The sequence below is a fragment of the Leuciscus leuciscus genome (assembly GCF_965113295.1).
Source record: "Leuciscus leuciscus genome assembly, chromosome: 5".
In the NCBI taxonomy this organism is placed as follows: domain Eukaryota; kingdom Metazoa; phylum Chordata; class Actinopteri; order Cypriniformes; family Leuciscidae; genus Leuciscus; species Leuciscus leuciscus.
In genome coordinates this window covers 46,835,397-46,907,485 of record NC_138729.1, presented here as the reverse complement: position 1 = coordinate 46,907,485, position 72,089 = coordinate 46,835,397, and positions in this window count along the sequence as shown.

The following is a 72,089-nucleotide window of genomic DNA, read 5'->3' as shown; positions in this document are numbered from 1 at the left end:
GATTCTATTGGAATGCAGACCTTTATTTGGGACAATTCTTATGGGACAAACAACACCAAATAGGACAGACAGTTTGACACAGAGCGCTTGCTGAAGAGCAAAAAGCTAAGCCCTTTGTAGCTTCAGTCTATGCCGTCACATGTTACGTCATGACGCAGCACCAATCAGGATTGGATTAGTTCCATTCACTCTTCAGATACGTTATGCTAAGGGCATTCTCCAAAGAGTCGACGCAGTTTGAGTTCCCTCGAAAGGGAACAGCAGTTAAGAAAGCATCTGATCATAACAATGTGGATATGTTTGAACCCGCTCTGCAATTCACCGTCATCATGTCAACAGATGAAAAAATACACTGTTAGGATAGTTTGATTGTGAAGTATATTTGAGACTAGTAACTATACAGATGTGATTTTGTTACATTATAGTTTGAATTAATCCGAATGGCTCTTTCGGGGTTATCCTGAACATTATTGTTTCATGTGTCATTGAACGGAAGAGAAGCTCATGTCTCAGATGCAATAAAAAGCAATTAATACATCAACCTTCTTAAAAATAGGTCCTTAAAAAAGGATAAAAAAACAACAACTTTATCTTCAAGACTCAAGAAATTAAATAATATTGTTAGAGTTAAGACTTTCAATACGACTAAAAGAAAAGCTGAATTATTATTTTTCATAAGCTTGTGAGACAGCATTGTGAAATTGCCTGTTCTGTGGGGAGCTCTTCAGTCATGGCCGACTCACACTCACAACAGGCCCCTCTCTGGCCATAGAGAGGAATAATGTGTGGATGTGTTCGTTTGCTTTGAAGGCTGATGGTCAAAGAGAAATTGTAGTGCACTGGGAAAGACGAATGATCTCTTTCCCGAGTTAGATGCCCTCCTATGTGTTCAGTAAGCGCAAAAGGACAAAATTAAAGTTTCTAGTTGGACAGAAAAATGTTTGTGGAGGTTACAGTACACATCAAACTGTCCAATTACACTGTATTCACAGTTACACTGACTTGGAAGATTTGTAACTTTTTTTAAATTTACAGTCTAAATCTGTAGGGTAAATAATTACAAGTAACGCGAGTAACTATTTTATAAGTAATTAGTATTTAAAGAGTAAAGTAATGCATATACAACAAAATATAGATTAATTACATTCACTGTAAAAAAATATTGTGATTTTAACGGTCAAAGACTGTAAAAATGCTACAGTGAAAAACTGTTAATTGGTTAACAAAGTTTCCTTACTATATACGGTAAACAACTGTGATAGATCTAACAGTACATTTAATGTAATTTTACTGTAAAATACAGTTAAATTTACAGTTTTTGGAAGTAAAAAAGAACAAGTCTATTCTAATTTACAAGTCTAATATACAGTGAAAAACCGTTAATTGATATTCCCACAATTCCCTGTGTGACACTTCACATTTGATGTATTTTTGTTGAAATAACTATGTTTCTTCATAGTTTTCTTAGTTTTTTCTAATCAGTTATGACATTAGGGTTTTGTTACATTTAATGTTGTTAAATTAATGTTTATTGCATTTTTTTTATTGCATGTGTGTTACCATAATGGTGTTTAGTGTTTGTGTGAATGACACTGTGCAGCTTCTATGTATTAGTATTCACTTTTTTTGTGAAAGAGCTGCTGAGCTTTAATTCATGTGATTTTCATCACCTCTGTGATTGGTGGTTGTCAGTGTATAACTGTGGTACAAAACAGATATTAATACTTCAATAGGTCAGTGAATTAACATTATATCAGATAATTAAATACGGTTCATTACTGTAAATTTAGGTAAAGTCTGTAAAATCTAAAATGTTTTTTTTTACAGTGTTGTTTTCCCATTTATTGACTGACGCATCTTCTGTCCCCATGTTAAGAGAAAATATTAGTAAAAAACAAACAACCAAGTCCAGCCCAGGTGAGAAAAAGAAACTCAAAGTAACCCAACACATTACTTTCCATAAAAAGTAATGCAATTAGTTACTTGTTTTTTAGGGAGTAAAGCAATTTTGTAAAGCATTACTTTTAAAAGTAACTTTCCCCAACACTGCTGAATTAACAAGTGCTTTGCAAAATGTTACATTGTTAAGCACAAAAGCAACAAATTGTTACATTTCCCGTAGAACATGTGTGTGGTATTTCACAGTGGCTCCCCTGTGACAAAAGGAAACTTTAGCATTTAAAAAAGAGTATTTCTAAAATAATATAATTTCGAAGAATATACTTAAGTGCAGAATATAATGTTTTCGGACACTTTGTTGTTTGTGATTAAATGAAAATGTATTATAGTTTAAATTTAAATAAAATAAAATGAGTTTAACTTTAGAAATATGGTTAAAGTGCATTGTCTAATACACTGACAACCATTTATGATGAACTAAAATTTACTTGAAAACTTGAACAACATTTGCATCACAACCAGCACAATCTGATTATATACTGTAGTATTGTTGCTGTACAAAAGAAAATTCATTTACAGTATTATTATTATAATTTTTTTTATTTCATTGAAATTAGTTGAATTTTATATATATGGTTAAAGTGCATTGTCTATTACACTGACAAACATTTATGATAAACTAAAATTTAATCTAATTTCAATTGAAACTTGTATATTATGCATTTAAATATATTTGTACATAAATATATTACAGATTTCTAATGAAGTTGCAATTTAGTATATTTAAAATATATTTACTGTAGACGTAGTACTGAATAACACAAAACAGTTCAAGTTAAAATGAAGTACTTGTGCTTTAGTGTTAGTCAGCAGATCAACATAAGTATACTTTAAAGCATGACAAAAATTATTATTAAAATGTAGGCCTACTTTAAAGTGTAAACTTTTAATTTGACGTTATTACAAAATGCATTTTTTAAATGTGTACTGAGTTTACTCTCTACACTTAAGTTGCATTATTAATAATATCTTTTTCAAGCAGATATACTTTTTAGATTTGAAGTACATTACAATTTATTCATCATTCTCTCTGATGTTGGATATTATGATCTCTAGATTATGCTCAAGACAATCAGAGAGATTTTTTTGATGCATTTTATAATCTGTCAGGCAAACATTTTAAATTGTAAAAACAACCTGCGTAATGATAATGGAAATGTAATATAATGGTGCAAGCACTGTTTTGTCAAAATGTAATACTTTTAGGGTTAGAAGTTTAAATATCAACTTTTACCCTCTCTAATAAATTGATAATTCACAAATAATAATAATTCGTTACATTTATATAGCGCTTTTCTAAGTACTCAAAGCACTTTACATGGAAGGGGGAATCTTCTCAACCACTACAAATGTGTTATTGTTTTACATATGAAACAATAGTGCCTAACTAGTGGAATGAATGCCATGAGAGAGTGACTGTATGCATTGTGTATTCTGTCTGTGTCATTAATTATATATGGATTGTCTTTAAGATGCTTCCCCATGTCTGATTGAACAGACCCACCAGTAATGACAGCTGAGGTCACCATATCGACTTCTGACTCTATCCCGGCGCACACTGATATTCCCAAAAGTCCTCCTGCATTTGAAAGTTATTCTGATTGATTCTCTTCACCATTTTCTGTGTTGTGGTTATTATTCCACAGCAAGATTTGGGAAAGAGAAAGAACAGGAGAATGAGAGAGTATAAAAGGAGGAACCATGTTTTTTTTTTGTCACACTGTTCTTTGAAACTTATGAATTTGTAAAACTTTATGACACTTGAACAACTTTTGCACCCCAACCAGCACAATCTGATTATATATTAGTATTGTTGCTGTAAAAAAAATACATTACATTATTGATTTAGCAGATGATATTGTCCAAAGCATGAAAGTGAATAACAAAAAGAGAAAGTAATATTAGCTGTAAAAAATTTGAAATACAACTTTCTTATTTTTTCTTTTGTATCACTTTTACTGTTGAATAACAAAAACAGCTATACTTTGTGTAAAAAAAACAAAAACAAAAACAAACTTTTAATGATAGAAAATCTCTCTTAAAATGTTTTTAAATAATATATTATATATGCATACACATGCATTTTTATTTAATATATCTATAGGACACACAAGCTTTGTCATATGACAGCTTCATGCAAGGAACAGACTGAAACTATTAAATTAAATTGTGGTGTTTCTTACACTTAATTAAAACATTTAAAAAACGATAAAAAAAAAAATGTCATCCTTATGTTGTTCTGACCCAATATTATAGTATTTTGTTAAACTTTTTTTTTTTTTTTTTTTTACATTTTAGACAATGTCTAAAAGTGGATGATGAATTATAAGCTCCAAAAAGTAAGGACCATAAAAGTAGTGAGTATGACTCTTGCTATATTTCAAGTCTTTAAAAGCTACAGGCAATATATGCAATAGCTTTGTGTGAGGAAAAATACAACATTATTCACTGATAATCTGTACATTTCCCCTCAGATCTCATTTTCACTTGTTTCAACCTTAGATCCATTGCGGAAGGTTTGATGTTGTTGACAGCAAATGCCATCGGTTCTGACATGTGGACGTATAAAAGATGCAGTGGTGATTTGAAAGCTAATGCTTTGGAGAATATCAGTATTTCAAAAGACAGATATGGTGAAAGCATTTGAAAATAAGCCTTTGCGATGACATAAAAGAGCTGAGTGTAATTTAGTTATATTGGCAAACGAAAAGCTCAAAAATAATTTCGTTTTCATCTTCTAGACTTAGAAAATGTTCTGTCCAAGTGCTCATCCTCCATCTCTCTTCGCTCATCTTTTTAAAGAGGATCAAATCCCATGGCACAAAGCCATTTAAAAAAAAAAAAAAAGTTGTCAGGAAATTCTCTCTCATAAGATCCCCGACAGAAAAGTCTTCGCAGTGCTCTTCAAAGTCGGCTTGTAAACTTATATATTTACTATGATAACATGTGGATTTGGGGATGTAATTAGATTTTTTTCATTTGACCTCTGATCCCGAACAGACCTCAAACTGATAGAGAGCTTGATGTTTCAATTAGGTTTTCCCTTTCGCTTCAAACGCGTGTTTCAAAATAAACAGCTGATGTAATTCAACAAGTCTTAAGTAATCCCTAAAAACAGTGTTTTTTATTTAAGCCCAGCGGAGGGTTATCGGTGATTCATAGTCAGGGCGGCGGCGAGGTGCATCTTCAATTTAGTTCCTGTGAATTGGCTAGCCATTGGATATCATTTTCTGGCTAATGTTGTGCTTCCTGGAACTGATGGCTGTAAATTGCTCAGAGGCAGAGATGGTTATCACCCCAGCACCTCCCCAGGGGACAAAAGAGACGGGGTTGGTCGTGATGGTTAAATTATACACTGCACTGACTTCGCACTGTGAAAGGACGATTTGGCTGCAGAAATGCCACTTATGCCGAGTCGGGAAGTTCAAGTGCCTCACAGGGGGAAAAGTAGTGGACGAAGTACACAAATCATGTAGGGTACAACGGGGCTAAAGGTGCACATCAGGGTAAAAGGCGCCTTTGATTTTATTTTCTAGATGGCACACAAACTTGTCACAGCACTTTCTAAAACATCCGCTTTTCAAGATGCACGTGGAAATGTGGCTGATTTTGATCTAATATTCGATGTTTTTTTAAATGTTGTTGATTTAAGTAGCAAATGAAAATCGTTTTATTGAATTGTTGAATATATTTTGAGGTCTTCTTAATGATTTTCAGTTTTGTTCAAGGTAATTAAAGCAAAGTTTTTTTCAAAAATGAAAGAATATGTAAAAGTATAGTATTTGGGGTAAAAGGCACCCCAATTGGGACTAAAGGCACAATAATTAACATGATAATAAACAGCTGGCTGACTTTGGGCCCTATTTTAACGATCTAAGCGCATGGTCTAAGGCTACGTTTACACGTGGCCGGTTATTTTCATAAACGGACATTTCACCCTCTCCGTTTTCAGAAAAGTGTTCGTTTACACAAACCCGTGTATATGCCGTCAAGAGCATGCCAAACCTGTAGGTGGCAGTGTAACGAGAAGCTCAAGCCCATGTTAGTCAATCAGAATCCCGAAAATACGGGACAAGCCGGATTCCAACATATCTCTATGTACACAATAATAATCTTTTACATTGTAATCCTTTTATTTTTAATATTTGGCATGTTTGTGTGCTGCTGCGCAACCCTGTGTGTGTAATAAGTAGAGTGTAGTGGCGCTTTTCCACTGCATGGTACGGCTCGGTACGGTTCGACTCGGCACGGAACGGTTCGGCTCGCTTCGCTTTTCCACTGCGTGGTACGACTCGGCTCGGTACGGCACGGTTCGGTTCGCTTTAGCTCGGTTGCTTTTCCACTGCAGTTAGTACCGCTTCAAAGTGGGTGGGACTGATCGTTATAGTTGCCGTCTCTACTGCCATGACATCATCATATTAAATACGAATTTTTCATTCCGTGTTTCCCCATCCGCTCCTCGGCAACCAACGAGGGGAACGTCTGCACCTCGTCCACTGACCACGATTCAGCCATTTCTTTTTTTAAAGCATTTTTTAAGCAAATACTTTTAAAACAGGCGCTGTGTTGGCTGTTGTCTACTGGCTATTTAAATCTAGCGGGTTTAGTGTCTCGTGTTGTAAATACAATGACGCTGGTAGTGATGATTCTGTCTGACCAATCAGTGATCTGCAGTGTTTGCACGTCACATTTTAGTATCGGTACGGTACGCTTGGAACCTCAACAGAGGTGGTACCATTTAAAGCGAGCCGAAGCGAGCCGTACCGTACCGTACTATGCAGTGGAAATGCGCCATAAGTGAGCCGTACCGAACCGAGCCGTACCGAACCGAGCCGTACCGTACCATGCAGTGGAAATGCGCCATAAGTGAGCCGTACCGAACCGAGCCGTACCGTTCCATGCAGTGGAAAAGCGCCATAGGCCTACATGCGTTGTGGACCCGCATATTTTACACATACAGGTTGGGTGTGCACCTTAGAGAATCACCATTATAATGAAACCATCATATTTATATGATATCAATCATATTATATAATAACATTTCATATTTATTTTTACTACTGTAAAGCTACATTCAATTATTATGGGATCTTCTTCAATGCTTTCAGAATCGTTACTTTTTAAAATGATTTTGTTTCTGTTTTTTAGGCATAGTACATTTAGCACTGTATCCCATTCAAAAGTTTGGACTTATTACTTATTAAATTGTGAAACATTATTACAATTTAAAATAATTGTATAATTGAATTTTCAGCAATATTACTCAAGTCTTCAGTGTCATGATCCTTCAGAAATAATTATAATATGTTGATTTGCTGCTCAAGAAACATTTAATATTATTATCAATGTTGAAAACAGTTGTGCTGCTTAATATTTTTGTGCTAACCGAGATTCATTTTCTCAGAATTCTATGATAAATAGAAAGTTCAAAAGAGCAGCAATTAAAAAAAAAAAATTACAGTATATATCAATTTAGTGCATCCTTGCTGAATAAAAGTATAAATTTTTTTCAAAAACAAATTTCTGATTTATATATTTCTATTACATTTATAAAATTACTATGATATCAAATGCCCTGCCAAAAAATAATTATGTTGTACATAAAAATATAAACAAAATATTATGATGCATCACATAAAAGATCAGAAACTCTTTCCAATGATGTTTTCTGAGGGTTTCTGACCTTTATTATGTGTTTCTGGGCTGCAGAAAGCGCACGACGAAGGATATGCAGAAAAACAAGGTATTTAAAAGTAAACTCAGGCGTAACATACACGTTCACTCAAACGATAACCGACAAGGGATAGAACAGAACAGGGAGTATAAATACACAGAGTGAAATCAGGAAACTAACTAGACACAGGTGGGGGAAGATTAACCAATCAGGGATTAACAAGAACAGGTGCAGACAAGACAGAACATAATTGTGACATTGTGAAGCATCATAATATTTTGTTTGTATTTTTATGTACATTTATGGCCACTCAGATGCAAACGCTTGCTTCCTCGTGTCACTGGAGATTTTTGGCTCCGACTATACTGTAGCTCTTATTGTGCATTATTTAAGCCCTGCCTTACCATTTGCTCTTGTCCCCAGAGAGTTACGAGGCTGTTTCACATTGGACTCTGTTTGAGTGACAGATGATGGCAGGCCAGGCTGAACCACTGCAGCAGGGAATCATGGGAGAGAAGGACGCGCAAGATCTGGTCTAGCAAAGAGGGAGCTTCAAACAGCATGAGAGCTGTGTGACTGGGCCTGTGTTTAATGTAAGAATTAATGCATGCTTGGGCTGGTCTCGATCCCGTACGTGACTGGCATATTGTCCCCCGCTGTCTGTCAAAGGCACTGGAGGACCTGCACATCTTAAAAACCTGGAACGATAAGGCACCTTGGAGAACACAGCTGGAATGTTAACTTTGCAGACCAGGTGGTTGTTCTTTGGGTTATAAACCATGCAAATGATGTCGCCTGAGAGAATGCTTTACTTAAGAAACATTCACAAAAAATTGTTTCGAATGTGATTTTCATGTAAAACAATATTCAATGTTGGAAAAAAAAAAATACGACTCCTAATTTATTGGTAAATAATTTGTTGGTGTTTGCATTCGAACGTGTTGACAATTAGCTTCAGAGGTGAAGTTATTTATCATATTTTTATAATTTTTTTATGTTTTGATTTAATATTATGAAGATTGATGGAATACTTATGAGATGGCAGGACAAATTTTTTCAATGCTTTCGCGTTCTCTCTCAAAAGGTATGAGTTCCCCCGTGAAACTTTGCAGTCGCTCGCAAAATCTTTGCGTTCCCTCGAGAAACTGTGTTCACTCGCAAAGAACTCAAAAGGTTTGTGAGCAAATGCAAATGCATTGAAATATAATGCAAATGCTGGTTACAGCCTGGTCATTTTCTTGGGCTATTTTAATTTTTTTTTGCATTTGCAGTTTTTCTGTAACTCAGCTGCTGGTCATTTTTACTGTCAAACCCCTCAGCACTCGGTCAATGCAACCCAATGTTGGGTAGTCTGTGCCAGTCCAGTTAAAACTGTACCTTTGTCAACGGTCATTTTGTGTTCTGTCCTGAGAGAAAACTTCCTGAGTGGAATAAAGGTTTGTATTACATTGTATTACATTGTCCATAAGGAGCCCACAGGAATAATGAAAAAAAATGAATGATTACATTGTATTCCTATCAAATAATTACTGTACAAATAGAAAAATGTCTGTAGTCTCACATTTGACCTTTTTTGTTTACATGTATGTCACAGCTAACGTCTACTTGGAACGTCTACTTAGCCCTCTGCAAACACAGCATACACTGATCTACACTCAATGCGAATGACGCACCGGCGCCATCATGGAAGTTTAACGAATTTGTGACCAGGACTGAAACACGACGCAAAATCGCTGTCATATGTAACAAAGTTTACTACAATGAATGATATTTGTTCTATTGCACTAGCATCGTAGCTGTGGTCGCTCTTTGTTTTATACGGGTTGAAACTTATATACTGTATATTAATTATTCGTGGAATAGATTCAACAAGGTCCTGTATTTTGGTTAATATTGACATGATAGCATCCCAGAGTTGCTGCAGATTTATCAGCTGTACATCCATGATGCAAATCTTCCATTCCACCACATCCCAGAGATGCTCTACTGGATTGAGATCTGGAGACTGTGGAGGCCGTTTGAGTTTAGTGAGCTCGTTATCAAGAAATTCAAGAAACCAGTTTGAGATGATTTGAGCTTTGTGACATGGCGCATTATCCTACTGGAAGTATCCATCAGAAGATGGTTCACTGCGGTCATAAAGGGATGGGCAGGGTCAGCAACAATACTCAGGTAGACTGTGGCGTTCAAACAATGCTCAATTGGTACTTAAGGGGCCAAAGTGTGCCGAGAAAATATCCCACACACCATTACACCATCAGCTGTCTGAATTGTTGATACAAGGCAGAATTTATCCATGCTTTTGATGATTTTGGTGAGCCTGTGTGAATTGTAGTCTCTGTTTCCTGTTGTTATCTGACAGGAGTGGCACAGGTGTGTCTTCTGCTGCTGCTTCAAGCTTCCATGTACCGTGTGTTCAGAAATGCTTTTCCTCGAATGTAACTTCAGTATATGGTTTGACATTTTTTATACTCCGTGCTTTGATATTCCTTGTTTGTATGCCTTTGAGACAAACCTCTGGTATATTCAACAGCCAAGGCATTGTGCCACTTGTTGTGTTTGCTCCCTTGACAAAACTGTCATTATGAATATCATGACAACTATATGCACCAATAAGTTCTATTAGTTCTGCATGTTTATGTTCAAGAAGAAAAGAGCAAATAATTAAGTCTGTAAAAAAGAGAGTAAATTGAAACAGCTGGAGGTCGCGGTTCCAGTCACTGTCGCCCATCTCTCAGAGCTATTCCATGAAAAAAATGCCGTGAATAAAAAGATCATTTCCACACGCATGCCACAATTATTTGACTCCCAACACAAGTACTAAGCTAATTTTACCCCAGCAGGCACAGAACGGTGATCCAATGCGGTACGGCGTTCCTTTGAAGTTTTCTGAAGTGTGCTTATTAGGGGACACTGCTAAGGTGCTTTGGGAACAAATCTCACAAAACATGGGTCATATTTCAACAAAAAAAACCCAAAAAATAATAATAATATATATATATATGTGTGTGTTTACGTAATATTTATAAATTTGTATTTATTAGTTTTATTTTATTTTGTTTTAATTCTTGTACTTTAAACTTAAACTAAATGAAAATAAGAAATGTTGGTAACTAATTAATATATAATAAGTTTAAGTAACATTTATTGGGAAATAATTTTTGTTTTGTTTTAGTTAACAATAATAATATGTATAATATATTTGCATTATATAATATATAAATGGGAAAGTATTTATATGGTAGTTTTATTGCGTCTCATTGTGTCTAAGTTATAAATTACAGAATAATTTATATATTTCTAAATATTTTTCATTTATACATATATATATATACACACACACACACACACACACACACACACACACACACACACACACATATATATATATATAATTTATATTATTTTAATTTATATTTTTTTGCTTCAATTAAATAAAATGAAACCATTGAATGTGGTTAAAGGGGTGGTAGTGGCGCAATGGATAAGACACATGCCTTTGGTGTGAGAGACCCGGGTTCGAATCCACTGTGAGACACCAATGTGTCCCTGAGCAAGACACTTAACCCCTAGTTGCTCCAGAGGCGTGCGACCTCTGACATATATAGCAATTGTAAGTCGCTTTGTATAAAAGCGTCAGCTAAATGAATAAATGTAAATGTGGTAATGAAAAGGAGGGTAAATATTTTTGAAAATCTGAATGGTATTTTGCTAGATTTAAAATCAGTTTTTCTTTCCTTTTTAGGTGAAATGTGACCTGGTTTTCGTGATATTTAAACTTGCACATGTACGGACACTTCTTGTTGAAATGCTGAAGTTAATTTATTGTTATGTATGTGTGTCATTCAACTTCTTGCAGATGCTCCGTACAATTACCAAACAGGACATTAATTCATCCATTCACATAGTTAAAAGACTGTCCTGACAGATACAATACAATAAGAACACTGTTGAAAAATAAAACTAAGAAAGAGAATCAATCAAACTGCTCTTGAAAAGCATATTGCATTGGCATTCTAGTTGAAAGATTGTTTCTACTGTGAACTTTCCATCCCTATGCAACCTTTTTTTTGCAGATATAGGCTGCTGTGATTTGATCTGTGACCAGTTTTATAAACCCTCTTGTGGTGATAAGAATATGGGTTGGGTTTAAAGACACTGCTCTCAAATCAATGAAAAAGGACAGCATTTTCTTGGAGCACCTTTCGGTGGTCTACGGGGGGTGGTGATTGATGCTATCATCTTTAACCATCTCTAAGGTATTTGTGACACAGTGTGAGGAATCTTCCTCTCTCTCTTTGTGACCCTCCAACACCCCGATGGCCCACTACAAAAAGGCCTTTTTGTGTGTGTGTGTAGGTCCTGTAGAAAAGGAACTTCTGATCTGCTTTGCACTCAAAGCGTTTGCCTCAAGCACTGGAATAAAGACTTGACACCTCAATCAAATGTTGCTTCAGTCAAGAAAAAGTAAACTTTCACATTGCTTGGAGAATACGACCGTTTAGTAATCTAAGTACAGCCTTATAATTTGTTTCTTGAGGTACTGAACACCTCTGCATTATTTTATAAATGTTTTGATAAAATATTCAGTCTGAAGCATAAGCTAGAGTTCCGGAAGCAAAAATCTCATTCCTTTTCTCCATACAGTGATAATGTATAAACCTTTCAAAATATGAGCTCTGTTATTATATACAGTCCATCAGTAAGAGCAGAGTGTGAAGGTTGAATAAGCAGGGTAATAGCACAGCTGTACATCAAAAATTGCAAGCCATACAACATAATGAGAGACATATCAGAGTTCAGAAGAGTCATCTGTGACCAGGACAGCAAGTCTTTGTGGTGTATCGAGAGCTCTGGTATCGAGGGTAATGTCGGCATATCTCCACATAGGACGAACTGCATCCAACAGGAGTAACTGTCAACGCATGAGGAATCTGTCCTGTCTGAAAGGGATGTCCAGGTACTAACCCTGAGTGTATCTAAAAAAACAAAAAACACATCTGCCCAACTCACTGCAGAATTAAATGCGCACCTCGACTCTCCTGTTTCAACCAAAACGGTTTCAATCTTCGTCGGGAAGCTCCACAGAGTCCATATTAATGGTCGGGATGCTATAGCCAAACCTTTGGTCACTCGTGCCAATTGGTGCCAACAGTGTAAATCTTGGGTTGTGGACAATGTTAAACATGTATTGTTCTCTGATGTATCCACGTTCACTGTCTTTCCCATTTCCGTGGAGGTTACGGTGTGGAGAATCCCCCAGAGAGTCTGAACACCCGGACTGTTGATGCCCAGAGTGAAACACAACGGTGGATCAGTGATGTTTGAGCTGTAATATCATGACATTCCCGACTGTGCCTGATGGACTACCGAACCATTCTGAAGGACCATGTGCTCCTAATGTTTTAAACATTGTACCCTGAAGGTGGTGCCGTGTATCAGCATAATAATGTACCAATACACACAGCAACACTTGTGACAGAATGGTTTGATGAACATGAAAGTGAAGTTGAACATCTCCCAAGGCCTGCACAGTCACCAGATCTAAAGATTTTTTAGCCACTTTGGGGTATTTTGGAGGAGCAAGTCAGAAAACGTGACTGACTGCTGTTCTGGAAGAGGAATGGCCCAGAATCCCTCTGGCCACTGTGAAGGACTTGTATCGGTCATTCCTAAGACAAACGGATGCTGTATTGGCTGCAAAAAGAGGCCCTATGCCATACTAATAAATTATTGTAGTCTAAAACCAAATGTTTCAGTTTCATTGTCCATTGTTACATTGCTATTTTAGACTTTTGTACTATTTTATCAGTGACACATAGTCAATAGTTTTGCATTGAGTCACTTTTGCGCTTTTTTCTGAGCCATTCTTTTCTTTTGTGTGTACATGCATTCATCTTCCTATGCAATACGTTTTGCAACAATAAGTGGCTTTTATTCATAATAGCTTCTTCATACAGCTCGTATTTCGCATCTTCTTTTGAGAACTGTATTGTAAATGATTGTTCCTGAATGACTACAATTGGCAATCACAAGTATTTACTATTGAGTTGCTCTTGCTGATGTACAGTTGAGAAATAAGGAGTGCTATACGCTTTGATGCTGTCAGAGCTGAATTGCATCATGAAGACGGAGCCTCAAGCGCACTAGGTGTACCTGATGTATAATCAGACCCCTGATATTTAGTATCTTAATTAGTCTTTAGATTTAAAAACTAAGACCGGAGGGGATGTTTGATTTGGCAAACTAAATTTTGTGAGTCTCTCAATTGAACTAAACAATAAAAAACAGACAGATGCTAATGTTTTAAATGTGCAATGTTCTGTATTTTAATAGAGGCGTGTAATTTTTTCACCCCAGGCGGATTGGAAAAACTTACCTGTGGCAAGATTTTTACTAAATTATATTATGTTGCTTCTTGTATGTTTCACGACACTTTCAAAGTGAAATATCCAGTGAGTGGTAAAATAACCCCCCTCACTGACTCTTCGAAAGACTATCACTGAAAAGACTATTTGCACTGCTGTATCTTTGAGACAACTGATGATATGTCTCTTTAAATGAGAGAGAGTGAGGTTTGGAAGCCGACGACCGAGGATTGCAGGCTCAACATGACACAATGGCAGTTCATGAGGTGAATTTCAGCAGGCAGAAACCATTAAATTAACATCAGCTTGAGAACGCTTGCTGAGGTCTCAATAAGTGAACCATTTAGCAGCTACAAATGCCAAAAATCCAATTAGCATGAACTAATACAGAATACACAACAGCATTATTAAAGGTTACACGTCAAATGTGTTTAAAATCTATCATAAAATGGGACTCCAACAACCTCAGGTGTGGTAAGTAGAATTATTTGGCTCAAAAGGCCACCAGTGATAATTGGCCCTTTGTCCGAAATAGTTTTTTCAGTTCGGTTGTGAGAAGGCCTGTCACGACTTCTCAATTAAATTAGAGTAATTGGTTTCCAATAATGTGCATCTGGGGCCACATTTAAAGTATGGTGCGCTTTGTGTTTCATAGAGCAGTGCAGGTATGACGTCACTTTGTAGGCCAACCGGCAGTTGGCATACTGGTTCCCTCAACAAAAACCCAATAAGATTTTCCATAGGCTTTTGGATTATCGCAAAAAACAAGCTCTGTGATCAACAAAACTTTCATGTTTTGTCCATCAAGATAATTTTCACAGACGAACACGACTTTAATGAATTTCGAAGCATAAATGTAGTTGCCAGAAGAAAAATCTAAAGTTAGGCTATAAAATGAACTACACCACGGTCCCACAAATTAATCGTCACCATCACTAAGCTTCTGACAAACATTTTCCCAGACAGTTACAGTAGAATAATTTATAAGAGCAAAATTATAAGCATAATGAGGCTGTAAAAGCGGACTGAGCTCAATTGCACTGACATACCTTAAAATATGTTAGTGCCATTGTTTTGTCTCAAGATACACACCAGTTATGTTTTTATTTAAAAAAAAAAATGTTTAAGACATATTCATAAAAGCTACTTAAATGCCCTAATTGAACTAAGGCCTACAGTAATCCTGGCTTAATCTAAGTGAAACTGGGCCTTAATGTTTTGACAGAAGTCTCTCATGTTCACCAGGCTGCATTTATTTAATTAAAAAATACAATAAAAACAGTAACATTTCTGACAAATTATTACAATTTAAAATGACTGTTTTCTAGTTGAATATGTTTTAAAATGTAATTTATTCCTGTGATGTCAAAGCTGAATTTTCTGCATCATTACTCCAGTCTGCAGTGTCATATGATCCTTAAAAATTCATTATGATTTGTTGTTTTCTACTTTTGTGTTCCACAGAATAAATCCATACGGGTTTGGAACGTCATGCAGGTGAATAATAGAGTTCTTGCTAAACAGTTTATTCAGACACACCTATTCAGAACACCAATTTTCACACTGTTAAAATGACACACATCAACCTTTAAATTAAACCCCATCCATTTCTCTTGTCCACAGGAGGACATTTCTTGTGTCCTAAACCATGTAAAGAAAAGGAGCTTAATTTTTTTCCAAAATCTGAATGCTTCTTGATTCTCTTCTCTCTTCACCTTTCTGCTCATCCCATGTTTCTTTTTCACTTCTCCTCCAGCTGTCAGTATCACGTTCTGGATCAGTGAGAGAGGCCAGATGGCATCAAACACATGGATCACCCTTTCTCTCTCTCTCGTTCTCTTTCTCTCTGTCTTCATTCCTCCCCTGTCTCTCTCTGCCCTGAGCTGAACTGTGTTGGAGTGTCAGTTCAACTTTCTGTGCAGGCCAGCTGAGTTCCCCCTTGGTCTCCTTTGGCGATGTGAAGCCCCTTGCCCTCTTATTATTCTGCTAGCTCCTCACACCAGTTCATTTTCAATGCCCCTTCTCTTCTCTCTCTCACAGTGAGCCCTCACAACTCTCAGTCGGTCTCTCTCTGCCTCCCACAGAGAGATCCATTGACTTGGTCCTGTAAGAACAGTTGTACTGCAGGCTGCTAGGAGCATCTGCACATGCTGATTGATGAGCTGCCCTGCTTGGAGGCGCTAATGCACTAAAATGGGGGGTAGAATTAAAGTGTTGCACTGCTTCTATCAATAATGAATAATGAAATAGCAAAATGGATCCGGAAATGTTTACAGCTAGGAAAGGACGACGCCCTGTAACAGGCATTCCCAACCTGGGGGTCGTCAAGTGTACTTGATTTTAGAAAAACTGATTATGATTTTAGCCACCAATGATTTGCAATATACACACAGAGCTGTTTTTCCTAGCGGAGTGAAAAAGTGGCTTTAGTTACATGTTTTATACATCACAAGAAATTGATTGGATCTTGAAAATTGTCTCTACACTCTTAAAAATAAAGGTTCTTTATTGTCATCTATGGTTCCTTGAAGAAACTCCAGAACATCCATGGAACCTTTAAAATGCACAAAAGGTTCTTTGTATTGGAAAAACTTTAAATGTTCTTGAAACTAAGAACTTTTCAATAAAAGGTTCATTCCAAAAATGGATCTACATTGGCATGTATGTATGTATGGCATCGCTGCAAAACCCCCTTTTTGAACCTTTATTTTTAAGAGTGTATATGACAAGTGGCTTGATGATGTCTACCAAAACTAAAAGTCATTTCAGAGGTGGAGCAAGTCTTAATTTCGCAAGTTACTTAGGCATTTACAATCAGACCAGGAACATGTATTGATAAAGTAAACAGTGATGTCAGTTTTGATTGTTAATGTAGCATCCTTGGTTTGACTGTATCAACTGTATCAAAAACTAAAAAGTGAAATATTTAAAACTACTTTATTCTGACATAAAGGCTGCTTATTGGACCAATAATGATATATCATAAATCATATTAAGCAACACGTTTCTAGAGTTACAACCTACTAGCTGTAACTTGCATTAGGAACTAATTCATAATATGAACTTTGTTTAGGAAGTTGTTAATAAGAGTGATGTGATTGGCTGGTGCAGATAGTGTAACTAGGATGGATGGATGGATCTACCGATCGATCGATTGATCACTCAATTAATCAATCAATCAATCAATCAATCAATCAATCAATCAATCAAGACCACCAGAGTTCTCTGCATAGGAACACGCTTCTAGAACTAGACGAATGAGGTAGACGAAAGATGGTTTGTGGAGGAAGGCCAAGTTTTAAAGGACCATTGGCAGGAATAACTGGTTGAAAATCTTGATTCTTTATGAGAAATGTCAGATGTCTCTACTAAAGAACATCACATTTTGATGAACTCTTCAGTGCAGCTGTATATCACAGGGATTCACACCACAGAGGAACGGGACTTTGCCAAATAGCATGTTCTCCAGCAGCAATTGACTCAAATCCAAGTGAGGATCAGCTTCCACATGCTTGGCCTTGGCCTAGTGATTTTCCAAATTGCGCTTTAGTATTGCACGCACACACACACACGCACACACACACGCACACGCACACGCACACACACACACACACACACACACACACACACACACACACACATATATATACTTTGTCTATTTAAAAATTAGAATTATATCAATTCCCATTTGGATTCAAACATTTTCCCAGCTGACTCAACATTTTGTTCACTGTAGTGTTTTCCAGTTGAGTGGACACATTCAGTTTCTTCAGACAATTCAGAAAGCAATGTACACGTTTCCAACTCTCAGAAAAAAAAGAACATGTGTTGTTATTGTTAACTAAAACAAAAAATATTACAAATAGTTGTCATCGATTGAAAAAAGGTAAAATATAAATACATGATTTGAAATTTTAAAACATTTTAATGAAAATAAGTAATGTTGCCAAAGTTTAAGTTGAAGTACTAGCATGACTAAATCAAATAAAAAATTATTTAAGCTGAATAGAAGTACTATAACAGTCATGCTAAAATGACATTGAAAAATAATAGAATGAACTCTCTGTGATCTGTATGATTTGTGCTGTGTTAAATCACAGTGAAGCACTTGGGAATGAAAATGTCTATATTCCATTTCAAAACAACTTATTTTCTATCGTTCATATGCATTTTTCTCTGATGTCCTCAGATTCCCCACGGTTTTCATATAGAGGTTCCTGAAGTGTGTCGAATGGACACTGGGGTGATCGCACGAGGAGCCTCTAAAAGAACATTTCTATAGGTCTCTATATATTATTTTTCTTTTTTAACTCGAAACCTTTGTCCGTCTGCAACAGGGATGCTACAATGAAATGACCTGGTGTAGTTACAGCATATACTGCACCAGCAGGGGCTAACAGAGGTATGCTAATCAGCCTCTTCACCCCTTTCTTTATAGACTTTTTTTCCTTATGACGTATATCTGAGAATTTTGTCCATCGGGAATTGATTGGATGGTTATCTCATATGAGTGACAGAGAAGAGAAGAGAAGAGGTGAGGTGAGAAATTATATCACTGCAAAAAGGAGAAGTTATTTTGATCAAAGATTATGAGAGCACATGAATTAAAAGAATAATGCTGGACGTGCATGGATAAATCATTTATAATAAATATTTAATTAAATTATCCATTTTGATTTCATGGTGACTTTAAACATGATGGTTCTTTTATTGTAATACTGGGAAGAATCAGTGTTACTACTTTGTACAGCATATTAAGTAAATTAAAAACTAAACTAACGAACTACATTATTGGATCATCTGATTCCATTTGGGAATCTTCATGGAGAATTATTTCCTTCAGCCCAGTTTGTTTCCATTTGATTTGTTTGCTATGTTAGTTTTATAATCATATTCTTTTATTCATTAAAATTCATCCCTGATATAGAGATTTTTTCAATGTGTGTCCCTCAGCTGAAATTAAGTTTTAATAAAAAAAAAAAATTAAAACTTCATAACACTGCATTACTATTAAGCATCCTGGCTGTTTCGCTTCAGTTCACACATTGATTGTGATCACGGCATCAGGGAAGCCTACTGTGATTTGTGACGTTTTTGACATTGCTGCGTGTGATGAGGTGAAATGCCATGCAATTTTAAATGAATTTGCTCATAATAAATGTCTTTGAGGCACTATACACATTGGCCCTGTAATGAAAAATAGTGAGCTACTTAAGTGGACAGCATTTACCTTAATTCTTTTGACTAAAATAAGGCAAGAGTTGGCAGACAAAGTGTGAGAAAATTTGATTGCAAATATAATTCAATACCATAAACTATTAGAACGTGTTCAAATCAATTCAAGTCAAGTCACCTTTATTTCTATAGCGCTTTATACAATACAGACAGTTTCAAAGCAGCTTTATAATAAACAGGAAGATAATGATCAATGCTGCAAACTTCATCAAATATTACAAATTTAGATGTGAATGTCTAAAACAGCTCTAAGTGACATGATTCAGCTGAAGTTGCTTTAGTTTTGATTCAGTTCAGTTCAGTTCAATAACTGTACATTTCAATTATGAAATTAGTTATATTCAAGGATAAGCAGTTCTACAGAAGAAAATAGTGTCGTTATTCAGTTTGAGTCAGTTCAGTGTTGATTCAGTATACTTCTATAAAAGTGTTGATGTTGTGAAATTTGTCAATTATTAAACTAATTCGAATCAGCTATAAAGCAACTCTGCAGAAAACATCATCAAGCTCAATTCAGTTCAAGTTTTGTTCTGATCCAAAATCAGTGTCAGTGCATTGAAATCGAGAAAATCACTGAATATTAAGTGTCTTTCAAATCCCAACTAAGCAAGCCAGATGCGACAGTGGCAAGAGACCCCAACTCAAGCGACAGAATGGAGAAAAAAGAGCCTTGAGGAGAAACCAGGCTCAGTCAGGTGGTCAGTTCTCTGGCCAAATGAGTGAACATGATGTGATTTATGATTCCAGGCTGCAAAATGTGACTGTATAGGCTGTGTGCATTTTTATAGGGTGTCACACTGTTGCATTTTGTGCGAGGAATGCAATTTGTATGGTGCACAGAGAAGAGCGTTCCAAATCGGTCACTTTTGAGGTTCCACTTCAGTTCAGAAAGGCCTAAGGAAGCTTAAAGAAATTCAATTTGTGTTTTTTCAATTGAAACACTGCAGGTACAATCAGCTCGGTAAAGTTAACTATGCGTAAAAAAAAATTTCCGACTTCATCTCAGGTTCTTTCCGATACTTCTAACTGCAGTCATAAGTGTGTTGAGACCCATAAAGTCTTGAGAAGTCGGGCTCAATTCACATTTTATTATAGGCCAAGTTTATATTAGCAACAGGACATTCAATACGATCACTCTCTTCTCATTTGGCCATATCTCACCCTGCAAACTCAGTCAGACGGCATGAGTCTTTTCATCTTCGGTGTCAGGATTTTTCATTTGCCTTTCTGAAGGGGAATAATTTTCCTGTGTGAGAAGCAATAAAACTGCAATGGCATTAGAAAGGCAGAGCGATCAATATATCATATTGACGGCTGAACCTGAAATCACAGGGCTGCACTATTGTGCACTCTACTGTCACGATATAAGCATTGTTTGTGTGAGGTTTATTTGATTACTTTAAATATTAAACATGCTTTAGAGACCATACGTTAGCCAATACATGTCTGTCTCTTGCAAAACAGGACTTTAGCATGCATAATTTAATATCATAGTTTTATCGGTCATTTGCATCACTCTTTTGCATTATTCAGGTAATATTATAAGAAAGCAAAATAAACATGGAGAAGCACTCTTGATAATTTGCCCAACAGACATTGCACACAGGAGTATGTGTAGACTGACTGATAACTGGTATCAGAAGCACTAAACCATATCAGTACACTTCATTTCAGACAATCAATCGGATACCTTGCAAATAATCAATAAACTACAGTATTTATCCTGGAGCTGAACTTGCACAGTTTTACTCAACTAATTTGAATGTAACCAGATTGAAAAAAGAAATACACTTATAGAGCATGTGTTAGGCATCAATGTCACAGCAGACACACACACACACACACACACACACACACACACACACACACACACACACACACACACACACACACACACACACACACACACACACACACACACACACACACACACACACACAAGCATTTGAAACGTGCTGAAACACAACACATACAAGTTAATTGATTTTCCTGTGCTCACTGATACATTTTCATGGAGAAACAAATGCTATTATATTTATTTGTGTTAGTTTTATTTGCCATTGCTTAAATGCAATACAGAACACAATATTTAGCAGTTGCCTCATTCAGAGATGCAGGACTTTTTCCCTCACTAACATTGAGCAAACCGATTGGACATATTCTTGTGTGTTAGTATATGCCGAGTCCTGCATTTAACCACATTTTGATTGTATATGTGAAGTGGCAAGCAGATGTATCAGTAAGAGCGGAAAAGAGAGGGGCAAATACAGAGACAGTGAGGAAAAGAGATGATGAATGGAGTGACAAGGGTTGTCATTTCAATTCAGTAATTTCAGGCGATAAATTCAATTCATGAAGCATAACTCGGGGAAATCCTGCAATGTTTGCCCTCCTGTCTTGTTTTGCACTGAACTCATGCTATTCTGCTCCAATGGATCACAACTCAACACATTCTTTCATATACGCTTAAAGCTTTAATTTAAATTATTTATATATTGTTAATGTGAAATACAACAATCATAACTGGTCAGATACGTAATTATGTATAGTGTTTGGCATGGTTATGGATATGACAATGTTTCAGCGTTGATATGTTTGGTGTTGGCGGAATAGAACTGCTACCCTGCTGCTGTTTTGCATTCATATTCAAAATTATTATTATGTCTCGTTTTGTTTGGCATCAACTTTACAGTTTTTCTCGATTGTTTACACACATTTTGTGGTACTTGAGACACAATGACCACAACATGTAACTCATTCACCATCCCCCTGAACCAATTCTGCTAAACTACAAGCACAATTCCTGCTTTACACTCAAATTGCAGTTCTAAAACACACTTTTTTCAAAACACTACACACAATTCTCTGCTTTTGGCACAATTTTCATGCAGAAAATCTCTTGTTTTCACAAGGAACACACTGCCATTCAAATATGCACACTGACTCTTCACATGGGCAAACACCCGTCACACAGTTTTACAATTAGCAATCAGAGCTTTAGCATAAAAGGGCAACAAGGCTCTTCAATGGTGCAATGGATGCCAACATTGGATTTTTTATTTTTTTACTGTAACTGTATACAGTAAATTCTTCTGTTGTTTTGTATGTAGACCACTGTATGTACAACTTTGTGTTGGTTGGGATGTACAAATTGTGGGAATGTACAAATGTACATTGTTTTTGTGGGGAAAAATTTAATATAGCCTATTTGTTACCATGTATTTGTGTGTTCTGAGTATAAAAACAATATTCTCAAATATTTTACATCACACTTATGTATGTACTGTCTGTAGTAAGTGTAACAATGAACAAAAAAAGGCCTAAGTCATTATGATAAATGGAGAAGAAGTGTTTTCCATTCATCATAGTGTTTTACACTGAGCACATCAGTGTTCAACTGGTTCTTATAAATGTCTATTCATATGATGGTTTGTGTGTGTCATTTGAAAACAAAATACCATTTTGAGAAGAAATAACATTGTTTTGAATGTAAAGTTTCATTTTGCAGGAGAATTGAGGGGTTTTGCCCATTGTGTGTGTTTTTTTGGATTTGTGTGTAGAGTTCTGAGAATATGAGGCATGCTTTCAGAAAATGTGTGTAAACAATCGAGAAAAACTGTAATCAAAAAGTATTTACAAAAAATATTTATATGCAGTTCAAATGCATAAATCCTAAATTTAGTTTTGATTATATTGGAGCCAAATAATAGAGTTGGGGAGCCTGAAGTTCTTCCATTAGTAGTACTAACAAAACTAACTAACCAACTTTTAAGGGAGTAAAATCATGAATATTGGTATGATTCTGACATCTGTGATTATTATTACAGCTGCTGGTTACAATTAAATTATTGAAATTTCTTTCAGATTGGGATTTGATGAGGTTTAAGGTTCACTCTCTAATAGGACCCATGGTATTTATTGAATAAATCTACGGCATTTCAACACAGCTTCCCATAAGCAAGCTGAGGGGGTTTCAATCCCCAGTACAAGCCTTGGAGGGGTCTTAAACAGGGAACACAAACAAAGACACACACACACAGAGACACCTCTCTGAACAGTAACCTCAATATGGCAGCGAGCGGTTTGTTCCCCGCTCAAGCCCTCCAGGACATGAAGATATCATGTGGATCAGATCAGCACCTGATCGTTTGAATTTCAGAAGCTTTCCTTGATATGCCCCCATATTTGACATTGCGACCAATGGTGCGAATAAACCATTCCATCTGTGAAATTTGAATCTTTTCAGATATGCGGATCTGTCAAGGTGGTTTTATATGGATGAATTCATTCCTGTTGAAACTCAAAACCAACAGATTAGATCTATAGTTGTTAAGTATGCTTTATATATGCATATATAATTGCATTAATGCCTCAGAATTTAGCCTATTATTGAATTTAATGTTATTCTATTGGACTTTTTTCTTCTGTGGAACATGAAAGATGCTTAACACTTTATTTTGAGGATACACTACACATTCTGTTGATTATAAGTTATGTTGCACCTTCATGTCAACTATAGCAGTCATTAAAGTATTAATGTCTGCTTAATATCTGCTAACACTTTATTTTGATGCTCCCCAACAGACATTCTACTGACCATAAGTAATTTTGCAAGTACGTCAACTTATTCAACTAACCCTAACCCTACCAGTAAATACTCTACTAATACTCTAGTGAGAGTTGGTTGACATGCAATGAAAGTTAGTTGACATGGACTATAGGTGCAACCTTACTTATAGTCAACGGCATATTTAAAGGGGACCATCAAAATAAAGTGTAACCGAAAGATGTTTGGAGGAATGTTAAAGACCCGTTCACACCAAGAACGATAACTATAAAGATAAAGATAACGATAAAGATATAGTTCTAAAAATCATTCGGAATATAAAAGAATAGCAGAGTCCACACCACAACTATAATGATAACGACACAGAGGAATGATATACCACTGAGCTTTCCTGTAGCTCAGTGCTAAGAGCATTGCATTAACAACGCAAGGTTGTGGGTTCGATCCCAGGGGATTGCACATACCTATGTATAAATGTGTAGGATAATGCAATGTAAGGCTATGTTCACACTTAGCATCTTTTTTCAAACTGCCAGCGTCTGTTCTACATTATAACCCTATGGAGTAAACCGTTTTTTCAACAAAGTCCTGAGCGCTTTTTTAGACGCCACCGCCGATGTCTTTTTCTGCAGCTCAGAGCGTCTTTTTAAGTTGAAAAAAGTTCAACTTTTCTGAAAAGAACGCCCTACGTCAAGCGCCTTTTTGACAGCTGACCAATGACAAGCGAGTAGCGAGACCTGTCGTTTCCATAACAACAATAATAACTGTCTGTCGTGCACCCACAAACGTCTTTGTGAACCGACATTCTCCTCCCCGGTAACTTCAAAAGCCAACGCAAGAGCCAACTTTGCAAAAAAAACGCCGTTGTCAACTTTTTCTTGTCAAAAAAGACGCTAAGTGTGAACATAGCCTAAGTCGCTTTGGATAAAAGCGTCTGCCAAATGCGTAAATGATATCATTGGAATCACTTTTAGAACGATTTATTTTCCAGCTGATGAGCGATAAAAACATTGACAGCCAATCAGAATCCATCCTGCTTTAAAGAGCTCGAGCATTTAAAGCGACAGACGACAAAACTGTGGCAGCGCTTATAATAAACAGAACAATATCGTCCGCTGGTGTGGACACTAATATAGTTATCGGTATAGTTTTATTTATAGTTATTGTTCTTGGTGTGAATGGGTCTTAAGGTACTGGACCCACCCACTCAAAAGTTGGTAATTTTCCAGAAAGGTGTTTGAAAATAATTTAATTATGAAAAAGTAGAAAGTAAGAGAAAGTCACATAAACATCACAAAATCCAATCAGAACAATCAGACTGAAAACAGATTTCCAGAAATGCGATTTGGATAGGATTTCAAATCACATATAAATGTAGTGCAAAACCGTATGTATAAAAATCGCATTCCATGTGATTTTTTTGCCGTTCACACATGCTAAATCTGAACGTAGCCATAGCTTCTTTGTTGATTAGTTAATTGATTGTGTTCAGGTGTTTCTTGTTTCCTTATTATCCCTTTTTTTCCCCCCTTTGTGCTTTGTTAGGTCTTGGTTGTCTTCTCATGTGATTTGTTGGGTGTTCTTTCTTCTGGTTCTTGTTTTGTATCCCTTTATTTATTGTTATTAAACCATTTATCTGCATTTGGATCCAGTCCCCCCTCATATTTGAGTTCACTTTCATTACAGTCCTAAGTCAATATATATAACATTTAAGAGCTACTGTACTGAAGGGAAAGATTTTCAGCCAATAGCTACTAAAATTTCATTGTGTTCCTCACACAACGCTTATATGATGTAGGAAGGCTTGACATTTATCACATACCAGCCTGTAGACATATTTTAACCTTGCACCTCCGAATGCATTTTGTGTCTTTTGACACAAATTTTTCTATATCAAATCTTTCATGCACATCATTTTTCATAGTCAAAGGCTTATGTATTACAGCACCACATAAAAGCCCTGAGCCCTGGCTGTGAATCCTTCTGGTGCACATGGCCTTTCATCTTCAAGAGGACAAACTCTCTAGAGAAATAGATATCCAATATATAAGTTCTAAGAATTATTAATATTGTGTCTGTACAATGGGATCATAGATTAAAGTAGAAATATTTTCCAAATATTTGTGGAAAAATATTTATCTTTTTATTTATTTTTAATTAAATACGGTATCTGATAAAACATTTAATTAGAGAACACATCTATTAAAAATATTATTTAATCTTATTTCTACTGTATTAATTTATCATTTGGAGCAATATGCCAAAATAATGTTTGACATTTTTTACAGTGTTTTCAAATCAAATTAAAATGCAGTACTCAATTAGAATTTTATCTATTCTACTTTACAGTTTTTATTTAGACATATAGTGACTCTGATAGGGCCTGTTAATGGCTGTGTTTATGTTGCTTACAAAGTTTTACTGGTTTACAAAGTTTTGATCTAGCAAGTGGTGATGAAGCCCTACAGAAGACAATGTCTCTCTCTCCCTCTGACTCTCCTTCTCTCTGTTTCTCCTCAACCAACTTGGCTCCAATACTCCTCCACTGCTCATGGGAGAAGCTGACATTTAACAGCACAAGTCAATCTGTTTCCATATGTTCTGTGACAGCTTCCAATAATACAGATATTAACAGAGCAGAAAGTAATTGGGTCACATCATAAGGAATGAAAAATTATACTTTAATAACACAAAACTTCCTTAAGTGTTCTTCTTTTCTCATTTTCTTTTTCGTTTCTCTTTTTCTTTCACAATGTATTGCAGACTTTGCAAATAAGCTGTTATTGAAGGATGGTGCAGCTGAATTGGACCCCATGACAAACCCAGTGAGTAAGCCTTGTTACCTGCAAAAAAGACATTTACACAAAACACAGCAGCAATAAACATCCTGTTTAATGTTGTGTTCGGGTCATTTTGACCCAGAGAGGATTTTCTTTGTAATTATGTATTTGCAAAAATGGAAACTGCTGCCTGCGTCTGTGTAGATGAGAGAAGCAAAGTGCACACGCTACATTATGGCCAAGCATGCGCCCTTAAAATAGCATCTGAATAACGTGCCACTGACTTTAGACTAGGTTTTTCCTGTGGCGGAATTGTTTTCTGGAACTGCAAAATAGCACCAGGGAACGTTTGCGCTGGAACACGCCTCCTCTTTTCGATTAACCGTCCCCGGCAAGTTCATTCCCTAATTTACAGACATGCGTCTGTGGAGGGAAAAGTCCGATGTGCGTCGGGTGCAAAATTGGAATGATACATGCGTCGTTGTGTAAAGTCAATTGCTCTGGGTGCAAGATCTGGGTTGTGTTCCTGGTCAAAAAAGTCTGGCCTACAAAAAAATTGCTTATAAATCTCTCATTACTCTATTTTATCAACAAATATTAGATTCAATCTTTTTGTCAACTTGTTTTCTTTCAAATAACACATGTTTTGTATTTATTTTTTTAATTATTAATCGCAGGCCTCATTGATTATGCTCCTCAGTTTTTGAGTAAAAAAAAAAAAAAAACGATGAGTTTGTCAATATTCAATACAATTATGGAAAACAAATTGCACTGTTTATCACACTAGTGTGCTTTTAATGTTTAACCATTAAGTTTGTTTTGATATGTTTTTATTTTGTACAAAATGGAACTCGCAAAGTCTCACTCGTGGTCAAAATTGACCGGCCTAAAAATAACAGCTTAAAAATCTCTTGTTAAGGCGGCCGCACACCGGACGCGCAGCTCGGCGCCGCGCCGCGCCACGTCTAGAACAACTGTCACCTGAAAATCCGATAACATCAGCAATTTTCAGATTTCTGTAAATAAATATAAAACTAAATGTATATTGCAGCACAGGGTGAAGTCCGTATTAACTACGATTTGAGACACACACATGTAAATTTAATATAAAACTATGTAAATGGCGCTCTGTGGCGCTGCAGGATTTTGAACACGTTCCTGAGCCGCCACGGACAGACGCCGAAAGGCGCCGCCAGTGTGTGTACTCTCATAGAGAATAGTGTGTTCGAATTTAAAAGACGTGGCGCTGCGCGGCGCGCCGCCGAGCTGCGCGTCGGGTGTGCGACCCCCTTTATGCTATATTATTACCAAATATTGGATTCAACCTTTTTGTCAACTTGTTTTCTTTCAAATTAGAACAGGTTTTGTATTACTTTTTTTTTTAACTGACTGATTTACTTAAGGTTTTCAACACAGCGTAAAGGTTAATTTTAAGGGTTATAATATATATGTATATATATGATTAAAAATACAGTTCAAACAGTAATATTGTGGAATAGTATGACCATTTAAAGTAACTGTGTTCTATTTGAATATTTATTCCGGTGATGCGAAGCTGAATTTTCAGCATCATTACTCCAGTCTTCAGTGTCACATGATCCTTCAAAAATCATTCTAATATGCTGATTTGTTGCTCAATAAACATTTCTTATTATTATGAAAGTTGAAAACAGCTGTGCTGCTTCATATTTTTGTGAAAACTGTGATCTTTTTTTTCAGAATGTTTTGATGAATAGAAAGTTCAAAAGAACAGCATTTATTTGAAATATTTTGTAACATCATGAATGTCTTTACTGTTACTTTTGATCAATTTAAATTGTCGTTGCTGTTTGAATAAAAGTATTAATTTCTTTAAGATCAGTGAGTCCATTCAAACGCTGAATACAGCCAAAGGTCCGTCTCTTGTTTGCGAATATTGCCTCTAGTCAGGGCCGTCGGTAGTGGGGTGAAAGGTGGTGAGAATTACAGGGGTCCCCACTGCTCAGGGGTCCCACTAAATGTAGTAGTTATATATTCCCTACTCCTACTCTTATGGATCATTATAGTAAGCTATATTACAATGTCAGCTTGAATGCCTGAGAGTTTAATGAAAACCACAAAAACATACAATTTAGTTAAATAAGTGGTAACATTTTATTTCGATAGTCCACTTTAGACATTCTACTTACTATAAGTAACTTTGCAGCTACGAGTCAACTAACTGTCATTAGAGTATAGTAGACTGTCTGCTTAATATTTGCTAACACTTTATTTTGTTGGTCCCCCAACATATATTCTACTGACTATAAGTAACTTGGCAACTACAAGTCAACTTATTCTCCTAACCCGAACCCTAACACCTAACCATAACCTAACAGTCTACTGACAGTCTACTAATACTCTAATGAGAGTTAGATGACATGTAGTTGCAAAATTACTTATAGTTAGTAGAATGTCTAAAGTGGACTATCAAAATAAAGTGGAACCAAATAGGTTTTCCAAATATCTCCTCTCTCTTTCCCCTCCATAAAAATGGTTTAGTCCATTTGTTATTCATTATTTCAGCTCCATTAGCGACAAACAGCAGAGGGACCCAATCAAATCTCAAGTCCCGCCCTGCTAGTGAACAGAACCAATCAGAGTTGAGGCTGCTCTGAGAACAGTTGAAGTTAGAAGTTGCTGTGGAAGTATAATTGGAATGACATGAGGATAAGTAAATGACAACATAATATACCTGTACATTGTAGGGTGAATGATTATTTCAGAATATTTAACACAATCCAAGAAGTATAAACAAACAAATGATAAAAAATAAACTTTATACAATGATTTGTGCATTATGCACAGTTCACATAAAGTGTCTTATCTCCTCTTTGCCTAATGTTTTGAAGATTTTCTCAAAAGAGAAACAAAGCATATGACGGCAAGAGAGTAATCTCTCCCTAAAATGCATTGCCCGGAACTATCTACACTAACAATGACACAGCATCTATTGACTTTTTTTATCTCAAGGCCAGAGAGTTCTGACATATGTCTGCAATTTTGTTTCCGTAAGTAATTTTCCAACCATTGTTGCCCAGAGGTCTGCAAGGTGACCTCGTTTTCTGAAGAGAAAAATTCTCCACATCTGAGGCAACACGCTTTGCCTTTCCTCCACTCGATGTGGTGTGTAGTCCTGGAACATGGCTGTTGCAAGTAACAGTATTTTCTTATGATGTATCCTTCGAGGCTATTTGTTGCTGGCCTTCTGCAGATGTCCAAAAAAAAATAAAAAAAATAAAAAGCCCTTGACCAAAGCTTTCCCTTTTTGAAAACCATGCAATCAAGGTCTGTCTCTATTCATACCGCAATAAAAACATCTCGATGAAGTGCACATCTGGCGAACAGGAATGAATGGATTACATGCGCTGCGGTTCAGAATAAAATGCTTTCGATAAATTCCCACATGTTGTAGTTTTCCGGTGTCAGTGGGTCAGATTATTCAAATTGATGAAATGAATGTGAATGAAGACATGGGGTCGTGTTTCATTCCCATTGCATAAAACAAGAGAAATATAAAAATCAATTAAATAAATGAAATCCCAAAAGCATGTTCCAATGGAATTGGCAGCGGTTTAGTCCTGTGGGAGACCGTTATGAGCTTGAACAAAGGGACCCGGGCGACGGTTCCCTGCAGACAAGCTCTAGGGGAGGAGGGGGGATACAACTTATAATAATAGCCAATAATAACAAAAAACAGTGGGGATTCTGAATATCACAGCATCTACAAATCTGTAATACAGACAGTGAGATGAAGCAAACTGTGTCCAAGGATTAGGATAATGTTTTTTTTTTCTTTTCTTTTTCAAGAAATGGATTTCTGTATACCGGGAAATGTATTATCTTCTTTTGTTAATTTTTTTAAAGCCCTGGGATGAGCTCTCTCAGCACTTTTGTACAAAGTGTGGAACTTGTCTTTCAAATGGTGAAGCACGTTTCATTCAGAAGTGATCCTCTGCCACTGAAAGGTCTGAGATCGTATAGCTGGGTCAAAAACGGGGTATAAAGTTGGCTGGTTTGCATGGGTAGTTATCCTGCTGGTAAATGTTGTAATTGTGTTGCAGCCGAAAGATAACTTGCAGATGTTGTTTCATTAACAACTCTGGGGTGTATTTCCCGTTCAACGACATAACTCACTGCTTAACCGCCATAGTGCATTGTTGTAACATCTTAACATCATCTGCAGAAGAGCAGCAATTTATTTCAATATCTGATTCATATCATAGGAAACTCATTAGTTGGGTAAAACAACGAACCAGCTTATAACAGTCATTTGTTTGTGGTTCAGATCACACTCTTCCCGCTGTATTTTTTTTAATTCACAAAATTTTTGTGATTCGGACCACACTGGTCATGCTGTAAATTTTTGATTCTCTAAAAAGAACCGGGTCATAAGAGGCTTGTTTTTGATTCGAATGCAAGTTGCATGTTGTTGTTTCAACAGATTCAACAGAAAGAAGTTTCTTGCTGTTATTTGATGAGAGATGGGATGTTGTTACATGATCTCGCGTTGGAGATGAATATCTTTGTAAATAAACTTTTTAACTTTTTTAATAAACTTGTAACTATGTTTATTTGCGCAAACAAAGCACTTGCGTCACTTCATAAAAATTGAGGTTAAACCACTGGAGTCACATGGATTAATTTAATGATGTCTTTACTACCTTTCTGGGGCTTGAAAGTGTGTAGCTGTCAATGGAGGGACAGAAAGCTCTCAGATTTCATTAAAAAGATCTTTGTTTGTGTTCTTAAGATAAACGAATGTCTTACGGGTTTGGAACAACATGAGGATGAGTAACTAATGACAGAATTGTAATATAAATTCAATAATGTTTCAATAAAATATTTTCATTTTAAAAGAAGTGTCACTGTGTCACTAACAAACTTTGTTGTATTATTTTAATTTAATACTGTGAAGCTGCTTTGATACAATCTGTATTGTGAAAAGCGCTATACAAATAAACTTGACTTGACTTGACTTGACTGTGCTTGCTTTTTAAATACATATGTATCCCCTTTCAACTTCATTACAATAATAGCAGGTCAAACAAATTGATGGTACAGTAATGACAGAAATGACCAAACACTATAATATATGACATTTTATGCATTAGATCTGTAAGAAAGAACATTCTGACTGCTTCTTTTAGATGACATCCCCCCCCACTTGAAATTGGCAACGTGTAAATTTATTCTATTCTTTTGGCTTTGGGGTATTTCGTTAATTGAGAAAACGAGTCTGTTGCTTCGTGCTTCATTAAGAGAACTTCTTATTCTAATTCGTCTTATCTCAGTGCCTAGATCCAGCTCCTAATCAGTGCTATAGGACTCGTATACTGGTTAAATCCCCTCCAGATGATCAAGTTAATTAGAGAGGCCAGTTCTAATCACCAACTCATTACAGATATTAATTTCCACTGTATAGACCAGGACAAGTAAATTATGGCTGCTTAATTATCGATGGCCTGAAACTTGAAACTGAGACAAACTGAGACAAAAACTGTACAGCATTAGCTGATTTGGTAGAAACATCTTTTAAGGGTCATGACAGCCTTAACTGAGATTTTAACAGAGTTACGTGTTGAACATCATAGAAGACAATAGCTGTGTTTAAAATCGCCCCGTATAGACCTTATTCAGAGCAGTGCCATGACATTTATGAAAGTGAGGCTTTGAGGGATTGACTTACCGTGTTTTCAATGGCATCCACTGTTAATAGCTGTATTAAAGGGGTGGTAAAACACGATTTCACTTTTCTAACTTTAGTTAGTGTGTAATGTTGCTGTTTGAGCATAAACAACATCTGCAAAGTTACAACTTTCAAAGTTTAAAGCAAAGGGAGATATTTGCTTTTAAAGAAATCAATTTCTAAGAACTACAAAAAACGGCCAGTAGGGACTACACGACATTCCTGCGGGCTTGCTGACATCACTAAGCCCAATATTTACATAAACCCCTCCTCCGATGAAGGATTCACACAAAGGCTAGTCCTGAAAGATGGAGCAGTTCCAACTTTAAAAACAGAAACTGTTTACGGGCCACAACCTGTAAGTATGATTTATTTTTCGTCGTTGTGTTTTCCTGTAATAGTTCGTATTGTTAATTGTACGTTGTAGCAAGGAAGTAAACGAAGGACAACGCTGTTTGGCTCCACAAACCAGTTTGTTAAATGCTAACGTTAATTCATACTTATCCGACAAACATATCACCAGCGCAGCGAACTTGGAATGTTCGTGGTTGTTGTGTTGTCGTTTATGTGATCAGTGTAAATTATTCTTTGATTATAGCTTATGTATTGTTTATCTACATGCTTGTTTATCTACAGGCATGCTAAACATGGTTTTGTGTTTGATTTGGCTACTGTTGTAAAGCCAATGTTTAGTGTTCGTATTGGATTAATAGTTCAGGCGACAGATATTTAGCTACAATCGTTCTAAATATACAAAAGTAACAGTGTCATATAGCGATCTGCAGTCTCAAAAAACATACCTTTCTGAAACGTCCTTTAACAGCCGTTCTTGAACAGTTTCTGCTCGATCCTCTCCACTAACATTCTCTGGGTCTGATTCGGGCTCAAACTGGCAATATTGACGCCGTTGTTTACTGAAGCACAAACTACCGGTAAAGATAAGGGGGCGTGACGTTTCAGAACAACGTGCACTTGGCGGTTAGCGAATCACAACACACTGGGCCAGCTAACCAATCTGAGCCCATTGCGTATTTTGAAGGGGGGGGGCTTCATAGAACGTGGAAATCATCCGACCGTTTTTACAAGGAGGGACAGAGCAGTGTAGAATAATGGTTAAATATGTGAAAAATAATGCAAATTTTTAAAAACGAAGCATGAACACATGTTACAGTGCACCCCACGAAACACAATTCGAAAAAAGGCGTTTTACCACCCCTTTAAGTTCCTAGATCACTTATAATTTTCCACAGCTTATATTGTCAGGAGTTTTTTATATACTGAAATGTCTTGAAAATATATTTTTGCAGTGTTTCGTCAGCAGAACAATCCAAAAACACATTAAACCATTAAAGAGATTTATATTCCTCACAGCCTCGCTTTCATTCCCGTTAAAAATCAAACATGGCCTCTGTGAATAAGGTCTGTACCCTCATTCACAAGTCCCTACATCACTCCACTAATAAAGTCCACTTGAAGGAGTGAATGAAAATGCGCTGGAAGGGCTACCGCTTTTGCATATTTTGTGCTTGCTGTTTAATAATCATTTGAAACTTTGCAAACTGACATCTCCAATAGAAATGAAAAGATTTATCTTGAACTATGCTATTACGCTGCAGCCACATTGGACTAGCAGTTTGGAAAATGGATGATTCAGCTGCAGGCGCCATCTTATGGCAAGATGCGGGAATTCATTTGGCACGATCCTCACAGTTCATTATGGGTATTCTCTACCCATCAGTTGCACACTCATTATTGCAGTGCATTGTGCCCGGTTCGAATCCCGCTTGGAGCGGGTAGAGTGCCGAATCCTGCACGAAGCTCAGTCGCTTGACCCCCTAAACCTCACTCCCATCCGGGTCACGGCACCAAATGTAACCGGTCCAACTTGACCCGCTCCGAGCAGGATTCTAACTGGGGTCTCCGGCTTGGCATCCAAGACCAAGTCCTATCTATTTGAATGGGGGAATTCTGAAATCTCAAATACTGCTTGCAGAACTCACAAGTAAATCTCAAATCTGAACTGTCCCATAAATGTTGTTCCTTATGCTCAAATAGCTTTAAAAATTGCACTTTTCAGGCTAGAGTGCAGTCCTAGTGCACATCTCGGAACTGTTTCTATAGCATCCGGAGCTTCTAATGGCAGCTGCAGTGACGCAATGACTTAACCAACTGACGGTCATCGTCTCAGTCATGGTCTGATTTGTCACTCTGTATCTGGGTTTTAGTAACAAAATTGGTTTTCCATGCAGACATGTTTCATCATGTTGGAAGGAGTGCTCATTGTTGCAGTTGTTGTGTTCACGGCCACCTGTTGCTTTCAAAAGTCAGGAGCTGGACCTGAAATATAAGGGCCTAATTAGAAATAAGCATGATGCACTTTCTTCTATGTTTTTGAATTTTTCAAAAAATAAATAAAATGTAGTTGCGCTAAAGTAGTGCCAAATCAGCTTTGCCTTTATTTGTACCTTGTGTCTCATGCTTCTTTAAGCAGAATTTTCATCTGTACTTTAACTCTCATCTCTTCATAATGCACATGCATAATGCAGCCAGAGTCTGGGCAGCCCATTTGTGTTTTCATTTGCTCCGTCACTGTTTGCCCATTCTTTTCAGTATTATTTTCTCATGCCTTGTTTGTTGTCATTGCCTTTTTATTTGTATGTAAATTGGGGCTGTATATTTATTTCACAGTTCCCTCCTGGTCACCCCTGATGTAAAAATAGAAAAGGGAAACTGCAAAACTGATGATGATGCTGCCCAACTGTTGAGAGGACACCATATCTGCTTTCTAATGTGACTTGATCACTGGAATGACATGACTTGAGCGTATTTCAGAATGAGCTTTTCATAATAGAAGTATCTTTATATTAATTGGATTTTTTTTGAAAAATGAGACAAACACAATCTAGTACATGAATTTTTAAGATTTAGTTCACCCAAAAATGAAAGTCCTGTCATTAATTACTAACCCTCATTTTGTTCCAAAATCATAAGACTTCCACTCTTCTTCGAAACACAAATTAAGATCTTTTTAATGAAATTTGAGGGCTTTCCCTTCATAGACAGCTACGCAACTGACACTTTGATGCTTCAAAAAGTTCATAAAGAGATTGTAAAACTATTTGAATTGAGCAGTTTTAGTCAACATTTTCTGAAGAGACTCGATTGTTTTAAATAATGAACAAATCTAATTTAGGCTTTTATTCACATATAAACATTGATCAGCGAACATAAACCGAAGCTCAACCGAACCTGTTCAATGTGCCTAAATGATGTTTTATAAACAAAGTTCGGGAGGAGCACATTCAGATAATCAATCCAAATCTACTTGTCATCAAACAATTACGTCTACCCTAATCAGCATGACAAGAAGTATATATATATATCCACTCTGTCAACTCATCTAACATTCCTTGTCAGTTTTCCAGCATCCCTCCACCACCCCGACTCCTCACTCTTGGCTCTTTCTTCACAGCCAGAAATACGGGGGGAGTACTCTGGGTTCGGGCCGAATACCGAGCCCGGAGCCCTCTCCTCGGACAGTACGCCAAATACGCATTTATTCTATCTGACTTATTTGTAAGTGTGAACTCGTGAAACAAAGCTAATTGGTTCTTGCTAAAGCTCAAACGTGCAGTGTAACACGAGAATGAACCTCATTGGTTCTTGAGGAAGCTCAAACGTGCCTCATAACACAAGAATGAACCTCACTGGTTTTTGCAGAAACTCAAACATCCTGCGTAATTTATTAATCTTTGTTAATGTTAGTAAAACATAATTGTTCATGTCTTGTTCATGTTCACAATGCACTATATAATGTCAACAAATACAACTTTAAAATGTAGAAATTTACTGATTAATGCTGCAAAATTATAGCCAGACCTACATCAAGAGGCAACTCACCATTGTCAATCCGAGGGGCGGGATAAACGGCTGTCTTTCAGATTCCCTCTGCACGCAATAGGATAGCGCTACAACCAACCAGAGCGTTTTCCCACCAGCGGAGCAAGTTGATAGATTAAACTTTTGCCGTATCTGGTCGGCAAAACTACAAACACATCTTCCTTTTTTAAGAATGACTTAAGTGCCGTTCTTTGTTCTTTTCTCAAAGAAAAGCTTAACTCCAAGTCTTCCAGAGTCCCGCGACTCCCAAAGCCGATTCGAAAGACCGCTGTTCGCCAGCAGCAGCCGCCATTCTTTGTTTTCAAGTAGCAGGACCGTCACAACTCTGCCGTCATTATGTAAAGCCCGCCCACCGACTCTATACATGATTTGATTGGCCTGACTAGAGTTTGGTTTTTCCAGCTCGAAAGTCAGCGGAGAGTTGCTAGACTACACTGGCTGCAAAATACATTTTGCTGCCGCTAGGGTGCGTCTAGATTTCTAGGCTAGCAAAATTACTGTTCATTGTTAGTTCATGTTAATAATGTTAACAAATGAAATCTTTTGTTAAGTTTTATGTTAATAAATGTCTGTGTTTGATTTTAATGACATATTTCTTTGCTTTTGTAGACTAAACAATTCCTGCACTGTCAGTAATGTCCGATGTAAAATCTGGGTTTTTATTTTGAGTTTGTCACAATGCATTCTGGGATTAACTGGAGTGCAATCTACACTATGATGCATTGATATGATGTCTGCATACTGCACGCTGTTAGGAACTGAGCCATCATCTCACTGCCTTTCTCACTCTTTTTCATTAACCTAATATATTCAAAGTGAATGGCAAAAAAGAGAGTTGCCTGAGACAGACTGCAGCCTTGATGTGCCTAAATTCAGTCAGTGTGACCTGGATCTCCATTCAGCCCAGATTCTCATCATTTATATTCCTGTGTGAGCACCGCTGCGCTGCTTTAAGCATCAGGGGTCTAACACTGACGACTGGAGTTTTAATACAGCACAGAACAGAGGGCGCTGGAACCGTTAATGAAGGGTCCTTTATCAAAGACGTGGTACCACTGGTTATCTTGTAATTGGGAGACGAACAGTGACCTGATTCATGAAGCATGTCACTTGAATATAAATGTACTGTGCCATGTTAGCTTAAACTGTGGACATTTAATTATTTTGGTAGCCTTTTTCCATTTTATTAGAGAAAAACTTACTCTAAGAAGTTGGAGTAATTTCCTAACCTGACCTCACATCACCTTTGCCCTTGTTTTGTTTTTATCCAGCCGGTTCTTTACCAATTATTCTCAACCTTTTAACTGTGCCATTAAATGGATGTATTTGTTCCTTTTTTTTCCACCTTTTAGCCTCTCTGGTGTTTGAAAACAGGAAAGACTGCAGACAACGAGAAGGAATGCAGAGGAACACGAGCCTGCAAAGAAAGCACAAGAGTAATGGCACCAAACAATTGCATTACTGCACATCAGGGTTTTTTACTTATGCAACACTGCTCTTTTGTAGGACACTGAAGAAATGCATTATGCAAGCTGATGTTCTTCATCTCAGACTGTTTGTTTGTCTGGTAAGTGGTCAAATTGGAGAGAACATTTTTAGGGGCCAGACTGACTATTGCAGTATGTTTTATGAATGCATGTGCAAAATGTGCATGGACATTGTGTTTAGGGTAAGATGGACAATATTCATTAAGTATAAATGGGAAACTTGTCATTTGTGAATAAAATCATCTCCGTCCAATGGTACAGCAATCAAGCATATCTCTTGGAAATATGGAAACATTCTCCACTGCCCACATTGAATTCATGATAGTACAATATAGAAGAGGAAGCAATTCAAAAGATATGTATAGGAAGACTGCATACAGCAGCACAGCATGTCTTCACTTTCTGATAGGACTTGTATGACCTGTACTTGTGTTTATGGTGGCGTATTCATATGAAATATCCTGGTGGTCTGTTGTTTAGGCTTTAGTTCTCTCACTGGCATGGTCTGGATTTGATTCCTGGTGAGGGAATTTATTATATTAAATTTCCCCTCTGGGGTCATTAACATATCTGTCTGTCAAACAATAACCTACTGGATTTCCTCATATCACTTTTGAAAATTAAGCTTCACTGATCTAATGTACACTGAGGCTACAAGTGGTTAATTATCTTTCATCATCACGTTTCATATAAGCTTATTAAATAAGTGAGGATGATTCATGCCATGACGAGTCAATATAATGATATCTCAGGGGTGCCTTTAGGTGAATTTCATCAAAACCGGTCAATAATATGTCCAGATCGCATTTCACTGCAAAAACACAAATAAAAATAAAATGCGTTTATATATTTTTTTTATTTTTTTTTATAAATAAATACTCAAATAAATAAACTATAAAACAAAAATAAATAATACAATACAATATAAATCAATATAGGCTATAATGCCATTTCAGGGGTGTCTTTAGGTGAATTTCATTCAAACCTGTTGGGAATGTCCATCACATTTCATTCCAAAAAAGTAAGCAAGTAAGTAAATAAATAAATAAAATCTAATATAGACTACACAATAAATAATTAACAAATATAATGAATATATTTGTATAATAATAAAATAATAAATATTAGTTGTAATACAGCAAAAAAGAGACAATTACAGTGACAAGAAGCACTGTTGAATGACAACAGAACTCAAAAGAAAAGGAATGTTTCTAGAGGTGTAGTAATGAGAATCATAAAAATAGAAATGAAATAATGCTCTTAATGAAATAAAGAATGTCAGAAATGTGACCTGCACATGTTCTTGCCAGGCTTTTTGAGATTCAGTATTTTTGTGGAATCATGTATAGCTGCTGATTTTCTTTAATCTCCTAGGCAATGATCTTTTTATTTTTATCCTTTAGGATGAGGAGAGATAAACTGCCATATGGCAATGATTTAAGATGTATGCAGAGTTAATTGGCTAGTGGTTTGCTCCCTATGGAAGTATGGCAATTCTAAGCAGTCCTGCGGGAGATTACACATCACATGTTCGACGTCTTATAATATTAGAAGCATGCAATTAAGTGGACGGAAAATATGTCAGCCAACACATGACACTTTTTGATTTGGAACATTGATTTGGTGCAGAAAATGCAGCTCTGCTATGTAGACGTAATTGCTTCTCAATAGACCCTAATTTTAAACCCTGACTTGATCTTTGAATGTCTTTCAGCTTCTGCAGCACTTCAAAGTGATCATAAATTGGGTCATATTTGTCAGGGAGAGAATCCTTCCACTCCCAGGAAATGTATTCAAAGTAGGAATACACACAAAATCATTACAAAAATTGAACCGTACGCCCTTCAGGAATAGCAAGTAATTTTGTTTACAAAATCCTCGCCTGGATCTCAGGTCGCCAGCACAACTAAATCTTTGCCTGCTTTATTGTTCATTTTAAACTTGCAGGCAGACGGCTGATACCGAGCATAGATCAAACCAAGGGAGAGATTATAAACGAAAATCCGCCAGCTGTTGGTTGCAATATCCTTTGGGACTACTTTCAGTCAGATGATATTATATCGGGAGGAAGGCTTTGCATAGGTTGCGTATGTAGCCTGTCAACCCATGCAGTACATTGTGAACATAAACAGGTATTTTCCCCCTTAAATATTTAGCACATGATCCAACCCCTGCAATGTAAAATGCTAACTCCCATAGGAAAGAAAAATCCAGAATGAGATTTCAACTAAACAGCATTGAGATTAAATGGACAGCCAATGGACACTTCCTCTTGCTTCACAGATTTTCCCCCTGAGTTTCAAATGAGATCTCATCAATTTCCTAATCTGTGCTCAAAAGTCTGCAATCAAGTCAGAGGATCTTAGTATGAATATTTCACATCACATTTATCCAAGATCAAATTATTTGAACTGTTTTCCTCATTCCTTTTATAGCTTTCTGTTTGCATCATTTAATCATTATTCTCCTGTTTATCAATGTAAAGTGCCTTTGAAACAATCTGTATTGAATAAAGAGCTATAGAAATACAGGTGACTTAACTTGACTTGACTTTTACTGTATGGCAAAAAAAAAAAAAAAAAAAAAAAAAAAAAATTGTCAGTGTTGATATAAACTAAAAGGATAAATAATTCAATTAGAAATATTTTATTAATTGAAGTAAAGTTTATTGAAATAAAGCTGAAATTTATTAAAATATAAATATTAGATGACAAAATTAAAGGGGCTTTAGAATTCAGAAACCCTTGTTATTAGTGACACTGGTGGCCGTTAAGTGAACTGCAGCCAGCAACTTTTTGCTCATGCTCACACTTTATCACACAAAATGTAGGCCTACACGAGTATTGTCAAGTTTACCACAGTCTTTATTTTACAGATAAATTGAAAACCTCCAGGCACAGTACAGGCATTATCCTCAAAAGTATATAAGCAATAATTTCATGTGTCAGAATGGATGAGAGACTCTCGGGAGCGTGCGCAAACATCACATCTTTTTGATTTTCCCGTCAAAAACAGTGGAAAAAAAATCCATCACATAAAAATCAGTCTACAGGCGTTCACTGGCAAGGAAGTCGGGAAGACGTTACTGTCTGTTCACACATTGGCAACAAAATGTGATTAATACATGAAATTTCTAACATATAGCCCCTGCACTTAAGACATTAAGACATTTTGCCTAGTAAACTAACTGGAATAAAATGAGTTAATGATAAATACAAATAAATTAAGGCTTAATATAATAATATAGCAAAAAGCTATAATAAAAGCAAAATCACACAAATGACTATAATTAAAATGAAAACTGAAAATACTAAATTCTAAATATTATTATATATAAAATAAAATAAAATAAAGTTAAACTCCATTAAGTCTAGAAAGAGCAACCTTAGAAAAAGAAAGAAAATCACGACGATTGAAACATAACCCAGCAAAAATGCATTTATTTCCGTACATAACATCCAGAATAGATTACTGATTGTCTTAGGTTTCTTATTCGACAGTTCATTTAACTTTTGCCAAAAAAAACTTTTAGGAAATCCATAACAAACAAACAAGCAGATGAAAAGTGTTCTTCGAATAGAAGCACTGCATGAGGCCTTTCTCTTGTGGTTCAATATTTATATTGTATTCAAAGCCCAGGAACATTACAGAAAGAGCTCAGAACTTTCTTTAACCTCCCAGGAGTGAGCAGCGCAATGCGATCTGCAAATGTATATAAGCAGAGCTCAGATGTAAAGGGTACCTGTGTTCAGATGGCTGTGAATGTAGTGTTGCTGGAGTCGGTTCAGGCAGGAGGTTTTTGTGCCCCTGTCTTCCAGCGACTGTAGTCTCTTTCCCTAGGCGCTGCAAAAGTCAGCAAAGTAAATAATTCATCTTTCACGGCCCCTGTTCCTATTGCAAAAGATGAGACATCTTGTATTCTGCTGCACAGGAAGTGTTTGAGGTGGAGACAAATAGATGCTTGTGCAGTGGCAAGCTTAAAGTTTTCTCAAGCTAAGTGACAGTTGCATAGGACAGCGCTCCCTAATAGACTGCGGCGCTGACAATAACAGAATGGGCCAGAATACTAAACGGGTATGCATTGTCACAAATGAAGAAGAAGGCAGTGGGAATGTCTCTCGTGATGCACTGGTGCACATCGCTAATTGATGCAATTGTGTCGATAAAAGTTGCATGACAGCTGCTTGAACAACAGAGCTAGCAATTCATTCAATTTAACCTCAAGCTATAGCCTTTTCCCCATTTGACACATCTGAAATAGAGGAGCTTTCTAGACTTTCCAGCCTGGACCTTCACAGCAGAGCCAAAACCAGGTTACCTGGCAACCTTTGAGGAACGTCAGTGACATGATTAAGAAGTCCAGTGTGTCTCAGTAGTATCCTGACCAGACCAAAAGAATAACCTGTAGTGTCAAAAGTAGAGGCGAAAAGAAAGTCAGAATAATGAGAAAATGTATTGTAATGTCAAGCGGCTTCTCTAGGGTGGGTGTTTTTGACGCAAGGTATTAAAATGTACCTGACAGAGATTTTCCATTGGGGAAGGTTTTTTTTTTTTTTTGTAAAAGTGTTCCATTACCAAAAAGACAGGGTGCAAACACGTCCGCACGCACCTACGGTTTGGCGAGCCGCTTTCTATTTTAAGACTTTATGCAACTGTGGGGTAACCTTTTCGTGATTACCATGCAATTATGAGTCATGTACTTGTGAACGGCCTCGGTCCACAGTGACCCCCTCACAAATGATGAAAAAAGCACACGAGGGAATCGGCTGTTCAGATTATGCTGTAATAATAGCTTGCGAGATGTATAATGTAACAATGCATAGCTGTTAATATGGATTTCCAGGTGACTAGTCTGGGCAATTTGTAATATCCTTTCAGATTCTCATAGCTGGACTTCACATAAAAGGGCGCACAAAATGATTTTGGCTGCTAGTTCAAATTGCTAAATTAAAATGAGCTTGAGCAACACAATTGCTATTTTGTCCAAACTTAATTTGATTGTGTTCAATCTGCTTAAATATATGTCAAATTTAAGTTTACTTAATCCGTTTGTGTTGGATTACATTTACATTTATTCATTTAGCTGACGCTTTTGTCCAAAGCGACTTACAATTGCTATATACTGTATGTCAGAGGTCGCACGCGTCTGGAGCAACTAGGGGTTAAGTGTCTTGCTCAGGGACACATTGGTGTCTCACAGTGGATTTGAACCCGGGTCTCTCAGGCATGTGTCTTATCCATTGCGCCACCACCACCTATACACTTAACATGAATGTACATGAATGATTTGTGTTGCATTGACTGAAACTGGGCGGTGCTGCTTGTTAGTTCCCAGCATGCTTTGCATATAGCTGAATTAAGAGAGAATAAATGTTGAAATTAAGTGTTATTTTATGTGTTTTTGAGAAAATGAGAAAATGTGAATACTTGATAATGTGTAAGTGTTTAATGTTCAATTACATTGGAATTATTAGAACCATTTAAATAACAGTGGATTACCATTGTGGAGAAGAGTGGAGCATTTGGTTAGGCTGTGGACTGATTGTACCAAGTTTAACACCTTTGGCTGATGGAGCATGTACATCTTAGCATTTAAAATGCTAATAATTGCTATTATTAGTTAATAACTGGCTATAATCTAGAAATTCAATTGAGTGACCTAAAAGAAATGACATTTCATTGTATGAATGAATATATGAATTTGAATGCCTAAATCATGACAGGGAGCCTTTTAAAATTCAGTTTGCGACTACTAAATAAACTAAAGCATGTTCACTAAACTTAACCTAATTACATTACAGGGAAGCAATTCCATTGATTTGGTTGGACATTACTATTTCACATAGATTCTTTCTCATTCAGTTGTGTTGTATATAAATAAATAATGCAAACTAGTGTGTATACAAAAACAAAGTTCTGTCATAAAATTCTAGATGGCGCAGGTTGATCCTTGGGTCCTTAACTCAATCTGCTTGCAATCACATCATTCTCTATAGGGCACAGCTGATTGGTTCCTGCTGTATCAGTAGCCAATGAACTCACTGCTCAACTTTCAAATACTGGTCAGCATTTTCTGTAGCAGTTGCAGCACACTTTGTCGCTAGCTTCCGTTACTACTAGCACAACACGCTAGTAATTTCGCTAGCCTGTTAACGCGCCACCCATGCGCTCAGCTATTTTTATTTATTTATTTTCTCTTGTGCGCTCGCGCCTTTGAGTTCATAAAAGCTCAGGTGAGTAAGAAACACTCAACAAACACGGTGAGTAATGTCTTGTCCTGTTATTATCATGCGTTGCGTCTGAATGCGTTGTTGTTTTTGGAGCTCTATCGATTTGATTTATAATTCTTGATTTTTCTCTTTAAACTCGCTTACAACGAACATTTTCTACTTTTCCTCACTGAGAAGCACTAACGTTACTGCTCAAACCTCATTGTTACAACGCGGACTGTTGAGCAGACGCGTCTCAAGCCTATTAGTGATCCAACGCTGCATACTCTTAAAGGTTACGTCCGTGGATCACGGCTGAACGCGTCTTCTCCACACTCACTTACAAACAAACATTTTATATCCAAGATTATATCCAAGACTTCAGTCATAAATTAGTATTAATATTGATAGCATCACTGGTAGCTTCGTTGCTAACTCACTGTCCATCTGTTAAAATGGTGAATATATCAGATGTAAGTAGTTTACCGTTTGGTGCAGGTGAGGACACATTTGAGCTGCACGCACTGCAGTCTGAGCTGGAAGCTGTTGAGAAACAGATCCACGACCTTTTATTGAGACAGGCCGAGCTGAGAGACCGGTGTTTGGCTCTTGAAACATCACGCGCCGATGCACACAAATCAGTGTTTAACGTTACTAACCCGCTGACTCCGACCGCGTCTACTCCGTGCATTCCTCAGCATCGGTCGCAATCAGCCATGGTCTCGTTCACTCCGGCTCCAACACGCCACCACGAAGCATGGGTGGTTCCGCAGCGGAAGACGCGAGTCAGGTTTAGACCAAGACTTTCTCCGACCCTCCCGGTTTTCGAGTTATCCACACAAAACCGCTTCTCCCCTCTACGCGAAACAGAACGCGATGCTGTGATCATCGGCGATTCCATCGTTCGGCACGTACACGCTACGTTAGGTAAAAGTAAGGTGCAAAGTCACTGCTTTCCTGGTGCTCGTGTTTCTGAAATCGCTGCTCGCGTTCCCGAGATCCTGAACGGTGACGAGCGCGTCGGAACTGTGGTCCTGCACGCGGGAGTGAACGACATCAGGCTGCGCCAGACGGAGATTCTGAAGAAAGACTTCAGGAATCTAATCGATACGGTACGCAGCACATCGCCTGAAACAACGATCATTGTGTCAGGACCGCTTCCCACGTACCGACTAGGGCATGAAAAGTTCAGCAGATTATTTGCGCTAAATGAATGGTTAATGTCATGGTGCAATGAGCAGAAACTGCTCTTTGTAAATAATTGGAATCTGTTTTGGGAGCGTCCTAGGCTTTTCCGTGCTGATGGCTTACACCCAAGCAGATTCGGAATGGATCTTCTGTCAGATAACATCTCCAAAATGTTAAATACCCTTTGACTAGTAACCAAAAGTCCAAATCATAGTCTCTGCTGCACCAATTCAACTGATATAAATACTAGTGTAGAACATTGCATAGAAACCGTGTCTATTCCTCGTTTAGTGAGATCAAATAATACATCTAATGCAGGATCTAGGAAAAATCTAATTGTTATTAAAACAGAAAATGTTGCTATTAGTAAACAAAAAAATATTTCTAAAGCTAGGTCTTCTAAACATTAGATCACTCACACCTAAGGCAGTTATTGTAAATGAAATAGTCACAGATAATAGCTTCGATGGCTTAAACCAAATGATTATTTCGGTATTAATGAGTCTACTCCTCCTGGATACTGTTATAAGCATGAGCCCCGTCTGATTGGTCGTGGCGGAGGTGTTGCAACCATTTATAGAGATATTCTAAATGTTACTCAGAAAACGGGTTATAAGTTTATTTCATTTGAAGTACTTGTACTAAATGTTACGCTCTTAGATGTTAGAAAAACATCCCTATTATCTCTAGCCTTGGCTACCGTATATAGACCGCCAGGGCCTTATGCTGATTTCCTAAAAGAGTTTGCAGATTTTCTCTCAGACCTATTAGTCAATGTCGATAAAGCATTAATTGTTGGAGATTTTAACATACACGTAGATAATCCAAATGATGCGTTAGGAGCTGCGTTTACAGATTTATTAAATTCATTTGGGGTCAAGCAAAACGTCACCGGACCAACACATCGTCTTAATCATACACTCGATTTAATTATATCACATGGAACCGATCCAACCGATATAGATATCATTCCACAAAGTGATGAAGTCACTGATCACTACATGGTAACTTGCATATTACGTACTGCTGTAATGTGTCATGCGGCGTCGCTTTATCAACCAGGCAGAACAATCCTCCCATCCACCATAGATAATTTCTCAAATTGCTTATCTAATCTGTCTCAGCTGCCGCCTGAACCCAAACAAACAGATGAACTAGAAGAACTAACTAGCACTATGAGCACCATTCTCTCTAGAACATTGGATGTGGTTGCACCTATTAAATTAAAAAAGGTCAGAGAGAAAAATAAAGCACCATGGTATAACAATACTATGCATGTTTTAAAGAGAGAAACCCGTATTTTAGAGCGTAAATGGAAACAAACTAATTTAGAGGTCTTTAGAATCGCGTGGAAAGACAGTATGTCACGTTATAAAAAGGCCCTAAAAGCGGCCAGGGCTGAGCACCTCCGCAAACTAATAGAAAACAACCAAAACAATCCAAGGTTTTTATTTAACACCGTGGCTAGACTAACAAATAAACAGACGTCACCCGAACAAAATATCCCGTTACAGTTCAGTAGTAATGATTTCATGAACTTCTTCACTGAGAAAATAGAAAGCATCAGAACCACAATTGTAAACGTTCAATCTTCAATCGCGCCTTATAATTCAGCTTCAATTATCACCCCGCAAGAACAATTACAGTGCTTTACAACTATAGAACAAAAAGAGTTAAATAAACTTATCACTTCATCTAAAACAACAACATGTTTATTAGATCCTATACCAACTAAACTACTGAAAGAAGTGTTACCTGTAGTGGAAGAGCCTCTCCTCAATATTATTAACTCGTCTTTATCTTTAGGTCATGTTCCAAGAACATTTAAACTGGCAGTTATAAAACCTCTCATTAAGAAACCACAATTAGATCATAATAATCTAGCAAATTAAAGACCCATTTCAAATCTTCCATTTATGTCTAAAATATTAAATATTAAAAAGTGGTGTCCGCTCAACTGGGCTCTTTCTTGCAACTAAATGATATCAATGAAAAGTTTCAGTCTGGATTCAGACCGCACCATAGCACTGAAACTGCGCTCGTTAAAATCACAAATGATTTACTTTTAGCTTCTGACCAAGGCTGTATCTCAATACTAGTTTTACTTGATCTTAGTGCTGCGTTCGATACTATAGATCATACATTACTCTTAGATCGACTACAAAATTATACTGGTGTTCAAGGACAAGCACTAAGCTGGTTCAAATCATACCTATCTGACCGCTACCATTTTGTCTATTTAAATGGAGAAAAATCGATCATAACTCCAGTAAACTATGGAGTGCCGCAGGGATCTGTATTAGGCCCTCTGTTATTTTCAATATATATGATGCCACTTGGAAATATTATAAGGAAACATGGAATTAGTTTCCATTGTTATGCTGATGACACTCAAATATATATTTCATCATGGCCGGATGAAAACGCTAAATTTTCCAAATTGACAGAGTGTGTTAAAGATATAAAAGATTGGATGACGCGTAATTTTCTTTTATTAAATCCAGACAAGACAGAGGTAATACTTATCGGTTAAAAAAACCGCCCACAAAACCTCGCACAATACAACTTTAACATCATAGGATGTCCTGTTACTTTATCCTCTACAGTAAAAGACCTGGGTGTTATACTCGATTGCAACCTGTCTTTTGAAAATCATATTTCATATGTTACAAAAACAGCCTTTTTCCACCTTAGAAACATTGCTAAGCTACGTAATATGCTATCAGTTTCTGATGCAGAAAAGTTAGTTCATGCATTCGTGACCTCGAGACTGGATTACTGTAATGCTTTATTAGCTGGTTGTCCTGCATCCTCAATAAACAAGCTACAGTCCAAAATGCCGCCGCTAGAGTTCTTACAAGATCAAGAAAATATGATCATATAACACCGATTTTATCATCACTGCATTGGTTACCTATAAAGTTCCGTATTAATTACAAGGTATTGCTACTGACTTTTAAAGCCCTAAACGGCTTAGCTCCAGTCTATTTAACGGATCTTCTATCGCCCTATAATCCATCACGCTCTTTAAGATCACTAAATTCAAGGCTTTTGGTCATACCTAGGATATCCAGAACCACCAAAGGAGGGAGAGCATTTTCACATTTGGCTCCAAAACTCTGGAATAGTCTTCCTGATACTGTTCGTTGCTCAGACTCGCTCTCCCAGTTTAAAACTAGATTAAAGTCGCATCTCTTCAGCCAGGCATTCATATAATCCTACAGTTCAAACTACAATCCGGCCTCTAGCTCATAAATGCCAGAGGAGAACTGGCCCCCGACTGAGCCTGGGTTCTCCCAAGGTTTTTTTTTTCTCCATTAGGTCACCTGATGGAGTTTTAGGACACCATTAGGTCACTTGATGGAGTTTTTCGGTTCCTTGCCACTGTTGCCTTTGGCTTGCTCAGTTGGGGATTTTTTGGGGATACTTAATTTAATTTTATCAATCAATAAATTCCTCTTGAAACAAACTTTGTTGTATTATTTTAATTGAATACTGTGAAGCTGCTTTGATACAATCTGTATTGTGAAAAGCGCTATACAAATAAACTTGACTTGACTTGACTTGACTTTCAGAAACCCTCCACCTTCCCCAGCTCCACCTGTATAGATCTGCTACGGGTAATTCATGTACTCTATATTGTACAGCAGCAGTATGTCTTGTTCACAGCAGCGTGTCGTGTATGTATTGGCTCTAGCCAACCCTGAACTTGCTCTGCTGCTGCAATAGCAGAGCTATTCTGCCAAGATCAAACATATCAACATTGTCAAATCCATCATCATGCCAAACACTCAGAGAGTTGTCATGACAGAAATAATAATGCAAAGAGATGTTCTTGGAGGATTTTGAAGATTGAATGGGGGCATTTGCTATTTTTTTTTTATGTTAGTAACGTTTTTTTTTTTTTTTTTGTATATTAAAATCATCCATGATTTACAATTTAATCTTATGGCCTATACCAACCTAAAACTTTTATATTTTTGTGGCAACTGTGATATTTTTTATTTATTCAGAAGAACAGCATTTATTTGAAGTATATTATTTGAACACACACACACACACACACACACACACACACACACACACACACACACACACACACTGACTGCAAAGTTTCTCTTTACATTTCAAGTAAAATTTTTTTTTTTTTTTGAAGTCAGTTTAAAAGGAAATCTCAATTCAATTCCCTGTAACATTCTGCATTGCTCTGTGACAGATTTGCAAACAATTAATGCTGAAACGTGTCACTCCACCCATTAAAATACAAGTTGAAATGATCCTAGACACTGCTAAAATATAAAGTCAGCTCCTTGTTTCTTTTTGAAGGATCTGCAGAGTGCCATGTGCTACACTCAGCCAGAAACAGCACAAAGTTTGGCACGTTTTTTCCCACACATTAAAATACGTACCCTGCTTTCTCAGTATTACCTCACTGTGACTGGCTGGGCCAATTTTCTGAATACACAATAAGCATCATTAACATGTAAACATGTTTCGGAAGGTCAGAACAAGTTGTTTTTGCAAATTTCAATCAATATTCTTATTTTGACTGCATGGGAACAATGTGTTGATTTTCAAGAAAAAAATGCAATCCTCATATGACCCCATTGAATACTTTCTTTAGGTCCTTCAACAAACATTTCCATCTTCTATCCAACAATTATCTATCATCCTGCAAACTGGCTCTGAATCTTATGCCTTTACACATAGCTGTTATTTTTAGTGTGGTGTTTTTTTGAACATACCTTGAAACCGCTCCAAGGATGAATAGCCATCTGGATCGCTGAATAATAGACACATCCCGTCTGCACTAGCTTTAAACACCCCGTCTTGCTGTTTGGAAACGAACCTTCAGGGTTATGACTAAAATAAGAGCTGATACCTTTTATTCTTCAGTTCGGTTTTGGAGTGAGAGATCATTGTGTTCAGAGAAGCTGTTATGGTTTGGTGTAATGAGAAAGAAACTACTTTGTCCTAAACAATTTGGAACACAATGTTTTAACAGATAACGGTCCGTAGCAATTTGTTCTAGGTTGTTGGGAATGAAACATATCTCAGGAAAATATGTTGTTAAACAAACTGCAGTTCACACCATTTCCTTTTACCTAATATTAATTATTGATCAGGCAAAAAAAAGCACAAAGGGAAGTGCAAGTCAATATTTAATCAAGAGCGCCTGCTGGATCTAGATGGGTGTGAGGAGAAGGGCATCATTATAACACACAGGCAGTCCACCATCTATGATGGGATTTCATCATACTGTTTCTTTGGTCAAACAACTCAGGGGGATTTTCAATGTTGTACACAGGCAGCATTACAAATGGATGCCCCCAACAACATGTCCTCATTCCTCTCGCTGCCTTTTCATAATGAAGAAGGGGGTGAACATGGAAAAACATGAAATGAGAGGACAAGGTCTTCCAGGATAAAAGCTGTTGACCTTGTGTTGGATATGATTGGCTTCAGATGGCATCATTTGGTCCAATGTAGTCGCAATATTTTCTGTAACAAGCTAGAAAACAGACAAATAAAACTGATACGGCCAGTGTTGGGGTGTAACTAATTACATGTAACAGCATTACATAATTTAATTATGGGTAACACTTTATTTTACAATGTCATTGTAACATGCAGTTAGTAATATCGACAAATTACTAACCCTAAAACAAACCAAACCCTAATCCTAACCCTATATTAAGTACATGCAGTTACTTAATATTACTCAGTACTTAAATGTATAACTACAGTGTAACAATAGGCGCGTTTCCATTTCAGATTTGTGCAAAACTTTTGCGATTTTTTTTTCTTTCTTTTTTTTCTCTAAATGTCGACAAAAAACTATTTCGAAATGACGCCGTTCCCATTAACCGATGTTATGCGACTAAAACTTATTTTTTTCCTCTCGCGATAAGTAAAATCAATCCAAAAACCATGGTAACGGACGTTGGTAGGTTTATGTACTAATCCCAGCCACTGCACTAGCCATTATTATTAATCGAAGGAGATGTAGGCTATGTGTGTTTTCAAAGCATTAATGGTAGGAACGACCCATACTTGTGAGCGGCACATATGAGGTGTTTCTGGGTGTTTCTCCCTCATTTCTGCTCCGAGGTCTTGATTGTGGCATTTATTTGAGGTTTAGAATCCATTATTCCTGTAATTCTTTTGTCTTTTATGGATTTAATAAAGAACTCTGTCTCGTATTCTGTCCAAACACACCGCGTCATCTACGTCAGGTGACCTGCAAATGCGCAAAAACTGTTTCCATTGCAGTTTTGCTAAATATTTCTTTTTCGAATTGCCTGAAAAACCACCTCATGCGAGCGGAAAAACTTTTTTGCGATAAATGCGAGTTTTTGCGAAATTGACGTGTTTCCATTGGGCGTATATTCAATTCGCAATTTCAACTTGCGCAATTTGAAGGGTAATGGAAACGCGGCTAGTGACACCTTAAAATAAAGTGTAACCACATGTAATCTGTTACAGCTCCTGAGAAAGAAATGTGTAATTAAATTACGGTTACTATTATGAAAATGTTAACGATTATAAAGAGGGTTACATCTGAATATTTTAAAGCTAGGATATGTTGAATAACATTTGTTTTTGGTTTTGCCTGTTTTTGATGTGCGATGCCTCCTGCCATTTAGGCCGTTTAGTAAAGCGGGTCTATTCTAATGCTTTTGATTGATTCTAATGCTTTTGATTGATTCTCTTGCTGAATTTGCAGTACACCACGTCTGCCAATTACATCAATCCACATTGCAGCTGAAAGCTTTAGGCTACAACCTGTTTGAGAGCTGCCACCATAACGAGTATCATACCTATTCAACTATTTCTTGTTATGATTTTAAATCTGTATTTAACCTCAGAACGATCTCAAAGTAAAAAGAGGTGCTGAAGTCTGATTTGTGGTGGCTGTGCTTTAACATAAAATTATTATAATTGGAATTCAAGTGATGAAGGATTTTGAAAGTTTGACAGTAATCAGTGTTGAGTTCTACAGTAAGGTAATTCTGCCTGGGTTCAATGTTTGAAAATGATTAACATTTGAAAACGTTTGGTTGAAATTTAGAAATGTAATCAAAAAGTAATCATATATATATATATATATATATATATATATATATATATATAATTTATTTTTATTTATTTTTTTGAATATATATTTTTTTTATAATACTTTAATTCAGCAAGGATACATTAAATTGACCAAAAGTGACCAACATATTTTTACATTGTTATTTCTATTTGAAATAAATACTATTCTTGTGAACTATATGCATCAAAGAATCCTGAGAAAATATATGACAGTTTCCTCAAAAAATTTAACAGCAAAACTGTTTCAAACATGGATTATAATAATAATTATTTCTTGAGCAGCAAATCTGTCATGATCCCCAGTCAGTTCACCATCGCACTACATTTCCCATAATCCCTCGATGTTCTCACCTGCACTCTTTAAGCTATCACCCGCACCTGTTCCTCATCACCCTCTTCAGCAGCACCACTTAAAAACAAGACACGTCTCCCTTGATTTTCCAGACTTCATATGAAGTAAACTACTTATGATCCAGTGTATCGCCCCTTCCTACCTGTCTCAAGTCTCTTCTGTCCTGTTTACCTGTGGAAAAGGATTACCCTTATACTCATCACGAGGTGTGTGTGCGCTCATCCCCTTATCTGCTCCTCCATACATGATCTCCTACATCTACAATCAAAGGAAAGTCAAGTTTCAAATTTGTACTCTCTTCAAAGGATATATTGAAATTAATACTTGCCTTTTTTGATTGCTCTGAGCTGTAAACTGTCCATTAACCCCATTTATCTGTGTCTTCGTCTATATTCCATAACAAAATCAGCATATTAGAATTATTTCTGAAGAATCATGTGACAGTGACTACTTTTACATGCAACCAAGTAATCGGATTGATGGCTCAATCAGACACACAGTTCTGAGGAAGCTTAAACGTGCTGTGTAATACGAGAATGAACATCATTGGCTCCTTCTGAAGCTCAAACGTGCTCCGTAACACTAGAATGAACCTCATTGGTTCTTGCTGAAGCTCAAACGTGCTGCGTAACACGAGAATGAACCTCATTGGTTCTTGCTGAAGCTCAAACGTGCTGCGTAACACGAGAATGAACCTCATTGGTTCTTGCTGAAGCTCAAACGTGCTGCGTAACACTAGAATGAACCTCATTGCTTCTTGCTGAAGCTCAAACGTGCTGCGTAACACGAGAATTAACCTCATTGGATCTTGCTGAAGCTCAAACGTGTTGCGTGACACGAGAATGAACCTCATTGGTTCTTGCTGAAGCTCAAACATGCTGCGTAACACGAGAATGAACCTCATTGGTTCTTGCAGAAGCTCAAACGTGCTGCGTAACACGAGAATGAACCTCATTGGTTCCTTCTGAAGCTCAAAAGTGCTGCGTAAAACGAGAATGAACCTCATTGGTTCTTGCAGAAGCTCAAACGTGCTGCGTGACATGAGAATGAACCTCATTGGTTCTTGCTGAAGCTCAAACATGCTACGTAACACGAGAATGAACCTCATTGGTTCTTGCTGAAGCTCAAACGTGCTGCGTAACACGAGAATTAACCTCATTGGTTCTTGCAGAAGCTCAAACGTGCTGCGTAACACGAGAATGAACCTCATTGGTTCCTTCTGAAGCTCAAAAGTGCTGCGTAAAACGAGAATGAACCTCATTGGTTCTTGCAGAAGCTCAAACGTGCTGCGTGACATGAGAATGAACCTCATTGGTTCTTGCTGAAGCTCAAACGTGCTTCGTAACACGAGAATGAACCTCATTGGTTCCTTCTGAAGCTCAAAAGTGCTGCGTAAAACGAAAATGAACCTCATTGGTTCTTGCAGAAGCTCAAACGTGCTGCGTAACACGAGAATGAACCTCATTGGTTCCTTCTGAAGCTCAAACGTGCTGCGTAACACGAGAATGAACCTCATTGGTTCCTTCTGAAGCTCAAAAGTGCTGCGTAAAACGAGAATGAACCTCATTGGTTCCTTCTGAAGCTCAAATGTGCTGCGTAACACGAGAATGGACATCATTGGTTCTTCCTGAAGCTCAAACGTGCTGCGTAACACGAGAATGAACCTCATTGGTTCTTGCTGAAGCTCAAACGTGTTGCGTGACACGAGAATGAACCTCATTGGTTCTTGCTGAAGCTCAAACGTGCTGCGTAACACGAGAATGAACCTCATTGGTTCTTGCAGAAGCTCAAACGTGCTGCGTAACACGAGAATGAACCTCATTGGTTCCTTCTGAAGCTCAAAAGTGCTGCGTAAAACGAGAATGAACCTCATTGGTTCTTGCAGAAGCTCAAAAGTGCTGCGTAACACGAGAATGAACCTCATTGGTTCTTGCTGAAGCTCAAACGTGCTGCGTAACACGAGAATGAACCTCATTGGTTCTTGCAGAAGCTCAAACGTGCTGCGTAACACGAGAATGAACCTCATTGGTTCCTTCTGAAGCTCAAAAGTGCTGCGTAAAACGAGAATGAACCTCATTGGTTCCTTCTGAAGCTCAAATGTGCTGCGTAACACGAGAATGGACATCATTGGTTCTTCCTGAAGCTCAAACGTGCTGCGTAACACGAGAATGAACCTCATTGGTTCCTTCTGAAGCTCAAATGTGCTGCGTAACACGAGAATGAACATCATTGGTTCTTGCTGAAGCTCAAACGTGCTGCGTAACACGAGAATGAACCTCATTGGTTCTTGCTGAAGCTCAAACGTGCTGCGTAACACGAGAATGAACCTCATTGGTTCTTGCTGAAGCTCAAACGTGCTGCGTAACATGAGAATGAACCTCATTGGTTCTTGCTGAAGCTCAAACGTGCTGCGTAACACAAGAATGAACCTCATTGGTTCTTGCAGAAGCTCAAACGTGCTGCGTAACGAGAATGAACCTCATTGGTTCCTTCTGAAGCTCAAATGTGCTGCGTAACATGAGAATGAACCTCATTGGTTCTTGCAGAAGCTCAAACATGCTGTGTAACACAATAATAAACCTCATTGGTTCTTGCAGAAGCTCAAACGTGCTGCAAAACACATTGGTTCTCGCACGTCAAGTGAACATGCTTGAGCTTCCGTTTACCATTTCTAATGTCTGCTTTGATGAATATTTATATGTGAATAAAATCCTAAATTAAATCTGTTCATCTTATAAAGCGATCGAATCTCTTTAGAAAATTTGGACTAAACCGCTCCATTACAATCACTTTTTGAAACGTCAAAGTGGTAGTTGTGTAGCTGTCAATGGAGAGACAGAAAGCTCTTAGATTTCATCAAAAAGATAATTTGTGTTCTAAATATGAACGGAAGTCTTACAGGTTTGGAATGACATGAGGGTGAGAAATTGAATTTTCAGTTTTGGATGAACTAAGCCTTTAAGTTTATTTTGAGCTGTGGCTATCGTGCTGCAGTCATGAATCAACTATATAATTGCTTAACATTTTAGTGGACACTTATAGCTTGCTTTCATGAATTGAATTGCTTTGATAGAGAAAGCAGATTTCCACTTAATGATTTGTTTTCTACTTAAATAATGCCTTAATAATGTTCAACATATTGATTCTGGTAGTAAGTGTCAGCCTAACAATTTCAGTGCTGGGCAAATGAAATGTGCCCGTCATCATGCTGGCTTTATGGAAAATAGCAATTGGATTATCAGCCTCAATCCTCACATCATTACACAAGTAATCAGGTGGTCAGGCACTTCAGAGAGCTTCAAAAATCATATTCTTGCAGATGACTGGAGTGAATGCTGTTCAGGTGTTGAGCTTGAAAGAAATCGATACCTTTTGTGCTTCATTAATTCGGGGTATCTTTTCAAAGCTGCAGCGTAAATTATTATTGATAAATTATGTTTGCAGCACACAATGGTCAATAAACGTTGAATGCACAGTTTGCTCAATTCTGACCCTGACTTGAATACGTGGTGGCCCTAAAAAAAAAAAATTGGCTTAATTACACTTGAAAATGACTATCATTGCATAAAAAATTAAATAAAAAAAAAGAATAATGTATTATTTCTGATATATATATATATATATATATATATATATATATATATATATATATATTTTTTTTTTTTTTTTTTTTACATAAATGCTACTTTGTTTGATATTTAATGCAATGCAATTACACACACTGTAAAAAATATTGTTTATTGTGCGTTTCCAGCATGTTTATTGCAAAGTTTAGCATAGCAAAACTGACTTAGTGCAGCCCTTACAAGTACGCTAATTCGCATGCAATGCATCTGGTTGCTGACAACTTCACGTGCTTGCTTCTCTCTGTAAAATCACTATATGTGTATGTGTATGTGTATGTGTATGTGTATGTGTATGTGTTGCTGTACATGGAGTGAATAAGTAGGTTTAATATAGACCTTGCCCCACCACTTTTCAGTGCTGCGCTCGTTGTGTTCGGTCTTCCGGTTTGTATTTCCACAGCATGACGATAAGATCTTGCGTATTTATCAGTTAATTACTTGTTTTAAAAGCTTCCTGGTGTATTGACATTTGTTGTGACATCCACTTCAAACATTAGAGGACGCTCTGAGAAATGCATGAATTTATCTATTCAAGGGAGTAATAGAGTTCTCTACCCTCATGGAGAGGCCAAAGCCACTAGAAGGCAAGCCTGCAACCTTTAGCCAAAAAGGCGTAACGGCTAATGCTAACGACCCGGCTGTGTCAGTACGTAGGGAAGGAGACCAGAGGCCTTTTTTTTATTTTTATTTTTTTTAATAATAATTATGGATGTCAATGGAGTAGAGGCTACTCAATGGAGATTCATTACACTGAATAAACAGCTTTTTTTTGAAGAAATAGCTTCTTTAATGAATCAACTGCCTGTTCACTTATCTTCAACATGAATTTAATGAATTAAATATGTATTAAATTACATTAAGTTTAGTGTAATCTTTAAAGTAGTTTTTTTTTTTTTGCCCCCTGCAGTGACTACTTTGCAGCTAATAGAGAGATTCATGCTTTTTACTGCATAAAGCACATTCCACAAACAATGCAGTCCTACTGTAACTTTACTAGCTAGAACATTTATTCACAAAACCAACGCGCTAATAATCCACCATAAACTGATTAACGTAAACTGTAACTGACTGTCATAAAACTTTAAACGATTTGAAATGACGTCACTGCCATTACACGATAGGCTGAGGTGCCTCACATGATGTTAGCCGTTACGCTTTCTCCAATGGCAAGAGATACAGACCCTCTCATCTCCCTATTATATGACAATCTCTGGAGAGGCTTTCCTCATGTTGTTTTAGGCCTGTTGAGGAACTCGTTAGTTCTAGAGCTCATTCGTTGGTAATTAGAAGTGATACTTTTGCTTTGTTAATAATGAGTGTTTGTAGCACAGGGTTATGGTTTGCTTAGTTGAATATTTTCATTGTCTACAGAGGGTTTGGGTTCTGTGTATATGTAGACTACTTAGTGGCTTAAACTATTGAGACGACTGGAACAATGAGAGAGTTGATTTCCATATAGACTACTGCTTAGCTGTTACAGCTGGATAAACAATGCTGTATACATCAGACACTGATGCCAAATTACTCTTCATGTTGGATTTTTCTGTGGAATCATGTGCACTCAAGTGTTTTTTTTTATTTTTTTGTGTTTTTTTATTTATTTTAATTGCGCTATTCAACAAACAAAGGGAGCAAAGGGAACAGTTATAAATTACTTTAAACAAAGATTGTACATTGTGATGGTGGACCATTTTTGAAGCCTCTGTTGATTCCAGTTTTTCGGCAATTGATTATTGGTGCCGTATTGAATGTATATATTTGTATTGGTTCCTTATTTTGTGTGACATTTAAATAAAGGTCTAATGGATTGGTGTTACATACACCTAACTTTCGTTAACTCTACAATAAGTAAATCCACTTCTCCAGCTAATTACTCTTTAACGATGCCATAGAAATATACAGAGCTACCGCTAAAACAGAAGTTCATACACAGAATTCTAAAGATGGCTGTGCGCTTGATTCTCTGGCCCAAGATCTATAGAAAAGCTAAATGTGATTAAAATGGTGACTGTCCAAAGTGACTGGCTCGGTCTGCTCCCCCCCCCTCCCCCCCCCCCCCCCACCCCCAAGCTCAGATGTCAAGCTATGCCCATGAGACACAGCTATTTTACTTTTTCTTTTTTTTCTTTTAACAGAGTTTACATTTTTTAAATGTCCAATGCCCCTTTTTGAGGCCAAGTGTATTACATCAATGAACAAAACCGTGTCTATACAAACTCCACTAGACTGAAAAAAGCACATCAACGGCATACAGACACAGCCAACGACATCATAGAGATACAACAAAAGAAAATGTGGCCTTTAACCGGAGTCCTACTGAGAAAAACAACTGCAATTTTTGGAGGCAGCCTCTCACTGGGGTGGGATCACGAAGGACAGACAAAAGCAGAGGGGACGTCAGGATGAAAGAGTGCCGCAGGTGATGGGTCAAAAGGTTGAGCAGAGATGAGGAATAGGGAAGTAAGGATAAGAGGTGCGGAGGCAAACAGGAAGTGCTGCAGGTGCAACAGCAGCCAAAACTTCTGCCACAGGGATGAAGGAGAGAGAGAGCGAGAGATCAGGGCAGATGAGGATGACAAAAGCAGGATTGGGAAGGGTAGGGTCTTTCTTTTTTCTTTTTTTTTTTGTTGTGAAGAAATATAATGCTGAAAAAAATCTATTACATATGTGATCTAACATTACTACACCTGTACAACTATGATGGCAAATGCCAGACACTAGACTAGAAAAGAGCAGATTCTTTTTGGCCCATCAGCTTTGGTGGAAATGAACAATATGACACCTCGGAAATATGAAATGAAATGTCAGGAAAGGACGAGGTTATGCTATGAACTGGAAATATATTTACCTTATCAAGATCTATCTACCTTGTTGTAAATGCCAGATTTGCATTGAAAGATGATTAATATTACATTTTGATTCACACTGGAAATTGACATCAAATATATTTATAATGTTTTCTTAGATCCAAAATTTTTTTTGAAATTGGATCAGTCCCTGCACCATAACAGTAGGGGGTGTGTCCACTCATGATGGAGGAGAGAGAGTGAGCAAGAGGGAGATTTGAAGAACGACTGTAGAAAGAGATGGCTGAGAGACATTACAAAAGAGAAAAGATCACCAAAGATCACTGGAAAACTATAATCATCCAGTACACAAGAGTATGTACAAGCAAGAGTTGGTTGTTAGGCCATGTCCACACTAAGGCTACGTTTACAGGTGGCCGGTTATTTTCATAAACGGACATTTCACCCTCTCCGTTTTCAGAAAAGTGTTCGTTTACACAAACCCGTGTATATGCCGTCAAAACCTGTAGGTGGCAGTGTAACGAGAAGCTCAAGCCCATGTTAGTCAATCAGAATCCCGAAAATATAGGTTGCACCTTTGACGCAGTGCAAGTTCTGTCGCATACTTGTGACGTCAACTGCCTAAAACTCGTGCAAACAGAGTTTTCCAAAATCTCCACTCTGGCCGGAGTTTTTAGAAATAATCGTTTTCAGAGGCGAATTCTTCGTTTGCGTGTAAACGAGGGGCACAACCGAAGGGAAATGTCTCCGTTTTTCAAAATAACCATGTATGTGTAAACGGGGCCTAATACGTTTTCGTATGAAAACGCACCTTTTTCTCTCCGAAAACGCTCTCCAAAAGTGGATACATTTGAAAACGCGTTGTAGTGTGGACTGTCAAAATGGAGGTATTTAAAACCGATGACATAAGTTTAGTCATGTAATGCATATTGTACCAATCGATATTCATGTTTATACCGGTATTATGTCACTTTCACACTGTTGCTAAAATATGTTAATTTGCACACTCTTCTTATCACTGTCCTGCAAAGATGACACAAAAGTGACTCACATTTGCTGTCCTTCGGCAATGAGAGCAGTTGCGTTTTAGACCAAACATATAATGTTGAGTGAGTGCAACCTGGACGCATCATGGTGAAATATTTTGCTGAATGAAATTATCCTGCCAGAAGAATTGCGGGATAACTTTATTATTTATTTTTCCGTCTGTATCATCTCAATGAACTTTGAGGTTTAACGCATGCGCAGTAAGGTGAATTTAGTGTTTTCAGGCGTTTTCCATAAGTTTCTCATCCACACTGAAATGTTGGAAAACGCCTGAAATCGCTAGTGTGGACGGAGAGCTTTTTTTAAACAAAAACACAGTTTTCAAATGTATCTGGATTAATGTAGAATTAATGTAGACATTCTACATTCTTTTAATGTGGAATTAAAGCCTTAGTCTAGCAGCACAGCAGATCCAGACAAACAATGACACTCAAAACTGTCCTGTTACTACAGTTAACATTACAACAGCAGAATATCTTGATTCTATGAAACAGCAAAACCAATGTTACTCACATATAGAGCAGAAACAACGCAACCTCAGCGTCCATTTTCAGGCCTTCCCGCTTCGGTCTCTCCAGCGCTGGAAAGCTTTTCTAATATTAACGCGGGTCCTAAAGCTCGTCTGATCATAACTCTTAATTTTGTTCTTTCTTGTCATTCGTTCGCTGTCTTCACTTTAAAGGTGCTCTAAGCGATGCCGGGAGTCGTAACTTCTTGTTGACATTCGAATTGTTGTCAAACAAAACGGAAGCTAGCTAGACCCTCCCTCCTCCTCATCCCGTCTCCTCCCTCCTACCCTCCCTTCCGGCATAAAGGAAAGTCAAAGTAGTCACTAAAAACAAAGTTAAGTTTTACTGATACTTCTTTCAATGCATGTGTAATGTCGCCAAGTTAGATAGATGCTTTTATATATTGCAGAACAGAATGCAGAAAAAGAGAAATATTATCTTAAAATCGTTTCACCACCTGAGGTTATAACTAACTTATAGCTCCCATACAAGGACGCAATAATAGCAAGATAACGTTAGCTTCGTGTTTCCCAGTGAGCATAAACAACGGCGGCGGCGTAAACAAATTTAGTCAAAATTGTCAACAGCCTATAAATGAACATTCAAATTCATAACAAACAGTGGGTGAAAACAATCATTCACACAAATTGTCTTGAATTTGCTTGATCATTTACAATAGAGATTGATCGCTAGCTGCTAGAAACATATATGCATAGTTCTAGCTAATTACATCCTTGTGCTGGTTTGGCGAACATAAACGTTAGTTCAGAAAGAAAAATGGATTTACCTGTTCTGCAAAAACAGAGCAACTGAATGTCGGATTGGAAGCCCTTCTGCCGGCGGAGTTCTCGCACCTTTCAAAGGCTTTTCCGATGTAAATTCGGTACCCTGCGTGTCCCTTATCCTCGTCCCTTATCCTCGTCCCTTATCCTTGTCCCTCTTCTTTGCAATTTGTTCATCGGCCATAATTCAAACTTCCCTCTTCATGCTTCTCTCTCCTCCACACCCCCTTCATATGTACGCGCACTAACCCCCCAAACCACACCCCTCAAATTAATCTTGTCGGTGATTGGCTGGAGCACTGTTTGTTGTGTTTCGTGGTGCGGGTGAGCCCAGTTTGTTTTTGTTGCCGTTTGTGGAGCCTGTGGTGTCTAGAGAGACCGCGTTTTTTTACAGTGTGTTCAGGGGACAGGCAGCTAGCGGATAGTGAGGAGATGTTTGCTGTATGAGACAAAAAATGTTGTGGCCTAAAAAACACGTGGCATTTAATTTTCCTTTAATTTAATTTTTAATTTTTTAATTTTCCTTTAAAACCTTTAATTTTCGCGACGCATTATTTTGCTTCTCTTCAGCTATGATAAACAGACATCCACTCTTTGTGCATTTTGTTTTGTTTATTCTATGAACTTGAATATACTGTATATATACTGTATGCACCTTATTGTAGATGCAAATGCTGGTAACTAATAGCTATACATTTTAAAACAATAATTTGTAATAAATACAGCAGGAAAGATTTCATATTTTCTTCATTGAACAGTATGCAAACACTAAATTTGCACTAAATCTAATCATGTAGACATTTAAACTGTGTGTGTGTGTGTGTGTGTGTGTGTGTGTGTGTGTGTGTGTGTGTGTGTGTGTGTGTGTGTGTGTGTGTGTGTGTGTGTGTGTGTGTGTGTGTGTGTGTGTGTGTGTGTTGTTTTTGGTTTTGCAGTGAGTTCCATTTACCATATTAAATTGGACTCACTCGCTCTAAATCAATATGCAGTACATTTCTAAAAAGAAAAGGTCATTTTTTGCCCTCATGGAAATAATGGGGAACAATGTCCATGAAACATACAATATAATTATTATTATTATGTTTCCTGGACATTGTTCCCCATTATTTCCATGAGGGCAAAAAAATGACAGCAATTTTTTTTTATTTTAAATAACGTATTATATAATTGTAATTAAAACAGAAAAAGTATGTGTCTTAAAACAGAGTTGAACAAACAACACAAATGTCTCCAGCTCCACAAACTGAGGGGAAACCAGATGTGTGTTCTTGACTTCAGTGCTTTGCATTTGTTCAACAGAACAAATAAAATAACACTGCAGTTTAAAGGCACAATATGGGATTTTTTCTCCACTAGGGGTCGCTAACCTATTTACAATAACAAAGGCGTAGATTGATGACGCAACATTTGCTATGAATTATGGATTTTGTCGTCAACGTCAAGCCGACCGATCTAATAATGTATATGGATTACTGAATACATCGATGCTTTTATCATGACTGTGATATGAAGCAGTTCGGGATTGCTAAGAGACAGATATCAGCTCCAAACGCGACGCGAGTCCCGCGGATATAAAAGGAATATGGACATTTCATTCTACCGAACTACACGCAGAATTACTACTCACAGGTCAGTTTATTAGACAAATTAAACTTGTGAGGTAAGCGCAGCGCTGTTTCACTTGCTCTAACATTACACTATCACACTAAACTGCATTTGAATGTGTTGAAATGTATGTGTTAACGTCAGTTTGTCTGTATGAGACTAGCAGTAAGCTAGCTAGATCAACATTAGAATAACATACAGATCATATTCTAACATTTTATCATTGTTGAACTATATAACCTTGATTAGTTTTATGTAAATGTGCTCACCTGTTTAATAAAGTACATGTAGGAGTTGTCGAAGTCTCGGACGTGGAGCTCTCGTTTATATAGTGTCCATGGGAGCTCTCGACATCTCGAAAACACCGCGCTGATATTGATTCTCGGTTTAGTTCTCCTTTTTTATCCAAAGTCTGCTTGCCATGGTCCATAATGTTTGAACGAAACAACAACAGCGTGCAAATAGACATTGCGAACTACACAGTTGTCCGCGTCAGTTTGGTTACTATCAGAGGGCTCTGGTTCATAGCTCTGGTTGCCATGGCAGCACGAGCGGAAACCAGAGACAACACGGATATAACGGCATTGACGGCGACAAAACGGAAATAAAGACACGGTCCGTGTCTTCGAATTAAAATATTAATTTCTCTGGATTTAGAAGTTAATTGGAACTGTCGGGATAATGTAAATACACAACTTTAAAAAATATATAACATAGATATAGTGATTTTTTATATTTAAAAAAAAAAAAAAAACATATTGTGCCTTTAAAAAAAAAAAAAAAAAAAAAAAAAAAGATATATTGCTGTAATTTCCCATTTATTTCAATTGAAACGATTCATTTGTTATGTAAAGCAGTTGGGTTTGGCCAACGCATTCTCATCCTTGGGCGTCATAATACTGACGCTTTTGACATTTTGTCTACATCGAACGCACATGGCACCCTTTAGCGTCAATATGAGACGCACAGAGCTTTGTTCGGTTATGGGTAGGTTTAGGTCTAGTGTAGGGATAGGGTTAGACCGCTAGGAGGCGCCTTCTGGCCCATTTCTATCTGCGTCTCATATTGACGCTAAAGGGTGCCATGTGCGTTCGATGTAGACGAAATGTCAAAAGCGTCAATATATGACGCCCTAGGATGAGAACGGGCTGGTTTGGCACATAACCGGCTCATTTAACCAACGAGAAAAGGTTTGTTTATAGTTTATTGTAGCATAAATCATAACATCCGTTATAATTGCAGTCAGACATTTGCTGTGACGTCAAAGGCAAGAGTAAAAGTCCACTTCACACTTTAAAGAGCTCTCCTAAATATTTATAATATTATACTGGTGTGTATTTACTCACAATATCTTTAAAAATGAAATGCTTTTCAAGGAAACATTTGTGATTAATTTCATGAAATGCATAAATGAAATAAATGTATACCTGACCCCTTGGTTGGAAAAAAGCAACATTACGAATTGCGTTGTCTTGTATTTTAGGGTTAAAGTAAATGTCTGTAAACTTAACGAATGATGGCAGAAAATGACCAGTGCCATTTAAGTTTTCCTTCAGATTTGATTTCTAACTGTAAACTATTCCTGCATTGTCTGGAAGAGAGCCGGCTCAAGTTTTCTGAGTGACACGCAGGCCGCAGTCGGCTTCATATATGCCAGGACTGTCATACAGGTGTGATTCTCAGGGCATCTATCTCAGTGAAACCTGTCAGATAGCAGAGACATTTTATACATGATAAAAAAATAAAAAAATCATCTCTTATAACAGCTTTAAATAAGCATTCTCTCTGTTTAATGCTGCTATATCACTAATATAGTAAAGTGCTGCTGCTGTGAATATCACACAAGAGCAGAACAGTTTCCGCTGCTATACAGACACATGGAGAATGTGACTGACATGACGAGTTAAACCACGAGTTTGCACAGGCTGTATCTTTTCGCCGTGGTCACATTAAACATGGCTCAGCATGAATCTGTTAATATCACCTACAGGCCCAAGAGAAAATCAAACATCTGTGCCATACTATATTTAAACGTGCCACTGCTTCTCTTTACCACCACCAGACAAGGATGAAGAAAAAACTGAACAAGTGAGAATGAAAGTAGGGCATTCACAACCCTACAGCATTCCTATTACAAAAAGAAAGACAGAGTGAGAAGAGATTGTTCTGGTGTTCATGTAAGTTGCTGTCTCAACAGAACGCGCTGCTAATATCACCGAGCGCGCAGTGACCTTTTTATGCTCACGATCGTCGCAAGCCACGTTCAGGTGATGTAAAAAGAAATTATATTAAGGCTAATGATGCCGAATGCACATGTATAAAATAAGCAAGGAACCGTTCATGCAGAATACATTTTTTGTGATCAAAAGCAGATAAAGAGGAGCAACACAATTGAACAAAATGGAGGAGTCTCAAGACACATTGGTTCAATTGTTAACTACTTTCAAGCAGTTTGTTTATATAGACCAACAGTTAAAAATATTGCTCAATTATTTTGTTCAATGATTATGGAAATGTACTGACATCTAAAGCCACTTTTGGCCTGATTTGCTCATTTGAGACAATGACTTTAAATGATCTTCAAAAGGGCTTTTCTCAACAAATGCTAACCAGTGTGAATCATTATCTTAATTGACAGCCCAATTGAATGTAATTAATATGAAAAAAAGTAATTGATTGACAGACATTTAAACTTTAAACTTGTGCCAGTGTTGTTATTGTTAACTAAAAATAAAACCATTAGCAGAAATAACAACGGAAAAAGTTAAATAAGAAATGTTGCCTTGGCAACTGACTAAAGTTTTAGCCTATACAATTCTGCCATTTACATTTTATTTCCAATGACTTCATTTCTTCTGTGGAACAAAACAAAATAACATTTTCATATAAGTTTTAAATCTTATCTTGTCCATTCAATGAAAGCAGTTTTTGGTTTATTTGTGTCCTCTTCCACATAAATCTATGGTATGCCTTCAGAATATTGTGCATGAGTAATGTTGACTACTATATTTTTTATGAAATGCAGCCGACATAAAATGCCGCTACCAAGACAAAACTGCCTAAATTTTGTTTACTTAAATCACTGAGTCTAAAACTGAAATAAAAAAATAAAATAAATGCTTTTATTGAATGCAAGGGTAGTTTTTTTTTTCCATTGCTTTCTTTTTTCCCCCTTTTGTTTTCCCTTTTTTTTCATGAGGGTAAGTCAACAATAACACAATGTTAATTTGTGGGTAAGCTAACCTTTTAAAGGTCACATTTTAGGAATAATGTACCATGAAAACGCTGTAATAATGATAAAGTGTGGCTTTACACTGCCCTCTCTCTCTCTCTCTCTCTCTCTCTCTCTCTCTCTCTCTCTCTCCTCATACAATTATTAAGGATCATAGACTTTACTTAAGTGGGCCTAAAGTGCTTATATTTAGCTTTATTACTCTAGGGCCGCTGGACTGTATTATGCTATATAACCTGCTTGTCAAACCGATCCACTGTCTCAATGGTATCCTTCACAGTTGCCATGACTTTGGCTGTGATTGATTTCTCAGTGTCTTTTCTGACAGCTTCACTCCTGCATACTGAAATGGCAGAAATGTTTGGACCTTCACCCTCTTTATGAGACGGCCTATTCTTCAGAGTTAAAAATGCTCTTCTGCTTGTTTATGCAGTGAGGCTTAAACTACCTTTGGATTTGTGCTAAATCAATGCCTGAAAGCCTTGAGCAAGCAACATCCGAGCTGACAACCTCGCTTTCACAGTTCTCTCAGATCAGAGATAAATTACATTTCTTTATTAAATTTAGTCACTTTAAATAAACTATTACCCAAAAATGAAAATTTGGTCATCATTTAAATACTTTTGACTCTTTATTCTCAATAAGAAACACATTGTGGCCTTTTTGAATGGCTTTGTACATCATACATTTCGTTTCACAGAAGAAAGTCAGACAGGTTTTGGAATTACATGAAGTTTATTCTTGGGTGAATCTCTTTAATATGATGAGTCATTGTACCAATTAACATATTTCAGCATGTTGTCACTCTTAAAAATTAACGTTCTTTACTGGCATCTATGGTTCCAAGAAGGACCTTTGACATCCATGGAACATTTCCATTCCACAAAACATTCTTTATAATGAATAATAATAAAAAAAAGAATAATAAAATAAAATAAAAAGTTCTTTAGATTCTTAAAATGCTCTTCAACCACTCTTCATAGTAAAGCTTCTTTATTGGCATTGATGGTTCCATGAAGAAGCTTTTAACATCCATGGAAACTTTTACATTTTTTTTTTTATAGTGGAAAAGGTTCTTTTTGATAATTAAAATGTTCTTTACATTAATAAAATAAATATTTTAAGAACATGTTCACTGAAAGGTTCTTCGAGGAAACAAAGATGGTTCTTTAATGGCATCGCTGTGAAAACCCGGTTTTGGAACCTTTATTTTAAAGAGTGCACTAGAAAACTTTTTTTTTTAAGATCTTTACTGTTTACGGAAAGGTTCTTTTGGGAAGCAAAAAATGGTTATTCTATCACTCTGAAAACCCCCTTTTGGAACCTTTACTTTTAAGAGTATGGTGCACTTCCACTCCTGAGCAGTAGGGGGCAGTGTAGGCAAGGCTCGCCTGCATTATCCCTTCCAGCACATTGATTCTGTGGAGACTCTTGGGATTCTTGGAGCTCAGACATGGCTGAGAGTGGCTCAGCGCCTGCATTGTTTCTTCTCTTATCCTAGTCATTCCTTGCTCCCATCACTTTACATATTTCTACCTTGACTAAACAAGGAGCAGGGGAAGTTTTTAGGGAAGCTCTGGAGAGGAAGAGCTCAGTTTAATTGCTCAGAGCTGTTCACATGCATAAATACATGTCTAAAATGGGAGGACAAGTCCCAGATGCCTGTTTCCTTTGTATTACCCCTTCATAAGCCCCCTGTGCACCAATATTCTGTGATTCGCTGTACATCCCATATGAATAATGTTCATGATGAGAGGTTGTAAATCTGTCGAGCTCGGCATCCCACATAAGGCTCTTTTTGCGACTACGGGCAGCTGATTCAACGGGACGTGTTTATGCAATGATGCATTGTCATTTGTGTGACGGTGCGGGTCAGATCTCATCAACCATCATCAGCCTGACCACTGATGATCTAAAATCTTCCAAAATTTACTGGAAAGCCTGGAGATGATTGGAGATGTTAGTCTCCAATGCAGGGTTAATGCCAATAGTTTTGAAATATGTGGAGTCCACATACTGATATGCAAATATACACTTATAATCTGAGAAGATTATGACAGAATTTTGTATTTTTATTAACATTTACGAAACCACAGATCAATAATCATATTGTTGATCAGGCCTCAGCCCATTCACCCAAAATTTAATACAATAATTAATGCATTCTCACCCTCAAGGCGTTTCAATCTTTCTTTTTTACTTTCTTTTATATGCAGAACATGCGACCCAAAACTGTCAAGCTTAAATAAGAACAGAAGTTTACCTTTATTATTATTTATTATTATAGTTAATATAATTATACAATCATTATTTCCAATTATTGTAATTTAACAATTATTATGATTACAGAAAACAACAATGGAAAGAAACATCACAAAAGCAAAACAAACCAGTGAAAACAAGCAAAAAGAAAAAAAAAGAAGCCGATTGTACCTTTGAAACTAATATACTTTTGCTAATAAGACCAGCATTTAAATCAGGTCTGCGAAGAAAAAAAGTTCAAAATGCATACAAAAAACAAAAACAAGCAGCATTAGCAAAATAGTAGCGTGAAATTAGTATATTAATGTTATAAGTCTTTTAAAGTGACACAATCTCTTAGTCTGGCTGTCACCAGACCAAGCTCAATCTTTTAAGTTTGAACATTGGTCTGGGGAGTCTGCTCGTGATCAACGGGCATAGTTCAAATGACTCTGTACGCAATTGGATAATCCTTCAACCAATCAGACCAATGATCCGGGTGATGTACTTCGCAGAGGAATGCAAAAACTCCAGGCAGGAAATGTGTAACCAAACGTGTTGATCAGCGGTTTGCAGAAGCAGTGACGGAATCGAGCGATTTTTGCAGGTTATGCAAAAAAACAACATGAAAGTTAGTGGTATTTACACCCACTCGAGCGATTTATTTGCTAAAAAGAAACCATTGAGCATCGTCGAGAGGTTAAAAGGTATTGGACAGAGCCATAACGGCTCTGGAATTGGAGACACTAAAGACAGAGCAGAGTAATCCCTGCTGAGACCATACCTGCAGTGTTTGTCCAGAGTTTTAATCGTTTGGCTAGCATTGTGATGTCATCATGTGTGTTGTATCCAATGCTGGAGTCAATTTAAACGGGTTATACTCTCTCAGGAAAGTGACTAATCACGAGCCCAAGATTGCGTTTCTATTCTCTCCGATTATAAAGCTGTTTCTTGTCCTAGTACTTTTAGAATTCTGGCTAGCAAGCATAGCCGCTTGTTCGTTGGCGGCACAGTGCCCACCTTCGGCCTTGGCAAAGGACGTGACAGTAACCTGAGGGCACTTGGCACGTCCACACAGTGGCTGCTATCTACCCTAACGCCCTCCTGCCGTTCCCCGCTTCTTCGCTCTGCTTCCCAGCATTAATTAAACTTGGATGCAGCTGAAGTGCTGCGGTTAATACCCGCTGAAACCTCGGCACCTGCTAGCTTCCAGAGACATCCCAACTGTGAAGTCATGAATAAAATTCATGTTGGTGTTTAGGATTAGTCAACTTCTCATTTTTCCTGACCCTTAAAACGTCCCGGACTTTATTAGACATTTGTTGACATGACAAACATAGTGAGATTTCTACCAGTTTTAATGATTTAACTGTCCTTGGATCTCAAAGGATACAATTACATTTATGCATTTGGCAGACGCTTTTATCCAAAGCGACTTGCATTGCATTTCAAGGTCCACATTTACATTCTTATCATTTCTTGATAAGGATAGATTAGTCTTTTTTTTTTTTTTTTTTTGAGCTATCATTTCAGAAAGAGTTTTACAAGTGCACTGAGTAATGAGTTCCTATAGTTAACTCTTTAACTATAGGAATATAGTTATGCTCAATTATTATGACTCATTATAACCAATATGACAATGAGATGATCATATTTCTTTTAAATTATTATACAATTCCATTCAAAGGTGTATTTTTTTTTTTTTTTTTTTTTTTACTGTTTGTGAAACATCTTATGCTTGCCCAGATTGCAATTATTTGATTTAAAAATACAGTAAGAACAGTAATTTTGTGAACTATTACAATTTAAAATAACATATATTTTAAATTATTATCTATTCCTGTGATGCAAAGCTACATTTTCAGCCTTCAGTGTACCATGATCCTTCAGAAATCCTTCATGCTGATTTGCTGCTCAAGAAATATTTCTGATTATTATAAATGTTGAAAACAGTTGTGCTGCTTAATATTTGTGGATGTGATGAATAGAAAGTTCAAACTATTAAATTGACACACATTTTTTTTTTACAATGTTAGAGTCAATTACAATGTCATGCTGATCAATTTCTATACAGAATACAAATTTGTGTGAATGATAAATATTATAAATAATATGGTTTATATGATAAAGAGAGAGGAACACACCAGCACCAAAAATAAGTGAAAGAGAGCGAGGTTCAAATCTGACCTGCAAAGCCAAATAGTTCAAAATGCATATTAAAATAAGCTATTTCAATCACTTACTGTAAATCTAATCAAAATGTATACACACACAAACAATAAGTGAATTCCTTTCTGGCTTTCCTAAACTGATTAAATTAGAGCAATAGCTGTGAAGTTACCGTGTTCTCATCTGGTGTAAAGGAACTGGGCCAAGTGATGTACCAGAAGCCAAATGCCTGGAGGATTCTTCCTCCTGTAAGGGTTTACACCCTTCCTAATTTAGCACCACTGATCCACACCCCATCCCTCCGGTTTGGCGGAACTCAACAAAAATGAGTTTTACTTCAGCTGCAGAAGATGGAGATAGAAAGTCAGAAATCCGTGTATTCTTGCACAGATGAATTAATGTGCTTATTCGCTCCTTTTCTGTATTAAAGAGGGCAGTTCGGAATGTAATACTTGAATGATGCGTGTTTACTGTAAAAAGTATGTAAAATCAAACGTAATATGCAATGAGAAATATTTTTAAACAGTTGAGCAGTGGTGATACACCTACTATAATATGGTTCAAATAAATGAATTGAATAATTTATATTTGGTCAGAATATACAGCTATAGGGCTAGTGTTTGAATGATAAAAAAAAAAAAAAAAAAAAAAAAAAAAAAACTTTAATGAAATATTTACCATATTTTGAAAATATTTTTAAAATCATGCAAACATGATTTCTGCCCTCAAATGGTGTATTAACTATGTAAGATTGTTTCTGCCACAAAAACAAAAAAAAAATCTTGCAATTGTGAGGGGGAAAAAAAAGTCAGAATTGTGAGATGAAAAGTCAAAATTATCTTTTAAATAGTTTTATACCATAAATTACAACATCTACCAGCAGGGTTTGAAATTAATGCCAGTTCACACAAGGAATGGATGGTAAAGTCAAGCTCATTGTGTTCTGGGATAGCTGTTGTGCGCCGTGTGCTCTGTCATAACCCTGCAAATTATGGAAAATGTAGCCAGTTATTCAATGCTTACAGAAAAGCTGCCTACTCCGTATGAACCGTATACATGCATGTGTACTATATATTACAGAAAAGTATCTGAAGTATAGTTGTATGACATACTGAAAATAGTCAAATGTGTATAGTTTCTGGCTCATATTGATGTGTTTAGTCTGAAACTAAAGCCCTGGGAATAATGAATTAATGCAGCTATAGATTCACAGCAGACACTGGAATTAAACACACTGTTATGTCCCAGAATGAGCAATTACACATTAACCAAACCTAAGCTTATTCGAATTTATTCACCAGATGTTCACATTATAATTGTAGTCTAACAATCTGATTTCAGCTTGTTAGCAAACTAATTCATCCATTACAATGTACTAGAGCCGACAGACACCGCATCCACTTTCACGGCTTTGAATAGTCTATTCATTACAAGTTGTGCAGCACTGTTGAACTGCATTGTGTACCTGCTGCAGTCTATGCAAACACACAACAACTTTAAAATGCAGCAGTCAAGAATTGAAGTACAAGCTCATCATACAAGACCAA